At 37.0% G+C, this 72,089-nt stretch overlaps 1 non-coding gene across 1 annotated transcript; it reads left to right on the top strand.

Annotated features, from left to right (window-relative positions):
* The first annotated feature begins 40,570 nt into the window (after positions 1 to 40,570).
* On the top strand, positions 40,571 to 40,662 carry LOC114670213 (small nucleolar RNA SNORD55/SNORD39). The gene has a single exon (XR_003719695.2). It is a non-coding gene; the product is annotated as a small nucleolar RNA SNORD55/SNORD39 (small nucleolar RNA).
* The last annotated feature ends 31,427 nt before the right edge of the window (positions 40,663 to 72,089 follow it).

Below are 72,089 nucleotides of genomic sequence, written 5' to 3'. Positions count from 1 at the left end.
TTTAATTATATAAACTTATGACTAAGTAAATCATATTTTTAAAAATCTTTAAAACTTATCACTTCCTAACTACTGACTTTACTATTATCTAGGTTCTTGAAGTTATTTATATCTATTATATCTGTATAGTGGAAATTATTTCCAATCCACTTTTGGTAGCTTCAAGTTGGCCATGTTAGGATTACTTATACTTCAGTAACTGGCAAGTGCTAAAAGTCAGGCCCCCTGTCTGTTTCCAAGAACTGATGGTTAAACATTTACCAGCACAACACCTCTCAGAAGCAATATTTCTGTATTGCTTTTGAGCACAAAAAAGATAGCTGGCCGGGCGTGGTGGCTCATGCATTTAATCCCAGCACTTTGGGAGGCTGAGGTGGGTGGATCACTAGGTCAAGAGATGAAGACCATCCTGGCCAACATGGTGAAATCCTGTCTCTATTAAAAATACAAAAATTAGCTGGGCGTGGTGGCTTACTCCTGTAATCCCAGTTTCTCAGGAGGCTGAGGCAGGAGAATTACTTGAACCCAAGAAGTGGAGGTTGCAGTGAGCTGAGATTGTACCACTGCACTCCATCTCAAAAAAAAAAGGGGGGGGGGCTAGAGATTTTAAGTTGGGAATGATACAAACTTTGTTCATTGAGAAGATAATTTAAGTTTCTAGTGGGAGATGGATTTACTGGACACGACTGGATGCAAGGAGTCTAGTTGAAAAGTTGTGAAGATTTCTTCCCTCATAAGGACATATGGGCAAAATCTGTCTCCAATCCCAATACCAGGGACAGCTACATCTCACCAGAATATCTGGCTTTTCATCTTATGCATGCTATAAATCTCACAACTGGTCATTTTTTCTTCCTCTCACTTGGAAGTATGAAACTAAATTTGTGGTCCTCCACTAACAATTTATGCTATACATGTTTTATGCTCTTTCATTTTCTCATCCTTATTTTTCCCTTTGCTACAATGTTGTAATTTTTAAAATTTATCCAACTGTATTGTGTGTACTTCTAACACAAGATAGGCAGACTCTAGATGGATAAAGATTTAAAAGGCAGCCTGTGTCCCCCTAGGTTCACATTTATAAAAAAGAAACATCAATAAAAACCCACAACTTTTTGTTGTTGTTGACTGATCTTTCACTGATTTTAGCTTGGGCTTGAGTTTGTCCATATGAACAGGGAAAAGAGAGGATATTTTCCCTCCCTATTAAATCTGAAAGGGTTTCATTTAAAAAGTGAACCACAGGCGGGGCATGATGGCTGATACCTGTAATCTTAGAGGTTTGCAAAGCCAAGGTGGGAAGATTGCTTGAGGCCAGGAGTTTGACACCAGCCTGGGCAACACAGAGAGACCCCGTCTCTACAAAAAATAAAAACATTAGCCAGGCATTGTGTGGCATGCACCTGTAGTCCCAGCTACTGAGGAGGCTGAGGTGGGAGGATCTCTTGAGACAGGTGTCTTCAGGGTCAGCTAGGAAGGAAACACATTGCCCTTTTTTCTACCATGATGACATTTTACGTTTGTTTTACATTTATCCTTTCATTCAATCTACTAATCACAACAATTCTCTAGGTGGACATCTTTAATCCTGCTTTAGAGAGGACAAAGTAAGGATTTGGAGAGGCTAAAGAACTTGTCCAAGTAGCAGAAACAGGATGTGGGTTCATGCCATCTGCCTCCAGCCTATCCTTGTTTCCTTCACAGGAAATCCTCTACACAGAGTTCAAGTTCAGCTTTGAGCCACTAAGAGGAGGAATTGGGAAGGGAGAGAGCTGTGATTGTTTGCAAAGCTAAGCAGAATAGGTATTTCAAAGCTGTTCATGTGGGACACCAACAAATCTTGGATGTAAAGAACCATCATACTAAATTGTATTTTGGAGAAATCTCAAGACCTTTTCTCCTATCTTCATTATCACTTGGTTTCTGAGAAACAAAAATAATCATGGTAATAGTTATAATAATGATAGAGCCCTTTACTTGAATTGTTAATGAACTCACCCCAACCCCATGACTGTGTTGTAGGTACCATTATTATCCCCATTTTATAGTTGACGAAACTGAAAGAGAGCAAGTTAGGTATCTTGTACAGGATGAATAATTAATATGTGCTGAAGCCTAGGGATACCAAATCCCCAGAGCTGTCTTGCAAAACCTATTATCTGTCAAGGTATTGGGATGATCTATGGACTTAAAAGCTACAGAACGTAGGCCGGGTGAGGTGGGTCACACCGCCTGTAATCTCAGCACTTTGGGAGGCCGAGGTGGGCTGATTATGAGGTCAGGAGATCGAGACCAAAATGGTGAAACTCCGTCTCTAATAAATATACAAAAAAATTAGCTGGGTGTGGTGGCACATGCCTGTAATCCCAGCTACTCGGGAGGCTGAGGCAGGAGAATTGCTTGAACCTGGGAGACGGAGGTTGCAGTGAGCCAAGATCACACCACTGCACTCCAGCCTGGGTGACAGAGTGAGACTCTGTCAAAAAAAAAAAAAAAAAAAAAAAAAAAAAAGCCACAGAAGGTAAAATGTGTATTTTCTTATGATTGTATTCTAAGGAATATTCTGCATATTTATAATATCTGCCTTCTACAGCACATTCACATAGAAATTATAGCATTAAATCTCATTATTCTCAAGAAAATAATTCCAGGTATTAGAATTCAGAAGGAGGAAGGTGTCCCCCTTTAATCTTATCCCCACTGGACCCAAAGAGGTACTAAGGTGTTAAGCACAATGTCTAAAATGATCTGTATGTGTTGGAAGTGAGGAACCACACGAGTAGGTGTGGAGAAGGGCAGCGGGTCAGATGAGACTGATGTATTCAGTTTGCTGCACAGATTCTTGGAAACATCTCATCTTTTATTGTAATTCCAAAACTGTTGTAAAGAGTTTCACTTGCATCCTGTAAATTAAGTATTTCCATAAAACTTAAATTTTTTCTTTGCTCCTGACTCCCAACTATAATTAGAATAAGCACAGGTAAAAAAAAAAAAAAAAAAAAAAAAAAAAGAGACAGAGAGTCACATGCTTAACACATATATATTTATTGAATTTCTAAACTAATTGTGGGCAACTGGAACATTTTATCTTTCCTTTTGTTGCTCTCTGGAGAGCTCACATTTAAACAACGAGGTCACAGATGGTACCTGAAAAAGTTGGGGTTCTGAAACTGCTTCAATGTGCCCCAAAAGATAAAGCCACCAGTCCCCTCTGATTCTTCCTGACCCTTAACAGTTATTCTCCTTGTTGACATATGGATTTTGATATATCATACCTTCTTAGACAAAGAACAGTGATGCTTTGGTTCTGCGCTATAATGGATAATGTGGGGCTTTATTTGAGGTTTATTTTGAATAAAGAGATTTTTCATCCTATAATTGGGGATTAAAGACAATAGTGATATTGTCCGAAACTTCCCTGACATTCTGATGTCTATCTGCCAAGGTCCTAACATACAAAACACTTGCTCCCTTGTGGTATACTTCACAGACAGGTAACTTTAAAAAATAACAGCAATGAAACTCAACAACCCTCTCTGCAGGTGCCATGCAATAGAAAGAACTCAGTTAACTCCATTCATAAATGCACTCTGTATCTGAGAGAACTAGGAGAATGTTGTCTCCCACGTTCTAAACCCCATGCCAGCTGCTCCTTCCAGGCCTCCATAATTAATACCCTGGACTTCAGCCACAACCTTCTCACTACTACAGGTCCCTGTTTTTTTCTGTTTCCTGTGTCCTCTCCGAATCTCACTGCTCAGTACTCTGTCTGTGATCTCCTTTAAAGGCAAATTTAGCCATGTCTTTCCTCTCTACAAAGCCCTTTAATTACTTGGTTGCCTGCAATTTAAAGTTTTACCTTCTTAGCCTGGCACATAAGACCTTCCAAGGTATGACCTTTGCCCATCCTGTAACTTTTCTCCAGGTACTAGGTCTAATCGTTATAGCTAGACCCACCTACTATACATATATGAGTTAATTTTTACAAAAATCCTATAAGATTGGAAACATATTCCTCATTTATAAATGGGGATACTGAACCTCAGAAAGATGAAATAAATTGGCCAAATAATGGCACTGGGATTCAACATTTCACAGCATCAACATATTTTGACCAGTTTTTCCCACTATCTCATAGTTCTGTCCTTTGAAACTACATAATGTGGCTAACAAATCCAGTTTAAGAAAACGATGCCTCCCTCTGCACTTCCACCATATTTTGGTTGGTCTTTACACAGAAATTGGAGCATCTCATGGAGCCCTGGGCTCAAAGGATTTGGAGCCAGGAAAAGGCAAAGTCCCAGAACTTAGGGAAGACACACTCTTAGTGTCTCATTCCTGCTTTCCGCTCCATCCCTTCTCCCACTGCAGACTGGATTTCTCACTGTGTCAGCAGACAGCCTTATCCCAACCCCGAGGTCAAGAGAGAAACCTACATTTGAATAGGATTTTAACTGTGATTCCAGCTCACCAGGAGGAGGAACTTGATTGGCTCAGCTTGGATCAAGCGACCACAATGTTTAATCAAGTGCAAACCATAAACACGACTGCCTAGGGGCCATCTTTATGAGTGATAAAAAATGACCACAAAAAACTTAAACATTTAATTTTTTTTTATTAGTCAATAAAATATAATCACTGGATTTTGTTCAGATTAGGGTCCATGTTTTTAGTCTGGTTAATTCTATTTTTTTTCCTGTTGGGTATTATTTCAAATTACCTATGTGCAGATATACATTCAAGGAAATGTTGGGTTAATGATAATATAAAAAACAGCTTGTCCTACCAATGCCTAGAACTGCCATCATTCACTAAAGTGGCAGCCTGCTTGTCTCCCCGTCACATCCATTTCCTTAGGAAAAGAGTAACTCTTCTAACTCCTTGCAGAAAATTTTACACTGATGAGAATGAGAGTAATGCCTTCCTTGAAACCAAGTTTAAAGAAGGTGAAATGAGGCTGGGCACAGTGGCTCACACCTGTAATCCCAGCACTTTGGGAGGCCAAAGCAGGCAGATCACTTGAGGTCAGGAGTTTGAGACCAGCCTGAACAACATGGTGAAACCCCATCTCTACTAAAAATGCAAAAATTAGCCAGGCATGGTGGCAGGTGCCTGTAATCCTAGCTACTTGGGAGGCTGAGGCAGGACAATCGCTTGAACCTGGGAGGCGGAGGTTGCAGTGAGTCGAGATCATGCCATTTTACTCCAGCCTGGGAAACAGAGTGATACTCTGTCTCAAAAAATAAAATAAAATAAAATAAGATGAAATGTTGCCTGGAGTCACTGGTACCTACCAGGAATGAGAAGGACACTCCACCAGAGGCCAAGGATCCAAGCTGCAGGCTATACTTTTCACAGCTGTGTTCAGATGTAGAACCACAAAGGCAGGTTACACATTTGCTGAAGACACATGCTCTGATCATGCCAAAGGCTGTAGTAATTTTTAGGCAAAGATAGGTGTAGTGAAAGCTGTCTCCTCCTGGTTTTTTCCTTGAAATAGCTCAGGGACAATGGAAATTGCAAATTAATAGCCACACCTGCTTGACAGCAGCTGTGGTCTCCTGTGGGCTAGGTTCTTAATGACTCCACTGGTGAGGTAAGCGTAGGGTCCAACATGAATGCAGAATCATGTATGATACAGACTCAGACACATCATAGTTACATCTACATGAAAGCAAGTTATTTCTTTTTTCTGGGTCTCAGTTTCTTCATCTGTAATATGGGAAGAATAATATCTTCCTTACAAATTTAAGTAATAACTGAGCAAAAATACATGTGTATGATGTATATTACATTTCAATGGATACAGCAGGCACATAATAAGTGGTAGCAATGAAGCTATGTATTTGCTTTGCTCTATCTTGGTTATGAATAACATGAATAATTGGTAAAGCCTCAGAAGAAGATGCTTATCAATGCTTTTGTGATTGCTGTCATCACTATGTTCACTGGAAAGAAAAAGTAATCCACATCAGTGACGAAACAGTCATTTCTTCTTTTTCTTTTTTTTTTGAGACAGAGTCTTGCTCTGTCACCCAGGCTGGAGTGCAGTGCAATGGTGCGATCTCTGCTCACTGCAAGCTCTGCCTCCTGGGTTCATGCCATTCTCCTGCCTCAGCCTCCTGAGTAGCTGGGGCCACAGGTACCCACCACCATGCCCGGCTAATTTTTTTGTATTTTTTTTAGTGGAGATGGGGTTTCACCCAGTTAGCCAGGATGATCTTGATCTCCTGACCTCGTGATGCACCCACCTCAGCCTCCCAAAGTGCTGGGATTACAGGTGTGAGCCACCGCCCCCAGTCAACAGTCATTCTTTACTATTCTTATTTGTGAGCACTCACCATGTGCTGCCATCTGGAGGCCAGGCTGGTAGAGAAGGGACTGGGTCCAATTTCAGGTCTATCACTAAACTCGGCAGCTGTGCAAGCTCTGAAAAATGGCTTAACTTATCTGTGCCTCAGGCTCTTCATCAAACATCTGACTTTTATCACAGATTTGTTGCAACCAATAGAAGTCGTAGCTGGAAAAGTACTTTGGGGATGTATCTACAAGATACACAGCAGTAAACATGCTGCTGAGATATTCACCCAGACAGACTCCCCATAAATAGAGAACACTCTGGGAGAAGTTCAGAAGGAAAAACCCTGATTTCTGCAAGAAAGCTAGCTGCCTTCTATGGGCTAAATCTACAGATTTACTCTTATTGGAGTTAATTCAATTTTCCCAGGAATAGGAGTAAAAACAATTTCATTAGGATCCTTGACTATAATTCTTCAAACATAAACTGGTGCTTGTCAGCTAGTCATTACTTAGTTGCTTGAATGTGCATGTTCACAGATACTAGTATTCCAAATTTAAATTTCCTCTCCTAGGCATCAACCACACATTTTCTTCTCATTGCTCCTCAGGAGGGAGCATTTCCTCATGGAATTCAAGGCCACCATATTGGTGGAACTCCAGGGGAAGGGATGGAGGGGTCACAGTCCTCGCCCTGACTGTGGTTCTTTCTTCTTATTTTTTTTTTTTTTAGAGCATGTGAGGTTGGGCTGACACTGCTTTTGCTTCAGGATACACCCTTTATCATTGTCATCATCACCATCCTTATAAAGTATCAATAAATAGCAAATACTCTTCAAATCTATGGTGAAAGTGGTCATATTTATTTTTCAGCAACATTGTTTGAGTTCTATATGTCAGAATAGCATGAAGTTTTCTATCTCTTGATTTGATTCTCCATTCTTTGAATTTTCCAAAAACCAAAAATTAGGTTCTAGGAGCACAAAAAGAATATGAAAGTCATTCAGACTTACACATACACTCAATATCAGGAGAACAGCATGGGGGTAACTGCTTCCATAATTCAATTACCATCCAATGGGTTCCTCCCACAACATGTGGGGATTATGGGAGCTACAATTCAAGATGAGATTTTGGTTGGGACACAGCCAAACTGTATCATTCTGCTCCTGGCCCCTCCCAAATCTCATGTCCTCTCATTTCCAAACACAATGATGCCTTTCCAACAGTCCCTCAAAGTCTTAGGTCATTCCAGCATTAACCCAAGAAACCAAGTCCAAAGTCTCATCTGAGACAAAGCAAGTCCCCTCTGCCTATGAGCCTATAAAATCAACAGCTAGTTAGTTACTTCCTAGATACAACAGGGGTACAGACATTGGGTAAATATACCTGTTTCAAATGGCAGAAACTGACCGAAACAAAGGGGCTACAGGCCCCAAGCAAGTCTGAAATCCAATAGGGCAGCCATTAAACCTTAAAGTTCTAAATGATCTTGTTTGACTCCATGTTTCACATCCAGGTCATGCTAATGTAACAGGTGGGTTCCCATGGCTTTGGGCAGCTCTGCCCTGTGTGGCTTTGCAGGGTACAGCTCCGCTCCTAGTTGCTTTCATGGGCTGGCATTGAGTGTCTATGACTTTTCCAGGTGCATGCACAGTGCAAGCTGTTGGTGGATCTACCATTCTGGGGTCTGGAGGACTGTGGCCCTCTTTTCTTTGCTCCACTGGTCAGTGCACCAGTGGGGACTCTGTGTGGGGGACTTTGACCCCACATTTCCCTTCTGCTCTGCTCTAGCAGAGGTTCTCCCATGAGGGCTCCATCCCTGCAGTAAACTTCTGTCTGAACATCCAGGCATTTTCATACATCCAGCCAAAAGTTCCTGAACCTCAATTCTTGTCTTCTGCATACTCACAAAACCAACACAATGTGGAAGCTGCCAAGACTTGGAGCTTGCACCCTCTGAAGCAATTGCCAGAACTGTACCTTGGCCCCTTTTAGCCATGACTGGAGTGGCTGGGGTGCAGGGCACCAACTCCAGAGGCTGCACACAGCAGGGGTCCCCTAGAACTGGGCCAGGAAACCATTTTTCCCTCTTCCAGGCCTGGGATGGGAGGGGCTACTGTGAAGTTCTCTGACATGCCCTGGAGACATTTTCCCCATTGTCTTGGTGATTACCATTTGATTCCTCATTACTTACGCAAATTTCTGTAGCCAACTTGAATTTCTCCCCAGAAAATGGGCTTTTCTTTTCTACTGCATTGTCAGGCGGCAAATTTTCTAAACTTTTATGCTCTGTCACCTCTTGAATGCTTTATTTCTTAGAAATTTCTTCTGCCAGATACCCTAAATCATCTCTCAAGTTCAAAGTTCCATAGATTTCTAGGGTAGGGGCAAACAGCTGACAGTCTCTTGCTAAAAACAGCAAGAGTGACCTTTACTGTAGTTCCCAACTAGTTCCTCATCTTCATCTGAGATCACCTCAGGCTGGACTTCTTTGTTCATATTACTACCAGCATTTTGGTTGAAGCAATTCAACAAGTCCCTAGGAAGTTCCAAACTTTCCCACATCTCCCTGTCTTCTGAACCTTCCAAGTTTCTAGGAAGTTAAAAACTTTCCCACATTTTCCTGTCTTCTTCTGAGCCCTTCAAACTGTTTCAACCTCTGCTTGTTATCCAGTTCCAAAGTTGCTTCCACATTTTTGATATATTATAGTAGCACCCCATTCCTGGTACCAATTTACTGTTTTAGTCCATTTTCATACTGCTATGAAGAAATAGCTGAGACTGGGTAATATATAAAGAAAAGAGGTTTAATTGACCCACAGTTCCATATGGTTGGAAAGGCCTCAGGAAACTTACAATCATGGCAGATGGGGAAGAAAACATGTCCTTATTCACATGGTGGCAGGAAGGAGAAGTGCTGAGCAAAGAGGGAAAAGCCCCTTGTTAAGCCATCAGATCTTGTGAGAACTCACTCACTATCACAAGAACAGTATGGGTGTAGCCACCCCCATGATTCAATTACCACCCACCAAGTCCCTCCCATGACATGTGGGGATTATGGGAGCTATATTTCAAGATGAGATTTGGGTGGAGACACAACCAAGCCATATAAGGTCTCTTAGGGAAGAAAGAGGCCTTAAAAAAACATGGGTAAATAAATTGAAATATCCCTGAAGTTCGTATGTGATTCTCTGAGGAGGTGAGCTATAATATGAGATAATAAATAAATAATAATAAATATATGTTTACATAAGGTGTCGTGTTTCTCCAGGATTCATGTCTTTCAGAACCTGAAGCATGGTAACAGGTGATGTGCTGAGAAGAAAAGGAACTTCACTATCCAGAAGTCTCATCCCATAGCATCTTCTACCATTGAATTTAGAGCTCTCCTGGGCCAGCAAGTAACCACTTCCACTGAAAATCCTCAGACCTGGCCTGTTAAAGACAATAAGAGTGAACAAAACCCTAAACTGTACCAAGATCCATTATGAAAACACAACTGACAATCAGTTTGGAACCAATGGCCTCTTGAAGTATGAGAGATCAATCTCAGTGTGTCTAGACCACATAATGACATCTTATCCCCATGTACCAGGAATTAGCAGAAGACTCTAGTGAATAATCTCCTTGTTGTAGGCAAAGGTACTTGTCCCCTGAGATGATCCATGATGAACAGGGATATGATATCCATGGACATCTTGGCCTACTTGATTATTTTTTGAATGTTGTATCATTGTGTATTGACTATTTATCATGGCTAAGGTTAGAGAACAGAGAAGAGAAGGCAGTAGCAGAAACTGGGAAATTATGCTTTAATGGGTCAAAGTCAAACAGTCTCATTTCTTAGGAAAGCATCTTAGTATGCTCCCCTGCCATCCTACTCCTTCTGACTCTGACTACTCCATAGTGTTTATTGTCACCACTAACAATGTATGTCTCTAGGGTCTGGCAGACCTCAAGAAAACAGTGAAAATTCCAATGTCAATTACTCACAAATAATTGGTTTTTGATGGAATCACAAAGTTGGGCTTATTATTGGCTCCTTTTATGTGAATGATTAAAAAGCCAACAGGTGTATCAAGACACTAAAAAATCAATGGCAGTTCTTGACTTGCTACATACAGGAAAAAAGATGAGAGAAAAATAAACTTAAATTGTTAGCTCGTTGCACAGAGGCTTTTGGCTGAGAAGTTCAAATTCAAGCTAATCCACCTGTTTCCAGTGTGCTGGAGAGAGATATTCCTTGTCTATGATTTATTATGTGTTCTTTGTTATATACGGGCTTTGTATGTGGTCTCCAAACTTTCATTGTCAGGTAAGATGAGACCTATTGGCAGTAGAGTCCTATACATTTGGTTTGGAGCAATGGAAGTAGTGTTGAATGAGGAGACAGGAGACCTGGTCCTTATCCTGCCACTGTTTTTTATTAGCTGTGTGACCTGGCATAAATTGCTTAATATCTCAGGTCTCTATTTCATTTTATAAATGAGGAAACTGCTTCCTGACTTCCTGGCCTTACAAGGTGGTTTTGAGGTAATTAGGTAATGTGAATTAGGAAATTAGGTAATATGAATTAAAGAACTTTTGTTTAAGCACTTTGAACAAAAAGGATGCAAGCAGTTAACACATTCAAGGGCTCATTATTGCAGATAAAATTGGCTCTGGGCTTTTCTTGTAACTCCATTTGGGGCATGCTGCCAAATCTAACAAAACCAATCAATTCCCAAGCACCATTTTAAAGACTCACATTCACATACGCTCTGCCTTTTGACCTCACCTCTATACTAAAACTGGTTTCCTGAAGGTCAACAGTGATTTTTCTAATCAGTACATTTAACATTAACTTTTCCTCAGTTTCTATCCTCAACTTCTCCACAAGCTATAATGCCACTTGTCATCTACTCCTTGAAATTTCCTTCCACTTAGGTGAACCTGAACTCTTCAAACTCCTCTCTGGTGTCTCTAACTGATTTTTCTCCACTGATTTCTTTTTCTATTCCTCAAATTCAGGCATTCTCCCAGGTTTTGCTCTTGTTCCCCTTCTCTAAGCCCTTGGCAATTTCTTTTATTTCAAATCTTTAAGTTGTGCCATAGTGCCCCTCAGAACCACCATGTCCATTTGATGTCAGCATCATCATCCCTTCCATGATCTATACACATGATCAGGACTCATCTTCTTAGTACAGAGGTGACAAACTTCATTTAGTTTGGTCTTATGCCTCTGTCCCACCAGTGATTAATCCAACCAATGTTCCTCCAAAATATTCTGATTTCCCCCTCCCCTCTAGGCCCTCATAACCTCTCACCAAGAGTCCTTTAAAATCGCCAACCTATGGGGGTAATCATCTTAAAAGCAGAGCTTCAGTCATTTCTGATGACTCTATTATTCACACATATCCTCCTCTGACTTCCCCATCCCATACAGGGCACCATAGGCTGGTAACTGTATGTTCCCCTCACCTGAGCTACAACCTACCTGTTGGAGGATGTATTCATGACTTCCCCACATATGTTCAGGATTCCAACCAAACTTAATTTTCTAACCCCAAACACCCAATATTTATCACACAAATAAACAAATGAATGAATGTATGTATATTCAGTTTCCTTCATTTCTTGTGTCTGGGCATAGTTTTTTCTACTTACTCCATCAGCAACATTATTTCCAGTCTTTTCATCTCTCAAAACCCTGTTGATTACAAGACTCAGTACAAATGCCCCTCCTTCTTGAAGCTTTCCCTGATCCTATCAACCAACGTAATCACTCTCCCTCTAGAATTAGGGTGTTATTTCATGATCATATGGTACTGGTTACAGTCCATTGTATTCCTAGGTGACTTTCCTATTCCTCCTCTTAGATCAAGTACTCTCTGAAAGGTGAAACCATGCCTTTTTCATTCTTGTCACCAATAATGTTGTGCATACTGCCTTATATGTAGTTGAATTAAATTGAATGATATTGCTTAGGGAAACTCTCAATTTTGGTTGATTTAAAACTGGCTCTTAAGCTATTAAAACATGAGCAGAATTATTGGTTTCCCAGGTCAGATCCATTATCTGTAATAATATTCAATTGCCTTCCTTGGGTCTATGTTACTTAACTGAAGCTTACTGAGCACAAGTGTTCACCAAAAATCATCATAACTCTCACAGAAATTATTTAAATATAAAGTTATCTTCACTTTATAAATGTGGAAACTGAAGCTAAGAGAGGTTAAGTAAAATTAAAAGATCACACAGCCAGTAAATAGCAAAGTTGAGATTTGAGCTGCAAACGATGTGATCTTAGCCTTGACTATATAATAGATATTAAGGCCAGATATTTGACTGCATCCAAGTTTTTCTCCCTAAGCCAAATTAACTTGTTTATCCATGGATCTTAATTTAGCCTCTTGCAAATCAATTTATATTTTTAACTTGTGCTACCTCTTGTTTTCATGAGTTGAATCTTGTCCTAATCTCCTTTGGCTTAGATGCAACCTTTTGGAAAGTGTTGCTATGTCTGAATGTACTCAGCTGTTCATTGAAGTAGATAAAGCCATAGATGTTTCCAGTGGCAGCTGTCTGCAAACTCCTGCCATGTTTAAAAAAATAACTTAGAAAACTAGGCTCCTGGGGCCAGAGAAGCGTGTGTAATTTATTGTAAGATGGAAAATACTTTAGGAAGCCCAAGAGGCAAAAGAAATCTTTTCACCTACTTCCTGCAGGAGCTCCAAATGGCCAGGCTTATATTTTTCCAGTTGCAAAGGCAGATTTTTCCCTCTGAAACTCACAAAGGCCTTTGTGGTAAGTATGAATTGATGGAAAAGCACACTGAAATAACTTTCATGCTTGTACTGTTTGCTTTCTATAAATCTGATGAGCAATGACCCCTAGCAATGACATGTTATTTCAAAATAAAGCCATCAAATCCATCAAACAAACATTTATTGAGCTGCTACTCTGTGCCTATCTCAGATTATGGTTGGGGCATGCTGTGGGCTTCCTAGAATCAGGAAGTCAGATACATGGCAAGAGCTCAATAATCATGTTAAATTGAAATCAGCATGGCCTTGGAACTCAAGTGTTTGCTCTGAAATAGCCTTTATTGTTTCATATAAAAATGGGAGAGGTAAACCAGGTGATCCAAAGGTCCCTTTCAATTTTTAAACAACACAACAAAAGAATGTTTTCAAAAATTATTCTGTACTCTGGTGGCCTCATCAACAAGGCCATACAGAATGCATAATCCTATGAATTGTATGTAGATATATCATACAGGATGGTGAATTAGCCATGTAGATGATTCCAATGCAGTAATTAGAGCCAGTACAGGCTGTATTCAACAGTATATAATTTAAATAACTAGTGAGAATAAACAATGGTAAAAATATGTCATTTAGTACATTTAGCAAGGAAAAATATAAAATACCCAGGAATAAACTTACATGAAGGATGAATAATATATGTTGACAAAACTATAAAACTTTACTGTGGGATGTAAGTAAGATGAAAAATGGAAAAACCCAATATGTTCTTGAATAAGAAGTCTCAATTTAGTTAAAGTAATCTGTAAGTTGAACCCCATTTGGGCTCTTTTTGGGACTACAATTAAAGTTAAATTAGAGATGACTCATAAGAATGACAAGTTTGAGAATACCCAAGCAGTTTTGAAAAAAAGACTACTGATAGTAAGTTTCCCCAACAAACATCTCTTTGTGTTATAAAGCTACAAAAAAATCAAAGGAGTTTGGTATTGATATCAGAAAAGACAGATAGATCAATAGAAGAGAATAGAAATCCTAAAAAGCATATATTCTTGTAAAAATTTAGTATATAATTTAAAATAAGCAGATATACCAGTCAGAATAGGCTAAGGCAGGTAATAAATTATTCCCAAACTCAATAGATTAATACAGTTGACTCTTCAACAATGCAGGGGTTATAGGTGCTGGCCTCTACACAGTTGAAAATCTACAAATAAACTTTGACTCCCCAAAACTTAACTACTCACAACCTACTGTTTACTGAAAGTCTTACTAATAACAAAAACAATTGATTAGCATGTTTTTGTATGTACTATGTATTATATACTGTATTCTTAAAATAATGTAAGCTAACAACTTATTAAGAAAATCATAAGGAAGAGAAAATATAGTTATTATTCATTAAGTGGAAGTACATCATCCTAAAGGTCTTTATCCTCGTCACCTTCATGTTTTGTAGGCTGAGGAGAAGGAGGAAAAGGAAGAGCTGGTTCTGCCAGATCATCTAATGTCAACTATTTTCTGGTACTGCTTCTTCTATGTCTTCTTCCTTGTTGCCTGATACTGGTTTGGAAGCACTTATCTCTATCAAGTTGGCTTCTCTTAATTCCTTTTGGTGTGGTGTCTATTAGCTCTTGAATTTTTTTTCCAAGATCCGTATTTTGAAACTTCTCCTCCCAACTTTTTTCATCATATCCACAATCTCTTTCATGAATTTCTTGATGGACTCTGCTGTAAATCCTATATCATGCACAACATCTGGATACAGTTTTCTTCAGCAGAAATTTATTGCTTCAGGTTGGATAGCATTCCTGGCTAATTTATTTTTCTTTTTTTTTTTTTTTTTTTTTTTTTTTTTTTTTTGAGACGGAGTCTCGCTCTGTCACCCAGGCTGGAGTGCAGTGGCCGGATCTCAGCTCACTGCAAGCTCCGCCTCCCGGGTTCACGCCATTCTCCTGCCTCAGCCTCCCGAGTAGCTGGGACTATAGGCGCCCGCCACCTCGCCCGGCTAGTTTTTTTTTTTTTTTTTTTTTTGTATTTCTTAATAGAGACGGGGTTTCACCGTGTTAGCCAGGATGGTCTCGATCTCCTGACCTCGTGATCCGCCCGTCTCGGCCTCCCAAAGTGCTGGAATTACAGGCTTGAGCCACCGCGCCCGGCCATTTTTCTTTTTTTTTTTTAACAATGGTGCCATTTTCAGTGGTGTAATTCTTCCAGACTTTCATAATGTTCTCTCTATCGGGGTTCTCCTCCATGGTGTTAACATAGAGTACCATGTGTAATGAGCCTTAAAGATCTTTATGACCCCGATCTAGAGACTGAATCAGAGATATTGTGTTTGGGGGTAAGCATATAACTTTGATGCCTTTGGCATCTGGGTGGCCAGGGGAATTATTCAATATCAAAGGAACTTTAAAAGATAGTCCCTTATAAGCAAGATATTTCCTAACTTCAAAGACAAAGCATCAATAGGACCAATTCAGAAAAGGGGTCCACATTGCCCAGGCCTTCTTGTTGTACAACCAAGAGACTGGCAGCTGGTGTTTCTCTATTACCTTCAAGGCTTGGGAGGTTAGCAGTTTTATAGATCAAGCGGCAGTTCTGATCATAAGTCGGACTACATTTGCCCAAAGCAGTAGAGTTAGCCCACCCCTTCCTGCCTTAAATCCTGGTGCTCACTTATCTCCCCACTAATAAATGTCATTTGTGGCTTTTTCCCCCCAGAATAGGACACTTTGTCTGCATTAAAAACCAATTCATATATCCTTTCTTCTCAATGATTTTTTCAACAGGGTCTGGGAATTCATCTGCTGCCTCTTGGTTGGGAGAAGCTGCTTCTCCTGTTATCTGGATTTTTTTAAAACTAATCCTCTTTCTAAAATTATCAAACTATCCTTTGCTGGCATTAATTTCTCCAGCTTTAGATCCATCACTTTCCTTTTGCTTTAAGTAATGACTTCACTTTTTCTCAAATCATATTAGAATCTATAGGCATGTCTTTCTTATAGCAATCCTGCACCCACATAAAAGTTGCATTTTCAATATGACAAAAAAAGGTACTTGCAAAAAGTAGATTTTTGCACCTGCTTGCATAATTACAGTGACAGCTTCACGGATTTCCTTTCTTTTCCTTTTTTTTTTTTCTTTTGCAATGATCCTTACGCTGGATTCATTTTTCCTGAAATGATGGACAACCACAATTGCAGACCCCAATCTATGGTACATAACAAGCAATTCTTTTTCTTGTAATTTCGTGACGTTTCTCTGCTTCTTGGGAGCAGTTCCAGTATCACTAGGAGCACTTTATATGATTACCATGGTGTTTTTCAAGGTTTAGGGTATTGCACTGAACATGAAAAATATGCAAGACCCATGAGAGATCGCTTTTTAGTTTCATGCACAATTTACTGGAGTGATGAACTGCTCACGTGGAGATGATTAGCTTCGCACATTGTTTTATGCAGATACTTGCCACACGAGTTCACTAAAATAACTACAGGAGGTGGCCATGAAATTATTACCATAGTATAGTATGCCCTATAGTTAATTTTACACAGTTATCATTTAATACTGCATCTTTACATTTGTTTACATTTCTCTCAATCAAGAATGGCACCATGTACAGTATAGGTTTATGTGACTAAGTTTTAATAAATTTTAACTTTTTATAATATATTTGTATATATTTTATGGTAGCAAATGATTAAAAAACTACCTACATATATTTTATGTGTTCTTGACATAGTTACCTTTTTATTACTTTTTTTATTTCAAGGCTATGTGGTTCATCTGTGCATTTTTTCAAATTGTCACAAATCTCTACAAAATTTTCCAACATATTTTTTGGAAAAAAATCTGCATATAAGTGAACCCACATGGTTCAAGCCTGTGTTGTTCAATGGTAAACTGTGCAACCAAAGTTTATATCATGGTCACTCCATATAGCTCAGAACAAACCACAGGCTGAGGAGAGGAAAGGACTTTGCTCCACCAGTCATTAACAGATCTAGGCTGATCTCCACTATCCTGTGGTTGAAATATTTTTAAATATGTGACCTCCCTGATTGCAAGACAAGAGGGCTAATAGGGATCTCATGTGTGTTATTAAATGTTTTTCCTGAATATAACAATCTAAAGAACTTATGACCTGCAAGAGTGTTGATAAATTGAGTAGGTTATGGATATTACGTGAGGAATGAATGTTTCTGCCACAATGGAGAATATATGAATCATTTTTCAAAAAGTGGTATCTAAGTAAACTTATTCAACATTTTGATTAGCCGATGAACATTTTCAGATAAACTAAAGCTAAGATAATCTGTTGTCAGAAAAAAAAAAAACCCAAAACCAAAAAAAAAAAACCAAAAACAAAAACCCAAAAATGCATTATAAGAAATGCTACAGTAAGTTCTTCAAGCTGAAAGGACATGACAGCAGATGAAACATGAAATCTAGATGTACAGAAAGGAACAAAGAACATAAAAAATGTCAAACACATGGGTAAATTGTACATTTTCTTCTTCCCTTAATTTCTTTGAAAGACAATTGATGGTTTAAAAATGTTAACACTGCATTGTGGGGTTTGTAACACATGCAAATGTAATATATGACAATAGGCAAAGAACCATTCTTTTAATTCCTATAATTAGAAAGAATTATGTTGTTGCAAGGTAGTTATATTTTCTGTGAAATGATACACTATTAACTATAAGTAGACTATGACAAATTATTGATATATTTGGTAAGCTTAGAGCAACCACAAAAAAGTTATAGCTAAAAGACAATAAAGAAATTAAAAGGGAATACTAAAATCTCTTCAATTAACCTTTTCAATTAAGAAGGCAGAAAATTAGCAACAGAGGAAGATCTACAACAGAAGATAAATAGACAACAAATAACAAAACAGTAGACATAAACCCAACTGTGTCAATAATTCCATTAAACATAAATGTTAAATAAGGAGACAGAGATAATCAAATTGGGGAAAAATACCAGGACCAATTATACGCTAATGACTAAAAGATGCATATTAAATGCAAAGATGCAGAGACTTTGAAAGTAAAAAGAGTGGAAACTGTATCATACAATGGTAACTATAAGAAAGTTTGTGTGGCGATATTAATGTCAGGCAAAGTAGACTTAAAGATAAGGAATACTATCAGAGATAAAGAAGGACATTTTACAAGTAATAAACTGGTCAATTCATTAGGAATACTTAACAATCCTAAATGTATATGCATCTAATCATAGAGATTTTAAAAATATGTGAAGCAAAAGCAACCACCTCTAAAGAGAGAAACACACAGACACAATTATAGTTGGAGCGTTCAAAATACCTTTCAGTCAGTTATATAATGAGGAAAAATCAGTAAAGACAAGTTGTACATCAATGACTGATGATTAAATATTCTTGTTAAGTGCATATGAAATGTTTATTAAAGTAGACCATATGTTGGAGTATAAAACGAGTCACAATAAACTTTAAAAACTGAAATAATTATGGAGTATGTTTTCTGATGACAAGAAAAATAAACTAGAAATAATAATAGTATGTTCTCAAACTCCCAAAGATTTGGCTATTAAACAACACATTTCTAAATAACCCATGGATCAAGAAAAAAACCACAAGGGAAATGATAAAAAAATTATGCATAACTTTCCATCAACAACATTAGATGAAATCTATAAATAGCTTAAAACACAAAACTACCAACACTTATAAAAAATAGAAGAAATAGAAGATCTGTATATTTCTTTATCTATTACAAACTAAATTTATTTAAATATCTTTGTTTAAAAATACCTCAGGCTCATTGATTTCAATGTTAAATCCTATAAAACATTTAAGGAAGTAATATTATTCTTACACAATTTTTTTTTGGTAAAAGAGAGGAAAAAAGTATACTTTCCTAGTCATTTTTAAAAGACCAGCACAACCCCAATAGCCAAACCTGATGAAGATATTATAAGAAATAAAAATAAAAGAATAAGCCTCATAATTATAATTGTGAAATATTAACAAATGAAATACAAAAATATGAAAAAGAAAATATAGCATTACCAAAGGACTTTTATCTCAAGAATGCAAGACTGAGCTACCATTCAGATATCAATTAATGTAATTCACAACATTAGTAGAATTAATAGAGCATAGCTTTATAATGATACAATAGATGTAGGAAAAACAGTTGTCAAATTAAACATTCATTTAATTTTTTAAAAAATAACTTCTCACTCTAGGAATAAAAAGGAACATTCTCCATCTAATAAAAGGACTTACAAAAAAAAGGCAAAACAAAACACAATGACCAGTAAATACTTAGTGTGGAAAAATTGCATACTTCCTCCCAACATCAGGAACTAAGCAAAGATATTTGCTCTTACCATTTCTATTCCATTTTGTACTGGAGGCCCTTGCTACTGCAATAAAGTAAAAGAGAGGAAAGTCATAAAGATTGGAAAGGAAGAAGTAAAACTATCTTTATTCACAGGTAACATGATTGTTTATGTAGAAAATACTAAGGAATCTTTAAAAATACCCTGATAGAACTAATAAAATTATGTAGTAAATTTCTAAGATTCAAGGCAAGTATACAAATAAATTTCTGTATTTGAGCAATGGCAAATGGGTGTAAAATAAAATTAAGAGAAATAATTCATTTCTAAGAGTATTAAACATATAAAATATTTAGACATAATTACAACAAAGGATATGCAAGATGCCTCTACCAGAAACTAAAAACATTGATGAGAAAAATAGCAGAAGACCTAATAAATGAAGAGACATACCATGTCTTAAATTAGAATACTACATATTATTATTAAGATGTTCATTTTCTCCAAATTGGTCTATCAATCTAAAACAATTCAAAGCAAAATCCCAACACACTTTTTGGCAGAAATCGACAAGGTGGTTTAAAAATGTATCTAGAAATTCACAGGACATTGAATAGCCAAAGCAATTTTCAAAGAGAAAAAGAGTTGAAAAACCCACAATAGCTGATTTTAAGACTGTATAAAGGATATTGTAGACAAGTATGAGGTGGTATTTGCATTAGGAGTGATAAAAGCATGAAAGGAACACAACAGAGTCCAGAAATAGATATACACATAAATGATCATTGACTTTTTACAAAAGCTCTAAGACAATTCAGGGAAGAAAGGAAAATCATTTTAACAAATGAACTGGAATAACTGGATAAGCATATGGATAAAAAATAACCTGAGGCCCTACCTCACACCACACCAAGAAGTAATTTGAGATAGATTAGAGACCTAATGGCTAAAGCTGTTAACTCTAAAGAGAAGGAGACGTGAATGAAGGAGAGGAATTCTAACAAAGTCATGAGGATTTTTAAAGAATGAAAGGACCCTGGAATCATTTTTTTCCACTTTGTAGACAACAAAACTGGCCCAGAGAGGTAAACAATTTGTCCAATATCACACTGGTCATGTATTTTGTTTGACATCAGTATTCTCATTTTATGTACTCCTCCATTTGAGGATTTTTCCAGAAAGCTAATCTTAATAGTGCCGGGGTACCCTAACTGTATCCCAAATCCAGCTGTGACAGTTTATTGACTGCATTCAAATCTAAGGCTGCCGCACATCAATCAAAATAGAGAGTTAGGCAAATTAAAACTGCTGGTTTGATAAATGGAAAAAAGTAGCTTGGAATGGGAGTGATGGTGCCCCATATCTGATCCATGACACATGATCTATCAATTAAAGAACCATTTAATAAATCGTCTCCTACATATCAGGGAGTCCCAGAGGTACAACAAATGGTAAAACATTATTTCAGTCCAGAATCTGCAGACATATTTTTGAAGTTACATGGTAATATTAATAGTTTTATGCAAAACACTTTACATATATGAATTAATTTAATCCTTATAAAAATCTGGCTGTTAGGAATCTTTTTTGTTTTTCCATTTTACAGGCCAGAAAACTGCTTACAGGACTATTAGGTAGTGGGGTCAAGATTCAAAATCAGGTCTTCTTGATTTCAGAACTCAAATTATTATCCTTTCTACAGTACACTCATACTATTACTACTACTAGTACTACAACTACTACAAATGGACACTAGTTATTGAATTCCACCTATACTGGGTACACTAAACTATACATTATAGATATATGGGCACATATATTTGATTAACAGATGTTGGGGATTGGTTCTAGAATCTCCTGCAAATACCAAACACCATTGGATGCTTGTATTTGTCCATTTCGCACTGCTGTAAAAATACTATCTGAGACTGGATAATTTATTTAAAAAAGAAGGTCTAATTGACTCACAGTTCTGCGTTGATGGAGAGGCCTCGGGAGACTTAAAATCATGGTGGGAAGGTGAAGGGAAAGCAAGGTCCATCTTACTTGGCAGCAGGAGAGAGAGCGAAAGCAAAGCGGGGAGCTGTGGAACACTTTTAAAACCATCAGCTCTCGTGAGAACTCACTCACTATCACAAGAATAGCTTAGGAGAGCCATCCCTATGATCCAGTCACCTCCCCATCAGGTCCCTCCCTGGACATGTGACGATTACAATTTGAGATGAGATTTGGGTGGGGATGCAGAGCCAAACTGTTATCAACGCTTACGTCTCTGATATAAAATGACGTAATATTAGCATAAAACCTACACACATCCTCTCATATTCTTTAAATCCTTTCTAGATTACTTATAATATCTAATACAATGTAAATGCTGTGTAAATAGTCGTTATGCTGTATTGTTTAGGGAATAATGACAAGAAAAATAGTGCACATGTTCAGCACAGATGCAATTAAAAAAATATTTTCTATCCACAGTTGTCTGCAAATAGAAAACATTAAAAAAATCCACAAATGTGGAACCCTCAAATATGGAGTACCAACTGAATATATATCTATTATATCAATTAATTTATCCATAATATATATTTTAATATATGTTATATTATAGATATCACATATTATAGTTACAACATATTATATCAGATATATTACATATCATATAACATATTATATATAAAATATATATTATAGATATTATATTGTAATTATAGTGTATAAAAACTAGATTAATAGATACAATAGATACATTATAGATGAATGATAGCTATCTCATATATAGATCTATGTGACATAGATCTACATGAGATATAGATATATAGATATATAGATAAATATCATATATATCTTAATTGTGTAAACTCTCTGTTCTCTGTAGAAGAGGTTTACTGTTCCCACAAAGATGAAACTAAGATTCAAATAAGTTCATATATCTTTGTATTGTGAAGTGAAATAAGCTAGGCACAAAAAGACAAATACTTGATGATCTCACTTACACATGAAATCAAAGTTGAACTCATCCAAGTAAAGAGTAGAATGGTGGCTATCAGAGGCTGGGTGGGAGGAGGGAATGGGGAGTAGGAAGATGTCATCTGAAGGGTACAAAGTTTCAGTTATTCAGGAGGAATACGTTTTAGAGTTCTATTGCACAGCCTGGTGAGTGTAGTTAATCATAATATATTGTATATTTCAAAATTGCTTAAAGAGATTTAAAATCTCTCACAACCAAAAACAATAAGTGCACGAGGTAATAAATATGTTAATTCATTTAGCTTCATCATTCCACAATGTAAACATATATCAAAAGGTCACCCTGTACCCCATAAATACATATAATTATTTATAAATTAAAAATAAAAAAATCATACGAGGTGAGATGTTTACCCAAAGTCAAGTAGCCAGTGAATGATATACCTAATATTTCAACCTAGATATATTTAGAGCCAAATTTAGTGGGTCAGCCATTGCAACGACACTGTCTTACTGATATTGGAAACTACTAGCTTTCACAGCACTGAATACAGTGCTTGACGAAACCCGAACAACTGACGAAAACCAGATCAAGGCACAATTTCCTGGATTTTAAAAGAAAACACTCCGTACGACCATCTGGGTTTCAAGAAAGATTGAACTTTCCCCGGGAAATGAGTACCACCATTCCCATCACCTGTACAATGCCAGGCACACAGGCATGATTGAAAATATTCATCTAATGCAAGGTGATAATACATTTATGTTATATGGTAGTATAAAGAGTTGAGATTTCCAAATGACTCACTCTATTTAGTTTTATCTAGCTATTTAGCATACTAAAGTAAATGAATGCAGCCTGCCTGGCTATCAAACCAATCTCTTAATTCCAAAGCTCCCAAACGTGTGTTATTTTTCTTTCTTTTTAATACAGGTCAGTGGTTCCAATAATGTCACTGATAAAGAAGTCAAAGCCTTTTAAAATTAATGTTTCACATGCCCTCAGAAATTCAGTTTTTATTTTAATTTAAAACAGAAGTTCTTTTTTTTTTTTTTTAATCATACTTTACATTCTTGGATACATGTGCAAGAACATGCAGGTTTGTTACATAGGTATACATGTGCCATGGTGGTTTGCTGCACCTATCAACTCATCATCTACATTAGGTATTTCTTCTAATGCTATCCCTCCCCTAGCCCCCACCCCCAACAGGCCCTGATGTGTAATGTTCCCTTCCCCGTGTCCCTGTGTTCTCATTGTTCAACTCCTACCTATGAGTGAGAACATGCGGTGTTTGGTTTTTTGTTCCAAAACAGAAATTTCTCCCTCCCTCTCCTTTTTTTCAGGGAGTTTCCTATTTGAAAGCAGTCAAGTGTATGTTATCATTATACTGAAAGTCTCTGAATGATTTTGAAAAAGATCAAAGTCCTTTGTTAATTGCTAAATATAAGATATTTAATCATTTCATTGTGATTTATTGGGCTCAAATAGAATATGACAGCCTCCTACAAAATTAATGTAATGGTAATAAGTGAATAAAGTAGCAAAATATAATACGATTTTCAAACGTTAAATCAACATAGATTGTGGAGGAGTTTGTTAAACTCAGTACCTTACTTCTTTCTCTTTCTTGAGAATTAGAAATTTGTTCAGTTGACCCTGAGAAGAAAAATTGTGCAAATACAGACCTCTTGGTTGCCTCAATTACATCAAAACATAAAGAGGATGTTATTTTGCTCTTCACAAAATCAAGAGCTATTTTGTCGAACAACAAGAAGTTATTTGACTAGTTCTTTCCCTCCTACTGTCAGTAGTCAGGTAACAGTCAGCTGGGAATGTTTTACACGTCCTCTGCTTTCTTGTATTTTTAGTTTTGATATTTGAATCTATGTAACTGAAAGCACACTCACCACAGTGTGCTAAATCCCAAGTGGATTTCCATGTTTCTTCACCAAAAACTCTATGAAAGCTAAGACTAATGTCTTTAAAATGGATTTTTGAATCACTTAGTCTTATATTTTGACAGGGCTATAGTTTTATTATGACTTCAGTGGGCAATGGCTAGATCTCAGTATTTCTCCCTTGTGTTGATCTTGAAGCAGTGAGGACACAAGGAAAGAGTCATTCATAAATAAACTGACTGTACATTTCCTATAGCCTTGCCTCCCTGGTTTGGAGACTCTAAGGTCTTCAGTCTTAACCTCCATGCTCCTTATGGTGATAATAAAAGTATTTATCTCAGAGGGTGGCTTCAAGGATTAAATAAGATTAAGTATAGGAAGCACTTAGATTAATACCTGAAACTTATTAAATACCCAGTAAATGTAAGGTATTACTACTACTAATATTTTAAATAATGCCTTTTGTATTATGCCATTATTACAATTTACTACATACTTTCACATCTATTATTCCAAGCACTTCAAGTTGAAGAAAAAAATTTTTATTTCCTGGGATTATTTAATTGGTTCAGACTTAAATGTAGAAAAATGAGGTAAATACTATAAAGCATTAATTAATGAAAATCTAAAAATCCCAGCATTCTAATTTTATTGGCATTCTCTGCTCTCAGTTTGTAGGAGAAAGAGAAAATATCCTTATATCAAGTACTTATTTTTTTAAAAGTTAGTTTTAGAGAAATTTAGGAATGAGATATTTTTTCAATGCTGCTCTATTTCACATCATTGTTCAAAACACTAGTCAATGCAAATCATTGATTGCAACTAATGTTGGAAAATTAACCTGTTAAATCACTTACTTACGCATCACTCTTAAATGCCTACTAAGTGCCGCCACACTTGAGGTTCCTAAGTAATCAAAGATACATACAATTACATTTAATTTTATTCAACTTATTTTAAGTTAGAAATATATAGTAATGTATTTTTAGGGGTTTCAACAACAAAAGCTAATCTAAGAGTATTTTAAAGATGAATTTATTTAATGGAAAATAAAATTAAGTATTATCCAATTCTATAAAAATTCAATTGAGGTTTTGTTATAAATAGAATACAGAATAGCTTTTCCATTAAGTGAATATTGTTTAGATTTTTCTAGAACAATCTTATTTAAATGAAGAAGCTGTTTTTTTTAGTACTGTAGACTCATTCTATGAGGCCATAGTTACTCAGAATAATAGCAGAACACTTAACAAACAAACATTGAGATAGGGAAACAGTAGTCTCCATAAATTTGTGACAGTGAAGTTTTTACAGACTACTTTGCATTAATTTTTAAAATAGCCATACTGATATAAATTTGAATGCATAATACCTTTCAATGCAATCACCTTGAAAAACACTAACTTAATTTCAATGATACGGGTATCACTCCAAATAATATTTTAAAATCTTTCAAAGAATTGGACATTGCACATTTTAAAAAAATCTCATTGGCAGCAAATTTTCACTCTTTGAGCCTAAAGTAATCGACAACTAGCACTTTAAACTAGTAAATAACTAATATATATGCTGTCATCCTTGAGGAATGATTCAAAGTTCTTTACATAAATATATGAAGTAATATAAATATTCACCTCTTTTCTCTGGTATTCTAAGATACTTTTACATTTAATCTTTAATTCTCTGTGATTTATTTTGCTGTATGATGCATGACAAGGCTACATCCTGTTCTTCCTAAATTGTTATTTTCTCCTGCCAGAGAGTTTATTGAATGAGTTTTCCTTTTCCTTACTGGTTAAAAATATTACCTAAAATACCTTGGGAAGAAACTGCCCAGTTGGTGATGGTCACATTTCTCTGAAAACTGCCCGCACTCCCAACTCCCAAGCCATAGAGGGGGATCACTGTGTCCTGATGGCCTGGACCGATCATATTTCTCCTAGGGATTTGGAACAGGGACTGAGAGTTAGATGGTCCTTGTGCCTGGAACTGAGAACATCTAAATGGAAACTGAGGATACTATGTGCATGGAGAGGCAGGTCTGCAAAGGGAAAAGGAGAAAGCAGATGTGCACCGAAAGACAGTGATAAGAACCATGTTGAGGAGCTCAGAGCATGGAGACAGAGTGAGAATGACTCAGAAAATTCTTGACACTTCCTGATTCCAGCCACTGTGAAGTCTCTGCTTTTGGGTGCCGGAGAGAAGCCTTATGGTAAAATTTCACTTTCTTATTCATGTTAGCTAGAATTAAGTTTCCTTTGTTTGAATTTAAGAAGCACGTTGACTAAGTGTACCGGGTTGAATTGTGTTCTCCCCAAATTTATGTCCACCTGGAACCTGTGAATATGACCATTTTTGAAAATAGAGTCTTTGCAGATATAATTAAGTTAAAAAGAAGTCATACTGCATTAGGGTGGGCCCTAACCCAGTGACTAGAGTCCTTAAAAGAAGAGGGAAATTTGGACACAGACACAGGGAGAATGCCATCCGCTATGGAGGCAGAAATTGGGGTGACACATTTACAAACCAGTGATCCCCAAGGATTGCTGATAACTACCAGAAGCTAGGAAAAGGCAAAGATGTATCCTTCCCTAGAGCTTTCAGAGAACAGATGGCCCTCCTGATACCTTGATGTTTAATTTCTGACCTCCAGAACTGTGAAACAACAAATTTTTGTTGTTTTAGCCACCCAGGTTATGTTAGTTTATTTGTGGAAACCAATATACTAATAAAGTATTTTTAGAACACACTAGACTCTAGTTTTCAGTTTTGTTTAATTGGTATGTCTGCATAATCCTACAAGAACATCACACTGCTTTGTTTTTGCTTTTTAGTGTATTAATATATGGACTGGCAGTTCCCTCATTATTTCTCTTCAATATTTTCTTGACTATTATTATTCTACAATGACCCTGGGCTCTTTTGACAAAGTCCAGGAGGCTTAAAAAATAATTTGTTTAATGAGTTTTTGTTTAGCTTTTTACTGTTAGTTTATCAAACTATTTCATTTTGATCAGAAAGAATGATGCCTACACTTCCTACTTTGGGGAATTTATTAAGGTTTCTTTCCGGCCTGGTATTTTGACAATATTGGCATTCTTTTGTGCATGTGAGAGTAGGATTCTTCTTCTCTTGAAAAACAAAAAGTAAAATCATTGCTGTTAAGCACATGATTTATTTAAATCCTACTTTTATCCTTATTTCTTATTTCCCTAGTCTATTAAAAACAGTGAGGTGGGTACATATTTCCCAATATGACTACAATTTTGCTAAATAATCTTTACATTTTGGCTTATGTACTTAGATGTCATATTATTTAGTGCATTATAATTATATTTACAGCATTCATTTTAGAGTATACTTTTCATCACTACAAGATATTTAGCTTTCCCTTACTGACGTGTCCTTGACTTGAATTCTGCTTTATTTTCTATTAGTATCATTGGCCTCTTTTCCTTTAGAATTTGTATAAATTTCCCCAATGTTTTATATAGCTTTTTCTATTTTTTATTGTTTTTAACTACCAAATAAATGCAACCTTCAAAAAATTCAAAAGTGTGCAAGTATGTAGGGAAAAATCTGAAGATTCTTACTGTATCAGTCACCCACTGCAACCTCTATTCCAATGCTAATCACTTCTACCCAAATAATTAATGTCAACAATCTTGTGGGTTTCTTTTCACGTAACTTTCTATTTATTTGTCACTATATATTTATTTACTACTTTATCCAGATACCTGTAAAATAAAAATAAAGTTAATAAATGATTTATATATAAAATACAAATTTACAAGTATGTATTATAAATAATAAACACATAAATATGAGCTCTTACATATGTTTAGTCATACTGCTCCCACTTACATATGTGTGAAGGAGCTAAAGGCAGGCCAGGAATAAAGGAATCTGCCCACCAAAAACTACCCTGAGTACCATATGAAATATAGAAATCATCTCTTAGAATATAGAGGAGACACATTCAGACATTTAGACTAGAGGACCTAAGTTTTCAGGAGGGGGAACCCCCTAGGAGATGAGCCCACCTCTATGGCTTTTATTCTTTGGTCATTTGTTAATTCTGGGCATTAGGCAGGAGCTGAAACAGTGGACTTTTCACCTACAAGGAGCAACTACCGGAAAACAGAGAACAAGCAAACCTTTTTGTGTAGGCTTGCTGGAAATCTCAAGCACATCACCAGTTTGTATGTGTGGACTTGTGGTAGGTAGGGGAGGGTTTTCAAGTTCATGGCTAATTTTTCTTTCAGGATACTTGCTAAATGTGGAAGGAGTATTTCCAGGGCTCCATCTCAACCTTGACTCGGCACAGTCCCTGATTGGGTTAAAGTGACTTGACATCGCTCTATTGATCTAGCAGGAGACTGAACATTTTCTGAAGGAAGGTGTCTCCTGAAATTACTAAACATTTTTAACATAGAATATGCAACATTCAGAATACCAGAAAGCAAGGACACATGATTAAAACCAAGAAAAAAATGCACAATAGAAACAGATCCATAGATAATGCAGTTATTAGAGTTAGCTAAAAATGTTTAAATTATCATAATTAATACATTCAAGGAAACAGAGAGAATGATAAAGAAAAATAGATAAAAAGATGGTAAGTTTTATCAGAGAATTAGTAATTCAAATGAAGATTTCAAATGAATATTCCAGAAATTTAGAAATGAAGGGTGTTAATTAATTTTTCCGAAACTGTTTTTTCATTCATTAATTTCTTACAGACATACTTTACTGGTGACAAATACAGTTCGGTACTTCTTTCCATCTAGATTTGTCAAAAAGATCACTCCACGGAAGTATATACAGGTATCACTTGCTCCTTTTTATGGCTGCATATCATACGGATATACTCTATGTGATTTAACCAGTCCCTTAGTGAGGAACATTTGAGTTGTCTATCATTTTTTTGTTATTGTAAATAGTGATGCAATAAGTAGCCATGTGATGCGAAAACATATACTATTTTCAACAGTATACCTTTAAGTTAGATCCCACAATGTGAAACTCTTAAGTCAAAGGATGAATAATGTCTCATTATTTTGGGGTCACATTTTTTTTGGTACACCTAGAAAAAACTATTATCTATATTATCTGCTATTAAACTAAGTTAACACCTATTATTAAGATCAGTGAATTTCCTACTGATTCTTATTTGATACCACTCAACCAGAAATCTGGTGAGAAATAAAGAGTGGCAAGATTTTGCTGTTTTTCCAGGTACTTTCCAAATGTCATATGAAGTTCCCAGTCATTCTTTTATTCTATAAATATTTATTGAATCTTATGCAGCAAGGATAGATTCATTTTCAACTAGCTGTTTAGATGTTTGATATGGTTCTCTCAACTTGATTCTCCATGATATAGCTTAGAAAACAGAGAGAATTTTAAAATACATCTTCAGAAAACGCACATTTATAAAAGTTACATTAAACAAAGTAAAATAGCAAGGTCTGCGCATACTCCGATATTTTAGCAAAAAGAAGTTCCATATCTTGAAAATAAACTATTCCTTGAGATAGCGAAATATAATCACTTTTCATGGACATATTTCAGGAAATAATATCTTTGGAGATGATTCAGAAATTAAGATAGTTCATTACGAACAGTTTTCAATCAATTCGGAAAAGATAAGCAGAAAGATGGAGGAGACAAAAAGCAGGCTTTGGAACTCCAAAGGCAAAGTTTGAACTCTGCATTCATCATTTTCTTCTGTGCCCTTGGATAAGCCTCCAAGCCTCTCAATTTCCTTACTTGTACGACAAGAGTGAAGCTATCCTCACTCCAGGGCTGTAGAGCAGTGACTGAGGCCTGGCTCTTGAGGCTCCAGTATTTCTCACCAATGGCAACAAGTGTTAAAAACCACAAATGTTCGAAACAACAAACGTTGCCATTGGTGAGAAATACTGGAGCCTCAAGAACCATGCTTTTTCCCTCCCTGCCAAGTCAACAATCACACACCCACTAACAACTGCATTCTTAGAACTTCAGCAAGTGCATTGCCACTGTAATACTTGAATTTCATATTTTATGAAAAAGACTTTTCCAATACTTAGTCCTTTGCTCTATCAGGTAATTGGTAGAGCTTTGACAGTGTTTCTTTCCTCTGCAGATGAACCAGTGTCTATTTGTATTAATGGAGATTTTCTTCATAAGCACCTCATCCTGTATCAGTAGATCTTATAATAACTATGCATGCATGCCCAGCTACCTGAAGAGGCTGTGACCTGAATGTATGACATATCTTCTGACTAATGTAGGGCATCATTGTGAGTTACCAGTCACTTGAAGGTCCGGTTATATAACATCTCTTTTAACCTCCTGTGTGAATAAAATATTCTTGGCATATTAAATAAGTCACTTGTCAAGAAGGCAAAAAGGGAGCTCTTCACTGAATGGATGAAGTGACATGCTCATATTCTTCCTATTATTTTATGGTCTTGGGATTATAAGAAAAGCCTTCTTTTTTTTTTTTTTTTTTTTTTTTTTTTTTTTTTTTAACGAAAATGCATTGTTTTACAGGGACAGGAAGCCTTAAATGCTGGTGAAACTTTATTGTTTATTCTTCTCCAGGGGACCTTGCTCTCTCATTCAGTAATTTAGGAAGCACAGTCAGTTTCTTTTTGAAGTAGGCAGAAAAATAGATTGATGCTCATTAACCAAGATTCTCAGTCCCAAGGTTAACTGAATAGCTCTCACCCCCATGGAAAGTTTGCTTGACAATTTGAAGGACAGAGCCTACCTGGGTTCTAAGGCCAAGGTTTTCTCCAAACTCATCTTCTCTCTTGTGAAGCCATTGAGCTTTGGGGGATGTTCCAGCAAGCAGTTTATGATGCACAGTAGCTTCACTCTATTCAATCCAGACTCCAGATGGAAGTAATCTGCATTCTATGATTTGACTGCCCCCATCACTATTCACTTTTATCCCCCCTACTCTCTTCAACGATTACATTCATGTTTCCCAAAATGTGCTCCATGGAACCCTAATACCTAAGAATGTTAATAGACATTACACTTGGTAACACTGGCTCAAGCAAGGATTAATTTGTTCATTTACTGTGGGACCCGTCTAAATTTATATTCTTCAGTGTCTAAGAGAGGACTACAATAAGCTATATTTTTTCAAGTGTATTTTGTAATTACACCATTTCCCATCTTCTTTTTGTTGACATCTTATGGAGTATACTACTTCAAGATATTCAATTTTACTAGAAATAAATATTCAATTTTACTAGACTAGTATCGCATGGACAATTAGGTTCATATCACAGATCTTTCTACATGAGTTTTCCTGCCTTTGCACTACTGCATCTATATTAGTGTCATTAACATTTATATTGTTTACCATATGTGAGGAGGCACCTATAGGCAATTGGTTCCCAAATTGTGTGGTGATATCTTTAAAAATCAACAAAGACCATTTATGTATCTTCCATGTGTGGTGGTAGGATGGTGAAGGGAGGCTCCTCCACCTCTCAAAGCTAAGATATTTCTCTCTATAACCGAGGTTTCTGAAATTCCCTTGGTACTATTTATAGGCGCTCATGTTTTTAACCTGAATATCAGGCAGTATGTTTTTGTGGAGCAGCAACAATTAACTGGCTAAGATTTTAGTTGGGATAAGTTGTGATGAATGCATTGTCATATCAGCAATCAGATTTTGGGGCAACAGGACACAGCATAGTGAAGTGTTGATTAGAGGTAAGAGAAAGAAGGGAATAAAGAATTAAATGCACAATTACTTTGGGGTGAAGTCCAGGCAGCTAGAGGAGCAGCAGACTATGAATCCAGATACATCCAAGCCCTGTTTCATCACTTAATAATTAGGCCTTGTGTAATTTACTTTATTTCCTTAAGCTTCAGTTTTCTCTCTGCAAAAGAAAGACAATAATAATATCTACCCTGCAGGGTATGGAGAATTCAATGAGAAAGTACGTCATTAGCATCAGCTATTATTATTATAGTTACAATTATTAACTTGGTCCTTTGGATGGCACATCAAAAATAAAGCAGTTATTTACCAATGAATCACATGCTTTTGTTGAAGGAAGGAAACTCAAAGGGACATTGTTGAGAAATGTGAGTTCTTTGTCATTGACATTCTCTCTTTCATGCAACTCAAAAATTGTGATCCAAACATCTCTATTTATAAATGTATTACATCATTCAAAAGGAAGAATGGAATTCTTTCCTTAGACTCGAGAAATTGATGGATCCTGTGATTGATATACTTGTATTCAATCTTCAACTTAGAGGTATTCAATTTGATCATCTATTTTTGGAGTTTAAGGAAGATACATTTTACTTGTGTGTGCTTCCTAGGTTTTGTTGGTAGTCAATATCTAATTCAATGAAATGTTGCACCATCAACGATCTGTGAAACAAGGCATTTCCAAACCAGAATTCAGAATTGTCCTTTAAACATTCCTCCCTTCACTTGTTGGCACAGCTGTTGTGTTCTATCCAGGAAGACCTGGAGAGTACATTCTCTTTGTGACAGAGATTTGTCTTTTTAGTTCTGCTTTAAAGTTATTAAGAGAAGAATCAAGCTGACATTGAATGCTGATATATAAATACACTGAGGAAGAAAAAAGTCCTCTTGGGATAAAGGCGTGGATGAAAATGTCTCTCCAGATAGCTTGGTGAAAAATAGAATTATTTTTATTGATGTGTCAAATAGAAAATCATCTTGAAAAAATTCTCTTTCTTATTTCCTTTCAACCATTTTTCTGTTTTGTCGTCATGTAATCATTATGAACGGATACTTACTAAGCATCTAGTACAAGCAAGGTGTACTGCTTAGCTCAAAGATTTTTGTTTAGCTCTTTGAAATAGTTAAAGTATTTAAAACACAGACCTGTCTCCTGGTTGGAGCATTAAAACAGAGACACACACATAGGCCACATATAAAACCAAAGGAGTGATATATAACCAAAATAATAGTCCACATTTATTAAGTGACTACTATGTGCCAGGCATTTTTTCTGTGTTTTATGATTATTAGCCATTCAAAGCTCAGACGTTTTATCCCTATGGTGTAGATAAGAAAATCAGGGTTTATGAGTTTAGTAACTTTGCTAACAATTTATTGCTAGTAGATATTGGAGACAAGGTTTGAACCAATCTATCCTCTGAGTCCTCTCAACCAACATAGCACACATATAATAAAATGTATTGAGATACCTAGAAGATATAAAATACCTTAAAGACTGTTACTGATACCAAGAAGAACAAGGATACTTTACCATAACTATGGAGGCCACTGCCATTTTAGTTTTACAAAAATTTGACCAGAAACAGAGTGCTCCCATATATTAATACTTCCTCTTCTTCGCCATTCCCCACCACCACAGTTTTCCCTATTACTGACATCTTGCATTAATGTGGTTCATTCGTTATAATGTACATGATGAGTAAATATTGGTACACGATTATTTAACTAAATCTCATAGTTATATTAGGACTCTCTCTGCATTGAATGGTTCTATGGGTTTTATCTCATGTATTCTCCATCAGAGTATCATACAGAATACTTTCGCTGCCCTAAAAATCCCCTGTACTCCTATTTATCCCTCCCTCCTTCCCTCTCCTTAGCCCACTGAAAACCACTAATCTTTGTACTATCTCTATAATTTTTCCTTTTCCAGAATGTCACATAGTTGGAATCATAGAGTATGTAGCTTTTTCAGACTGGCTTCTTTCCCTTAGCAATATGCATTTAATGTTTTTCCATGTATTTTGAGGGCTTAAGATCTCATTTCTTTTTATCACTGAATAATATTTTGTTGTCTGAATATACCATAGTTTAACCATTCACCTAAAGAAAAGTGCCTTAGTTGCTTCCATATTTTGGCAATTATGAAGTTGTAATAAACATTCAAGTGCAGATTTTTGTGTGGACATGTTTTCAACTCATTTAGGTACCAAGAAACGTGATTGCCAGATCATATGCTAAGATTATGTTTAGCTTTGTAAGGAACTGCCAAACTATCTTCCAAAGTGGCTGTACCATTTGCATTCAGCAACAAATGAGAGAGTTCCTATTACTTCACACCCTTGTCAACATTTGGTATTGGCAGTGTTTTGGATTGTAGCTATTCTAATAGGGGTGTGGTGGTGTCTCATTGTTTTAATTTGCAATTGCCTAAAGATACATGATGCTGAGCATCTTTTCATATGCTTATTTGCCATCTGCATATCTTTTTTGGTGAGGTGTCTTTTCAGATCTTTTGCCTATTTTTTAAGGGTTGTTTTTTTTATATTGTTGAGTTTTAAAAGTTGCTTATTTTGGGTAACAGTTTTTTTTTTCCTTTGCGTGTTGCAAAAATTTTCTGCCAGTCTGTCACTTGTCTGTTCATTCTCTTAACAATGTATTTGAAGAGCAGAAGGTTTTAATTTCAATAAAGTTCAAGTAATCAATTACTTTTCGATGGATTGTGCCTTTGTTGTTACATCTAAAAAGTCATCACAGTGGCCAAGTCAGCTTGATTTACTCGATTTTGTCTTCTAGAAGTCACACAGTTTTGCATTTTACATCTAGGTCTATGTTCCATTTTCAATTACATTTTAAGAGAGCTATAAAATCTAAATTGACTTTTTTTTTTTTTGCATATGGATATCTAGTCATTTCACACCATCGTTGAAAAGACTATCCTTTCTCTATTGAATTGCCTTTGCTCCTTTGTCAAAAATCAGTTAGCTATGTTTGTGTGGGTCTATTTCTGGCCTTCTACTCTGTTTCATTGGTCTATCTATCTGTTGTTCACTAATATCACACTGTCTGGATTACCGTAGCTTTGCAGTAAATCTTAAAGATGGGTAACGTCAGGCTTTCAACTTTCTTCTTCCTTTTTCAATATTGTGTTGGCTCTTCTGAATCTTTTGCCTTTTCATATAAACCATCTAATCAGTTTGTGGCTAGTCACAAAATAACTTGTTTGGATCTTAACTGGAACTGTGGTGAATCTGTAGATCAAATTAGGAAGGCTGATATCTTAACAATATTGTGTCTTCCTATCCATAAACATGGAATATCTATCATCTATCTATCTATCTATCTATCTATCTATCTATCTATCTATCTATCTATCTATGTCTTCTTTGTATTCTTCATCAGAGTTTTGTAGTTTTTATATTTATATACACATGGTTTTTATATTGATACAGACATACACACACAGAAAGAGAGACAGAGACAGAAAGAAACAGAGTGAAAGATTACTTACACTGTATAGATCCTAAAAGAAATAGAAAACTATATGCTATGAAAATAAGCTAATATAATCCCTTATTTTTAAAATGGATAAACAGAAGCCCAGAAAGAAGATGAGATTGGCCCACCAACTGATTAGTGATGGAGGCAGGACTAACACCCAAGTTTTCTGACCTATAGAAGAGTCAAAGACTAATAGACCTTTTTTGTTTTTTTAGTTTGGTTTTATCATAACATCATGTAGATCTTTGTACTAGTTACCTATTGCTGCCTAACAAATGACCTCAACATGTAGCAGTCTAAAACAACAAAATTTATTATCTCACAGTTGTAGGCCAAGAATTCAAACCTGGTTTACATGACTTAGCTGAGAGCCTCTGGCAGAACATACATATTGGGTTAGAACAAGATGTAGTCTCATCCAAAGAATCAAATGGGTGAGGATGCACTTTCAAGCTTATCCATGTGTTTATTTGTGGGCCTCAGGTTCTGGTCACTTTGTCCTCTCCAAAGGGCTACTGGCTTCCCACCAGATAAATGATGAGAGAGAGAGAGAGGAAGGGAGGGAGAGAATGAGGTCAAGATAGAAGTGATAGTCTTTTATAACCTTGAAAATGACATCTTGTCATGCCTGCCATATTCTATTCATCAGAAGTGGGTCACTAAATGAAACCCATGCTCAAGGGAGGCGATTAGACAAGAATGTGAATACCAGGAGGCAGGAACCATCAGGTGTCATGTTCGAGGCTTCTACCATAACCCTGCTTTCTAGCTTCAGTCTTTTGGCAACAAAGTAATCAAGAGATAGAAGCAATTGATGGTGGAATCACACTCAGTAGCATTCTTTCTTTACTCAGAGAAGAACTGAACTATTGATCATGGAGGAGGTGACCACTGATACTTCTGCATAATAATATACTTTGATCTTTCATGAAGTCACCAGCAAGCTCTAATTTAAGATCCCAGCAACACTGTTAAGTCTATTCTTCTCTGCACATATAGGCCTGATCATATGTAGTTCTCTCATCAGAGGACTTTCTACGCAAAAAAAAAAAAAAAAAAAAATCTATCCCATATCAGAAAAGACTTTAAAATTTCAAAAACCTTTAATCTGAAATGGTTTTCTGATACACCTTTTTAACGTGGTTTTAGAACACATACATGCAGAGAATATATGATTATAAAACTCAATAACGCTAAACTGGGAGCATCATAAAAAAGCAAAGAGAGATATATCTATTTTTTTGTGTCTTAAAAAAATCACCTTGTCTTCAAAACAGCCCTGTGAGCTATGTAATACTATTATTTTGCACATGAGAAAGGGAGATCTGAGAATTTGCTCAATTTCATGCATCTTTATTTGACCCAGAACCTTGATTACATGGTGGCAGGATTAGATTGAGGTAATCTATATGCCTCTGAACCAAACAAGAGAGAGAACGAAAAATCCTGAAAGAGGGGAAGAAATCCTCGTGTGCCTTCATCTCATAATTGGACACTCCTTCTTTGGCCACTTTCTTTGAAAAGATTCCTTTTTAAAAAGACTGCTGGAGGCAGAGGGAAAAAATGTGATTTAACCTAGGGCTTAGAATAAGTCCTGTGAATCTCTAAAACTTTGTTGGAGATGTCATACACTGGAAAGAACTATACTTAAAAGCTTCAGGCTTTTCTCTGATTCTCCTTTTATATGATTTGTGAACATAAAGTCATTATGCAGATGTTCTCTGCACTGAAAGACCACTTTGATAAACCTTGAAGTTTTTCAAAGATAAAGCAAATTTGAAAATAGAGAGATTCAAGAAAATGTGGACCCAAAAACTGAACAGTTCTCCATAATAATGTAGAAAGCTATTTTTACTTTAGTTGGCATTTCATCCTATTGTATTATGTTTCCCTTAGGAAAAATGTGTTTTCCAAGTTAACATTTAGATTGATTAAATTCCAAAAAATATTTACTGTACTTGGATAATGGGCATGAATTCTTTTTCCATAATTGGGGCAGAGGTCAAAAAGACCCAGGAGATAGAAGGTGTCATGGCAATGTTTTCATTTGATCTTGAAATGAATTGGATTGAAATTTCTAAAGCTCAATTTTGACTGTATTGTAGAAGTATCACATATGGTGTTTTTCAGAATGAATAAACCAGGCTTTTCAAAATATATTGATGTTATCTATTGTGCTAATTTCAAGGAATGAAGAGAGGCAGATAAGAAGGCCTAATTTCTGTGAGACCTAGTGGGAATTGCTCTGAAAAGAATGGACTTCTCTGATGCCAATCACTCCTGGAAGAAAGGTTGCCTTCCATGAAAGAGTAAAAGGGTCCAGATATGCCCTCCTATTGTTATCAACTAGAAAACAGTACAAAATATATGAAACAATTGTCTTCCATCATTGTACAACAGACAGTTCAGGGCTGTGATTTCTGAAAGAAGATAAACAAATAAAGTGAGCTCCACAATTGCCCTGGCTTTATGCCTGGAGGCATTTTAAAACTATGGCACAGGGAGGGGGAGTCCAAACATAGTCTAGAAGCCTTGTTGATTTGGAGATACAGCAATTGGAAACCAGAAATGGTGAGGTGGCTATAATTTGAAAGGCAGATTACTGAGAAAGGGACATATGCAGAGAAATAGCTCCAGAAATATGTGTGTGTCTGTCCTTGAGTCTTTGACTAAATACCAATCTGCACATGCAAGAGTGACACAAAGTTGGACAAAGAACAACTTCTGAGAAAAGAAAATTTAGTAGGGTGGGAGGGCAGGGGGTGCAAACCAAACAATTCTCAGATTTTTTTTTTTTTTTGAGATGGTGTCTCATTCTGTCACCCAACCTGGAGTGCAGTGGTAGGATTACAGCTCACTGCAGCCTCACCCTCCCCTGGCTCAGGTAATCCTCCCACCTCAGCCTCCTGAGTAGCTGGGACTATAGGCATGTATCACCTTGCCCAGTTAATTTTTTGTATTTTGTATAAAGATAGACCTCTGGCATGTTGCTCAGGCTGGTATTGAACTACTGGGCTCAAGCAATCTGCCTGTTTTTGCCTCCCAAAGTGCTGGGATTACAGGCATGAGCTACCATGCCCAGCCAATTCCCAGGATTTATACTGAATTTGGCATCATGTAAATTCCAAAGCCTCATGAAGAAACCTGAATGATTATACAATTCATCAAAGACTCCTAAAGGAAAAGCTATAGTCTACACTTGATGAAAATGGTTAAATTCAAGACTCAAAAGGATCAAATTGATATGCAAATTGTTTAATTACATGTGGGAATACAGTAAACATTATTTAAAGAAACATAACAAAATTTAGAATTCTACAAAATAAAATCACAACATCCAGGATCCAATACAAAATCACTAAGTGTGCTAAGAAGCAGAAAAGTTTAATACATAGCCAGGATAAAAATGAGTCAAGAGACATCTGGTTTTTAGTCTGAAAAGTAAAGAGCTTGAAAGTTGTCACTCCCATCCTCACAACAAGAGAAATATTGAACAAACTAAAAATCAGCCACTCTTCTTAAATCCGTCAGAGAATTGATGCCACAGGACAAACCACTGGTACCCAAATTACGAGATCACAATTAACCGCAGCAGAAGCCCAGGAGCAGAAACCTTGGTGGCAACCAGTATTGGGGTAGGAAAACTTAAACTGTAATTGATAAATTGCTAGAGGCTCAGTATGGGTGAGTGTGAGAGTTAAAAATTCCAGATAGAGAGAGTAGTCTTGGGGAGGGGGACACATATTTATGTGAATTTAACTTCTAAGAGCTCTACAAGTTCTCACAGCGAAGATTAGAGAAAAATCTCCTTGTGTTTCAGCAGGAGGAAGGGAAAAGCAGACATTTTGGAATATGCCCAGATAATTTTGTTTTTCTTAACAATCTCTCCCTTCGAGAGAAAGTATTTTACCACAGTCTAGCGAGCTGGGGTTTTACTAGGGCCTAATTGACCCAAGAGAAGGGAAACACCCAGTCCCTACTAGCCTTTCCGGTTCACCAAAGAGTGAAACAAAACAAAACGTTATTAAAAAGCATTTGTGAGTGTCACAGCTTGGATATACAAGCAAACTAAAAGAATGAGACCAAATTATAGGATGATAGAATACTTTACCTTTCCCCACATGTTACAAACACATTAATAGGTCTTTTGTATAATAAAAGTGTAATGTAACTATGTCTCAGAACTTATTTAAGAGGAAATCTCTAGAAAAGCCTCAAAACAATAGGGAGACAAAAACAGTACATCAGAGAAAATTATTGCATCTGACATCTACAACTGTAGCAAACAATAAATACAACCTAAGCCCTAGCCATTTAAACATAAAGCCTCACACTCCATGCCTACTTAGTTCAGTTTGTTTTACCCAATACATCATATCTGGCTTTCAAAAAATTACAAGACGTACTAAAAGACAAAAAAGACAGTTTGAAGAGACTGAATAAGCATTGGAACAAGACTGAAATGTGGTAGAGGTGTTCAAATTATTGAACCAGTAATTTAAAATAACTATAATTACGGCCAGGTGCAGTGGCTCATGCCTGTAATCCCAGCACTTTGGGAGGCCGAGGCAGGTGGATCACCTGAGGTCAGGAGTTCAAAATCAGCCTGGCCAACATAGTAAAACCCCGTCTCTACTAAAAATACAAAAAATTAGCTGGGCATGGTGGTGGGCACCTGTAATCCCAGCTACTTGGGAAGCTGAAGCAGCAGAATCGCTTGAACCCAGAGGGTGGACAATGCAGTGAGCTGAGATCACGCCATTGCACTTCAGGCTGGAAACAAGAGCCAAACTCCATCAGAAAAACAAACAAACAAACAAAAAACCACTGCAATTAATATGTTAGGCATTCTACTGGAAAAAGTAGACAATATGCAAGAGTAGATGGGTAATGTAAGCAAAGAGATGGAAACTCAATATTGTTAAAATATCAGGAAGAATGAAAAAGAAATACTAGAAATAAAAAACACTGTAACAGAAATAAAAAATACCTTTGATGGTGTCACTGGTAGACTGAACACAGCTGAGGAAAAAAAAATCAGTGAGCTTGGAGAAGTTAATCAAAACCTCCAAAATTGAAATGCAGCGTATGATGACACCTTGGTAATGCTGCAGACTCCTGAGTGTGCAGTGAAGAGGTGAACTTTGAAAAGTCACATATGTGAAAAAAAATGCACAGAGCGAAAAATGAAAAATACAGAACAGAATACCTAAGAACTGTGAAACAATTACAAAAGGTGTGACATATATAATAAGAATACCAGAAGATGAAGACAAAGAGAAAGGAATCCAATGAGATATTTGAAATCATATTGATTGAGAATTTCTCAAAGTTAACACCTCCAAACAACGGACAGGCACCAAAAAAAAAAAAAAAATCAACCCTTAGGCATATAATGTTCAAACCTCATAAAATCAATAACAAACAAAACTGAAAGAAACCAGAGTGTTAGGGAAGCACCTTCCCTGTAGAAAAGCAAAGATTAGAATTACATCAGACTTCTCTTCAGAAGCCATGAAACAAAAAGAGAGTAGAATGAAAATATTTAATGTGTTGAAGAATAAAAATAGCCAAACTAGAAAATTTTGTATCTATGAAATTATGCTTCAAAAGTGAAGAAAAATTGAAGACTTTCTCAGACAAAATTAAAGGAATCTGTTGGCAGTAAACCTACCTTGCAATAAATGTTAAAAGAAGTTCTTCGGAAAGAAGGAAAATGCAATAGGTTAGAAATTTGAATCACATGATAAATGTGGATCATAAATAAATATATTTTATTTTTATTATTCATGATTTACACAACATATATCTATTTGTTTAAAATAATAAATAGCAACAATATATTCAGTGATTATCACTTACTGATAAATAAAATGAATGGCAGCACTGTTACGAGATAGAGGAAGGGGGAATTGAAAATATCCTGTTGTAATGTAACTACAGTATCTATGACATGGTACAGTGTTATTTCAAAGAAGGCTTGGATTAGTTGTAAGTGTACATTGCAAACTTAAAGGAAACCACTAAAAAAGTAAAAGTGGTATAATTGATATTGATAATTGACATTTTGAGTCTGATCTTCCAATGGGAGAGATACACAATGAGCAAATAAATAATAAGATATGTAGTATATTGAATGGTATTGTTATGGAAAAATTAAAGCAGTGTATATGTTTTGTTTGGGGCTTTATTCAAACATATCAACCATAACAAGTTATCTCTGAGACAACTAGGAAATTGGAATATGTACTGGTAATTTATGTTACTGTCAACTATGTTACATTTGATGATGATATGGTGGTTGTGTTTCCAAAACAAAACGTGTTTATCATTGAAAGACGCAGACTGAACTCGGATGGACAAAGCAGCATGTGGAGACCCACATCATGAACTATTGCTCCAAGAACTACAACAGGAACATACCAGGAAAGCTGAGATAATCCACAGACCCTTTGAAAAAGGTGGATTGCCACTGCAGGCTCCGTGGAACAGTTGGGAAATGTGAGTTGGCTTGCTTTCTCAGCCAGGAGGTTTGTGCTCTGGTCAAGCTCTCAGCCGTGCTCACTGGCTGCCTGGAAATAAACTCGGTGCTGTTGGGGAGTCAGACTGACCTTTTGGGCTGTGGGTTACATAAGAGCTGGGTGGGGCCTGTGACTGCTGACTTTCCCCCCACTTCCCTGGTGACCTGTGTGATGCAGCAGAGGCAGCTATAATCCCCCTGGAAACAACTCCATTGGCCTGGGAACCACACCCCCATTCCCCACAGAGGTCGCAGCAAGTCCCACCTGAGGAAAGTCTGAGTTCAGACATGCCTAACCCTGCCCCAACCTGATGGTGTTTCTCTACTTGCCCTAGCAGCCAAAGACAAAGGACATAATCCACTGGGATGTCTATGGCCTTGCCCACCACCTGAGAAACTTGAATACTTATCCAAATGCCACCTAGGGCAAACTTGTATCCTCCCTATACAACTGCAGCTGATGAGCTTTTCAAAGTGCCACTTCCTGGATGGAGGCAAACCAACACAAAACTAGTGCACTTAACAAAAAACAACCAAGGACCTTTCACTCCTCTGCTACCCCACCAAAGCAGGTGCTGGTATCCATGGCTGAGAGACCTGAAGATGGATCACATCACAAGACTCTTTGCAGATGCTCCCCAGTACCAGCCCAGAGGCTGGTAGCTACGCTGGGTGGGTACATCCAGAAGAGAAATAACAATCACTGCAGTTTGGCTCTCAGGAAGCCCATCCCTAGGGGAAAAGGGAGAGCACCACATCCAGGGAGCACCCCATGGAACAAAAGCATCTGAACAGCAGCCCTTGAGTCCTAGATCTTCCGTCTGACATAGTCTGTCCAAATGAGAACAAATGAGATAAACAATTCTGGTAATATGACGCAAAAAAAATTCTTTAACACCCCTACAAGGTCACACTAGCTCACCAGCAATGAATCAAAACCAAGACAAAAATCTCCAAATTGCCTGAAAAAGTATTCAGAAGGTTGACTCTTAAGCTCATCAAGGAGGCACCCGAAAAAGGTAAACTCCAACTTAAAGAAATTGAAAACATGACACACAATATGCATAGAGAAATCTCCAGTAAAATAAATAAATTTTTTAAAAAAGACATTCACAACAAAACAAAACAAAAACAACTTCTGGAAATGAGGGACACACTTAAGAGAATTGCAAAATGCACTCAAAAGTTTCAGCAATCAAATTGAACAAGTAGAAAAAAGAACATCAGGGTTCAGAAACAAGGATTTCAAATTAATCCAATCTGATGAAGGCAAAGGAAAAAGAATTTTAAAAGACAAACAAAGCCTCCAAAACGTCTGGGATTATGTTAAATGACCAAACCTAAGAATAATCGGTATTCTTGAGAAGGAAGAGAAATCTAAAACCTGCTTGGATCTAGACATCCAAATACAAGAAGCTCAAAGAATACCTGGGAAATGTATTGCAAAAAGATCATTTCCCAGACACATAGTCATCAGGTTATCTAAAGTCAAGATGAAGGGAAGAATTTTGAGAGCTGTGAGGCAAAAGCAAGAGGTAACCTATAAAGGAAAACCTATCAGATTAACAGCAGATTTCTCAACAGAAACCATACAAGCTAGAAGGTACTGAGGTCCTATGTTTAGCCTCCTTAAACAAAACAATTATCACTCAAGAATTTTGTATCCAGTGAAATTAAGCTTCATAAATCAAGGAAAGTTACAGTCTTTTTCAGACAAACAAAAGCTAAGAGTATTTATCTTTACCAACCCAGCACTATAAGAACTGCTAAAGGGAGCTCTAAATCCTGAAACAAATCCTTGAAATCCACCAAAATAGAATATTCTTAAAACATAAATCTCACAGCACTTATGAAACAAACAAAAAAACCCAAGATATTCAGGTAACCAATAGCTCGACGAATGGAATAGTACCTCACATCTCAATACTAACATTGAATGTAAAAGGCCTAAATGCTCCATTTAAAAGATACAGAATGGCAGAATAGATAAGAATTCACCAACCAAGTTTCTGTTGTCTTCAGGAGACTGACGTGACACATAAGGACTCACATAAACTTAAGTTAAAGAGGTGGAAAAAGATATTCCATGCAAATGGTCACCAAAAGCAAAGAGGAGTTGATATTAGTTTATCAGACAAAACAAACTTTAAAGTAAAAGCAGCTAAAAAAGACAAAGAGGGACATTATGTAACGATAAAAGGACTAGTCCAACAGAAAAACATCATAATCCTAACTATATATGCACCTAACACTGGAGTACCCAAATTTATAAAACAATTACTACTAGACTTAAGAAATGAGATAGACAGCAACACAATAATAGCGGGGGACTTCAATACTCCACTGACAGCACCAGACAGCTCATCAAGACAGAAAGTCAACAAAATCAATGGACATAGTCTATATCCTAGAACAAGTGAATTTAACAGATATATACAGAACATTCTACCCAACAACTAAAGAATATACATTCTTTCATCAGCACAAGATAGACCATATGAAAGATCACAAAACAAGTCTCAACAAATTTTAAGAAAGTTGAAATTATAGTAAGTACTCTATCAGACCACAGTGGAATAAACTTGGAAATTAACTCCAAAATGAACCCTCAAAACCATGCATATACATGGAAATAAAATAACTCCTGAATGATCATTGGATCAACAAAGAAATCAAGAAGAAAATTTAAAAATTCTTTGCACTAAGTGATAATGGTGACACAAACTATCAAAACCTGTGGGATACAGCAAAAGTGGTGCTAAGAGCATTAAATGCCTACATCAAAAAGTCTGAAAGAGCACAAGTAGAGAATTGAAGCATCAAATTCTTTTTAGACTAAAGTTAGCATTAACTACCAGCTGGTGTTAATTTCTGCTTATACTTAGAGCGCTCAGAAATTGTATAATTTGTGTGATCCTTGTTAGTTTAGCAGCATTTTGTCCTAGCTGAAACATGATAATGAGATTTTAAAATTTTTTTAAAGGAGCTCAGTGGTTAAAAGTCAGCTTACTTAAAATGCTAACATACAAGATGTGTGTGTATGCATGCATGTGTGCGTGTTTGTATTTTGAGGACTTTGTTTTTGTTTTTGTTTGCTTGTTTGTTCTTCTCTCTTAAGATCTTGCTTGTTTTTTTGAACAATTTTTTTTCTTCTCAGTTGACAGAATTTTGTTTTCACCTGATTTTTTGACTAAAATGGTTATTGCAACAGAGGCTACTTTCAGGTTTTTAAGGAATAATGTAGTTTAGACACTCAGAAATGTCTTTGTTTAAAAAAATCTTTTAAGTGCGCTGTGAAAGTATCTCCCTCTAGCACCACCAGACATTTTCTCTTTGTATTTTAGAATGTAAATTTTGCTATTTGATTATCACCTGAGTTGTTTCCTTTAATATGAAAATTTAAGGCTATTTAGCTGACAACTGCTTACTGTTGTAAAACAGGTTTATCAAGAATCTGAGGCCGGGCGCGGTGGCTCAAGCCTGTAATCCCAGCACTTTGGGAGGCCGAGGCGGGTGGATCACAAGGTCAGGAGATCGAGACCACAGTGAAACCCCGTCTCTACTAAAAATACAAAAAATTAGCCGGGCGCGGTGGCGGGCGCCTGTAGTCCTAGCTACTCAGGAGGCTGAGGCAGGAGAATGGCGTGAACCCAGGAGGCGGAGCTTGCAGTGAGCCGAGATCGTGCCACTGCACTCCAGCCTGGGCAACAGCGTGAGACTCCGTCTCAAAAAAAAAAAAAAAAAAAAAAAAAAAAAAAGAATCTGAAAGTCTAAGAAAAAAAAGTGGGAGGTCTTTATAAATCTATAAAATGTATCTCTACTGGCATGCCTAATATGTCTATGTATTTATATGTTGTGTACACAATGTTTCACTACTAAGATATAAAAGAGCTCCAATTGGCTTTTAAAAAGTGCTTAAATGAGATACTAAAACAGTAAAGACTAGTCAAATGCCTTTTCAAATTTATGTGGTTTAAGTAAAATTTTTAATAAATAAACTAGCCTTAAAATTATTGGTAAAATAATATTAGAAATGTCTTAAGGATTTCCAGCATATGTTTTGGTTTGCATTTATTAATAAAGCAATTTCATACTTGTCCCTGCCAAATACTGTAAGGTGTCAAAATTTGACACAGGGGTTACAAAACTATAAACCCAGTCTAAAACAGAATGATCTTTGCTTGTGTAATTTTTAATAAATAAGGCATTGATATCAGTTTAATGAAAATAGCTGCATCTTAAATTTAGTAAGATTACCATAACTTCTAATCTTGTGGCTTTAAGCAGTCTAGTCCACAGGCAATAAGGAGGCTTGTTTTGGGAAAGTACTGTTATCATCTTTGTTTCAAAGCTAAACTACAAACTAAGTCCTTTCCAAAGTTAGTTCAGCCTATGCCCAGGAATGAACAAGGACAACTTAAAAGTTAAGAGGAAGATGGAGTCAATTAGGTCAAATCTTTTTTCACTGTCTCAGTTATAATTTTTCAATGGTGGTTTCATAACTTTAAATAATGATGATCACAGTTTTCATAAATAATCTAGGTAATCAATTATAATAATTTGGTAAATGTAATGAGGTGAATACTTGTAGATAAACTAAATTCATAATTTCTAAATTAATAATTTAGAATGCAAATTTATATTAAATTAAATAATAGATATTTCATTATTTGGGTATTTTCCGATAATTATATATTGTAGGAAAACATTCTTGCCAAAAAAGAAAAAAAGGTGTGTCCTTTTTTAAAAAAGGTGAACAAGTTTTGTCTAATTCAAAGATTATTTAAAGGTTATGTGTAAAACAAGATAAAAGGAACCAGAAAATAAAAAGAGATCCAAAGAAAGTTATAAAAATAAAGAAGTATTTTTTGTGGTAAAAGAACTTAAAGAGAAATAATTTTATATGAGAAAGAATCTTGTATGGTAAATTTAGTCCTAAAATAAAATGATTGTTTAAGAAGGAGGGATGTTCAGGACAAAACAGAAAGTCCAAGCATGTCATGAGTGGTTGGTGCAAGTCACAATAGGGGATTTATATTAAAAAATATTTAATGTGATGAAGTTGTCATATTGTTATTAAGTTTTGGTTTGCTTAGAAAAAAACTGATATTAAAATTTTTTAAAATTAGGGTTATTACATCTATGTATCTCCCTTTGTGTGCTTTTAAAGTCCTTATGACATTGAGTTACAGGACTTTGACTCCTGGATCTAAAAATGACACCAAGTGCTGCTAAATCTTAAACGTTGACAGCAATTAAAGCCTCATCTTCAGGCCCCATAGAAGATGCCAATCAAAATAAACTACATTCTTGTGACACAGGGCAAAAAATTAAAGCTATTCAACTCTTCAAGGCCCAGGGACTATTGTGGAAGAGGTGGGCACATAAGATTGTGAGGGCCAATTTTGAGATAAAATAAGTTCAATTTTTCTATAAATTAATCATTAATGTCAAGGGCATATTGATGTAAGACTGACATATGGGTCCCTCTGTCAGATTAATGATATTTTCTTGAAGCATTAACTAACTCTTTAATACGGGTTACAAAAGGCTTATGGAAATTATATCTTATGGTCAAGATTAAAATGTTACATATTAGTTATAAAATTTTGAAAAACAAATTTGATTGGCTGCATGTTGTTTTTATTAGGACTCATTGTTTGGAAAATTAAGTCTCCTCTCTCAAAGAATAAAAGTTTTAACTTTTTTTTTTTAATTTTTAGAGTTATCACTTTGGTTAAATGAATGATTTATTTTATAATGACCTCTGATCCTATTTTGTGATATAGTAATAATAATATAAGAATCTATTTCTTAAATTATTTATTTTACAAATACCTCTGATCCTATTTTGTGAAATAATAATTTTTTTTTTTTTTTTTTTGAGACGGAATCTCGCTCTGCCGCCCAGGCTGGAGTGCAGTGGCCGGATCTCAGCTCACTGCAAGCTCCGTCTCCCGGGTTCACGCCATTCTCCTGCCTCAGCCTCCTGAGTAGCTGGGACTACAGGCGCCCGCCACTGCGCCCGGCTAGTTTTTTGTATTTTTTTTTAGTAGACACGGGGTTTCACCGTGTTAGCCAGGATGGTCTCGATCTCCTGACCTCGTGATCCGCCCATCTCGGCCTCCCAAAGTGCTGGGATTACAGGCTTGAGCCACCGCACCCGGCCCTGTGAAATAATAATTATAATTCTTATTATTCTTATTGCAAATAACTGTTTTGCCATAAGTTAAAAATAATCACAAATAGTTTCCGAATTCTGGAGAAATCAACTGGAGAGAAATATGCTCCAAATTTTGTTCATAAGAGTATACTAAAAGCTATGAATGATGTGCTTTCCTTAAAGGAATCAAACTTGACTTATGGAGCCAATAAAGCCCTTAGAAAAACTGGCCTCATTTTGTGTACACAGTCCACGTACAGGGTTTCTAACCTGTGGTAACTAAAGAATGTCACTTTCTGACAGGCTCAGAAGTCCCAAGTTTATCTTGAAACCTCAAGAGAAGAAAAAATTCACCCAACTCATAGGTATTTGATGACACAAACCTGTGACTGGGCTTGGCTTTAAAAATTCTTATCTGAGGTTTTAAAAATTCCACCAAAGCCATTTTAAAAGTCTATGTAAAAAAATAATTATTCTTGCTTCACCATATGCAGATAGTTAGGCCAACTGTAATAAAGCAAGCCAGTTCTACCATGATTTGTTTTTAGTAGAAATGGAAAACTGGAGAAAGAAAAATTATGTTTCAAAACAATAGTATACCTGTTGTTACATTCTAGTCTTGCCTAATGTTTTTTCAATTTTTATTATTTTCTACAGTATGAACCAAATTCTAATTTTTCTTGGCTACATGTCTTCAAAATAATGTTTTCAATTTTTTCCTTCTTTTTTTCCATTTTTCTTAATTTTGAGTCACTGAAAACTAAGTTGTGCTTTCTTAAAGCCCTCTGAACTGAAGCCAGAGAATATAAACTTCTGAAGAAAACAGCAGCAGCCTATTTACATACATAAGCCACTTTCATACCTGCCTACTAGTGTATGGACTTCAGAGTAATGTGGCCTAAATCAATTTTTCCAGGATTATTCTTTTGTTTGTTGCTGTTTTTCCTCCCTTCCTCCCCACTGTTTCTCTTTACAGGACATGGGACTTCACAACCTGCCAAAAATTACCTTTTGGGATCTACCCATCTAAAAATTAACTGTTCTAGCAATGAGAGATTGGATGAAACCTGAGACCAGAGACTCATTTCCTTGCAAAATGCTTTCTCCAAAATATTTTTTAAAAGAAAAAGGGGAAAATAAGAAAGGAAAATATCTTGGGCCCCCAGAATCACTAGGTTAAAAACAAACAAACAAAAAAAACTCAAGCTGGAAACTGCTTAGGGCAAAACTGCCTCCCATTCTGTTCAAAGTTATCTTTCTGTTCACTCAGATAAATGCATATCTGATTGCTTCCTTTGGAAAGGCTAATCAGAAACTCAAAATAATGCGACCATTTTTCTCTCATCTATCTGTGACCTGGAAGCCCCCTCCCCACTTTGAGTCTTTCTGCTTTTGCTTCAATTTGTCCCACCTTTCCAGACTGAACCAATGTACTTCTTAAACATATTGATTGATGTCTCATATATGCCTAAAATGAATAAAACCAAGCTGTGCCCCAACCACCTTAGGCACTTGTCAGGACTTCTTGAGGCTGTGTCACAGATGTGTCCTCAAGCTTGGCAAAATAAACTTTCTAAGTTAACTGAGACCTGTCTCAGATTTTCTGGGTTCACAACTTTATGATCAAAAGCCTCAGCAAATTTTGCATAGAAGGGACATACCTTAAAGTAATAAAAACCATCTATGACAAACTCACAGCCAACATTATACTGAATGGGGAAAACTGAAGCCATTACCCCTGAGAACTGGAACAAGACAAGGATGCTCACTCTCACCACTTCTATTCAACATAGTACTGGAAGTCCTAGTCACAGCAATCAGACAAGAGAAAGAAATAAAGGGCATCCAAATTGGTAATGAGGAAGTGAAACTGTTGTTGTTTGCCAATGACATGATTGTATACCTAGAAAACCTTAAAGACACATCGAAAAAGCTCCTAGAAATGGTAAATGAATTCAACAAAGCTTCAGGACACAAAATTAACATACACAAATCAGTAGTGCTGTTATACACCAACAGCAACCAGGCTGAGAATCAAATCAAGAACTCAACACCTTTTACAATAGCAAAAAAAAAAAAAACAAAAAAAAAACCTTAGGAATATGCTTAACCCAGGAGGTGAAAGACCTCTATAAGGAAAGCTACAAAACACTGCTGGAAGAAATCATAGATGACACAAATGGAAACATCCCATGCTCATGGATAAGTAGAATCAGTATTGTGAAAATGACCATATGGCCAAAAGCAATCTACAAATTCAATGCAATTCCCATCAAAATGCCACCATCATTCTTCACAGAACTAGAAAAAAACAAAGATGAAATTCATATGGAACCATAAAAGAGCCCAAATAGCCACAGCAAGACTAAGCAAACAACAAATCTGGAGGTATCACATTACTCAACTTCAAGCTATACTCTAAGGCCACAGTCACCAAAACAGCATGTCACTGATATAAAAATAGGCAAATAGATCACTAGAACAGAATAGAGAACCCAGACATAAAGCCAAATACTTAGAGTCAATTGATCTTCAACAAAGCAAACAAAAGCAAAAACAATAAAATGATGAAAGGACACCCTGTTCAACAAATGGTGCTGGGATAATTGGCAAGCCACATGTAGGAGAATGAAACTGGATTCCTCATCTCTTACCTTATACAAAAATTCAACTCAAGATGGATCAAAGACTTAAATCTAAGTCTTGAAACCTTAAAAATTCTAGAAGATAACATTGGAAAAACCCTTCTAGACATTGGCATAGGAAAAGACTTCATGAACAAGAACCCAAAAGCAAATGTAACAAAAACAAAGATAAATATGTGGGACTTAATTAAACTAAAAAGCTTCTGTACAGCAAAAGAAATAATCAAAAGAGCAAATAGACAACCCACAGAGTAGGAGAAAATCACAATCTATACATCTGACAAAGGACTAATATCGAGAATCTCAAAGAACTCAAACAAGTCAGCAAGAATAAACAAACAATCCCAGTATTTTATTGAGGATTTTTGCATCGATGTTCATCAGGGATATTGGTCTAAACCGAATCCAGCAGCACATCAAAAAGCTTATCCACCATAATCAAGTGGGCTTCATCCCTGGGATGCAAGGCTGGTTCAACATACACAAATCAATAAACGTAATCCAGCATATAAAAAGAACCAAAGACAAAAACCACATGATTATCTCAATAGATGCAGAAAAGGCTTTTGACAAAATTCAATGGCCCTTCATGCTAAAAACTCTCAATAAATTTGGTATTGATGGAATGTATCTCAAAATAATAAGAACTATTTATGACAAACCCACAACCAATATCATACTGAATGGGCAAAAACTAGAAGCATTCCCTTTGAAAACTGGCACAAGACATGGATGCCCTCTCTCACCACTCCTACTTAACATAGTTTTGGAAGTTCAGGCTAGGGCAATCAGGCAAGAGAAAGAAATAAAGGGTATTCAGTTAGGAAAACAAGAAGTCAAATTGTCCCTGTTTGCAGATGACATGATTGTATATTTAGAAAACCCCATCATCTCAGCCCAAAATCTCCTTAAGCTGATAAGCAACTTCAGCAAAGTCTCAGGATACAAAATTAATGTGTAAAAATCACAAGCATTCTTATACACCAGTAACAGACAAACAGAGAGCCAAATCATGAATGAACTTCCATTCACAATTGCTTCAAAGAGAATAAAATATCTAAGAATTCAACTTACAAGGGATGTAAAGGACCTCTTCAAGGAGAACTACAAACCACTGCTCAGTGAAATCAAAGAGGACACAAACAAATGGAAGAACATACCATGCTCATGGATAGGAAGAATCAATATTGTGAAAATGGCCATACTGCCCAAGGTAATTTATAGGTTCAATACCATCCCTATCAAGCTACCAATGAGTTTCTTCACAGAATTGGAAAAAACTGCTTTAACGTTCATATGGAACCAAAAAAGAGCCCGCATTGCCAAGACAATCCTAAGTCAAAAGAACAAAGCTGGAGGCATCATGCTACCTGACTTCAAACTATACTACAAGGCTACAGTAACCAAAACAGCATGGTACTGGTACCAAAACAAGATATAGACCAATGGAACAGAACAGAGTCCTCAGAAATAATACTACACATCTACAGCCATCTGATCTTTGACAAATCTGACAAAAACAAGAAATAGGGAAAGGATTCCCTATTTAATAAATGGTGCTGGGAAAATTGGCTAGCTGTAAGTAGAAAGCTGAAACTGGATCCTTTCCTTACTCCTTATACGAAAATTAATTCAAGATGGATTAGAGACTTAAATGTTAGACCTAATACCATAAAAACCCTAGAAGAAAACCTAGGTAATACCATTCAGGACATAGGCATGGGCAAGGACTTCATGTCTAAAACACCAAAAACAACGGCAACAAAAGCCAAAATTGACAAATGGGATCTAATTAAACTAAAGAGCTTCTGCACGGCAAAAGAAACTACCATCAGAGTGAACAGGCAACCTACAGAATGGGAGAAAATTTTTGCAATCTACTCATCTGACAAAGGGCTAATATCCAGAACCTACAAAGAACTCAAACAAATTTACAAGAAAAAAACAACCACATCAAAAAGTAGGCAAAGGATATGAACAGACATTTCTCAAAAGAAGACATGCATACAGCCAACAGACACATGAAAAAATGCTCGTCATCACTGGCCATCAGAGAAATGCAAATCAAAACCAAAATGAGATACCATCTCACACCAGTTAGAATGGCAATCATTAAAAAGTCAGGAAACAACAGGTGCTGGAGAGGATGTGGAGAAACAGGAACACTTTTACACTGTTGGTGGGATTGTAAACCAGTTCAACAATTATGGAAAACAGTATGGCGATTCCTCAAGGATCTAGAACTAGAAGTACCATATGACCCAGCCATCCCATTACTGGGTATATACCCAAAGGATTATAAATCATGCTGCTATAAAGACACATGCATACATATGTTCATTGCGGCACTATTCACAATAACAAAGACTTGGAATCAACCCAAATGTCCATCAGTGACAGACTGGATTAAGAAAATGTGGCACATATACACCATGGAATACTATGCAGCCATAAAAACGGATGAGTTTGTGTCCTTTGTAGGGACATGGATGCAGCTGGAAACCATCATTCTCAGCAAACTATCGCAAGAACAGAAAACCAAACACCGCATGTTCTCACTCATAGGTAGGAACTGAACAATGAGATCACTTGGACTCGGGAAGGGGAACATCACACACCGGGGCCTATTATGGGGAGGAGGGAGGGGGGAGGGATTGCATTGGGAGTTATACCTGATGTAAATGATGAGTTGATGGGTGCTGACGAGTTGATGGGTGCAGCACACCAACATGGCACAAGTATACATATGTAACAAACCTGCACATTGTGCACATGTACCCTAGAACTTAAAGTATAATAATAATAATAATAATAATAATAATAATAATAATAAAGAAAAAGCAAACAATCCCATCAAAAAGTGAGTTAAGGACATGAATTGCCAGTTCTCAAAACAAGATATACAAATGGTCGGAAAATATGAAGAAAATGCCCAACATCACTAATAATCAAGGAAATGCAAATCAAAACCATAATGTGATACCACCTTATTCCTGCAAGAATGGCCATAATCAAAAAATAAAAAAATAATAGATGTTGACATGGATGTGGTGAAAAGGAAACACTTTTACACTGTTGGTGGGACTGTAAACTAGTACAATCACTATGTAAAACAGTGTGGATATTCCTTAAAGAACTAAAAGTAGATATACCATTTGATCCAGCAATCTGTCTCCTGGGTATCTACCCAGAGGAAAAGAAGTCTTTATACAAAAAAGATACTTGCACAAGCACATTTATAGCAGCACAATTTACAATTGCAAAAACATGGAACCAGCCCAAATGCCGATCAATAAATGAGTGGATAAATAAATTATGGTGTGTATATATATATATGTGTGTGTGTATATACACACACACACACACACACACACCATGGAATATGACTCAGCCATAAAAAGGAATAAAATAATGACATTTGCAGCAACCTGGATGGAATTGGAGACCATTAGTCTAAGTGAAGTAACTCAGGAATGGAAAACCAAACATTGTACATTTTCACTCATAAGTGAGAGCTAAGGTATGAGGACACAAAAGCATAAGAATGATACCATGGACTTTTGGGACTTGGGGGAAAGGGTTGTGGGGTGAGGAATAAAAGACTACATATTGGATACAGTGTACACTGCTTGGATGATGGGTACACCAGAATCTCAGAAATCACTACTAAATAACTTAATAATGTAACCAAACACCACCTGTTCCAGAAACACTGGACAGAATCACTTATGGGAAAGCAAGATGGAAACCTGGAAAGCATCCTCCAGTCAGAGAAAGATTAGGATTAGGAAACTCCATTGAGAAGTGGAGAGCTACCTGATGCCCACAGAGGTCAAAGAAGCACCAGTAAAGCCTTCTTCATCCTGGATCATTTGCTTATAAGTGCTTGCAAAGCAATAAAAAGGAATGGCTTGTTCTCTTCGCCAGCATTAGGGTTAGCTTAGGATAACAGGTTAATAGGCCCCCTGAAAGAAAAATGCTGGAGCAGAGTGTAATGTGTTCCAATGCTCCAGTATTCCTCAGAGCAGCAGAGTGTAAGAGACATACTTATATGGCAATATAGTTTAGCCCCAAACCATACTGTACCTGGGTTGTGCCCAGTCCCAGAACCATGTTCTACCTAGAGAGGTAAACTCTAGGAATATGTTCACAATTGTTTCCTTCATGCGAAAGCCAATAAATGCATTAGGGGACTTTTAAAAAGCTTTTCTCTTGTTTATGAGGAAGATAAATAATTGAATTTGAGTTTAGGGCCTCAGTTTGGGGGCAGATTTTAAAGATTGGTTCCATTCCCACTGAATTTGCAGCGACAGTGAAAGAGCACACACACATGCCTGCACACATACACATATGATGGCATTTTGAGGATGCCAGCCTATTATTCACCTAGGATGATTCCAGCTAAATGAAGGGAACAGGAAGGAAACAGTTTCCAGAAGACAGAGGTATACCAAAAGGAAGCCACCGCTTTGGGGAAATTGAAAAAAGGTTAGTGAAATTACACAGACGGGCTACAACACTCTTCATGAATAACACATGAGCAAACTAAAAATAAGACAGCCCTCCATAATGCTGTGTATTTATGAAGCAATAGAAGATGTAAATAGATCACTTATTGGGGCCATCTTAGGGTAGTTGAATGGCTATCTCATTAAGGGAAGTATTTGGTATTTGCAGATATATAGACGGGGCGGAGCTCCCATTGAATGATATAATTCACGTTTGACATTTAAAGTGGCATATTGAAATCTTTTAGAAGGGCTGTAGTAATTCTATCTCATCACAATCTGTGAAATGACTGAGGACCAGTATACTCATCTAGACAGGTGACAGGCAGGATTAGAGGAATGAGACAAGCCGAGCTGTAAAATTTCCTTTTACCTCCTGTCCACAAAGGTCTCATGTCTATTTAGGCAGAGGTTGTAGATCTGTAGCCTAGCCTCTGGTGAGAATTTCTGTTGCCTTTGACCCCTCTACAGTCCTGGGTTAAAGAGTCAGATTAGTAGTCAACATTTTAAAACTAGGATATCACTGGAATTTCCAACTTCTCTGGTTGAAATGGAAAGACCCAACAACATCAGGCTTGTGTTTTTGCATGTCTATAATTAATTGGAGTTCAGCAGCAACTCCCACATGAAACTGGACATGTAGTTTTTGTTTCCATAGGTCCTCACCTGCTTTACTTCATTTATAGACTTTCCATTTGCATTTGTAACCCCTGATTTGGAGACATTTAGGCATGCCTGTCCTTTTACCACCGCTGTTGTTGCTTTATGGGGAAATGTGGGGAGGTAAGGTAATCCCAAAGTGCTGGGATTACAGTGGTAAGCCACCATGCTTGTCCAGAAAAATATTATTAATTCAATTTTACAAATATTAATTTAATACCTCAAATCACTATGCAAGGCATATGGGAGGGAGGACACATGGGAATAAGGGCATGAGAAACAAAAGACATGGTTCTTGCTCCCAAAAAATCCAGGAAAGGCCATTAATATTTATTTAAAAAGTAGTGAATTTGAAACGGAAACATAGTAGTACATATAAATAATTTGCAATCACTTGCTAGATTAGAGGAAAAGAAAATTACATGCTATCGGATTTCATCATGAAAACTGTTTTCTGTGGATAAACAAAGATAATAAGAAAATGGTGAATACTGTCAGTTTTCTGAAGGAAACTTTTGAGTAGTTGTAAAGAGGTTGATAGTACTTGTTCCCTTGGAATCATGCTTCTTAAGGTATTTTTAAAATAGTTTGAACCATTACATTCTTTTTCTGTATTTCTTTTTAGGGACCTAAAGAGGGTGGAGTGGAGGCAGAAGACAGAAGTAGGCAGGGAAATAGGAGAATGATGAGAAAGGGTTAAAAAGGATAGTATATGTGTTAAAAGTAGATGTTTGAGTTGAAACTAATTGACATGAAAGAGAAATTGAGAGAGAGAGAGAGCAGCTGCTTATGTGTTCTTCATTTGAATATTGATGAAAATGCTATAGACACTTCTCTTATCAAGACCAACAATACCTTCACATTGGTGAATCCAAAGATCAATTCCTCAGTTCTCATCTGATTTCTTAGAGCCATTTGAAGTGGATAATCCTCCCATCCTTTAGAAATACTTTGGCTTTCAGGACACCATACATTGCTGGATTTTCTAACTTACCGGTTGCTCCTTGTCCATTTCTTCTGCTCATGTTCCCAATCTTAGTGCTAGGGGACTCTGAAGGGTCATTGCTTGGGCTCCTTTGCTTCTCCACAGACCCTTAGGGATCTAATTGCCTCATGGTTCTAAATACCATCTGCATGGTAATACACCTCAGCCTTGAACTTCAGACATTTGGATCCACAACATACTCAACATCTCCACTTGACTATCCCATAAGTGTCTCAATTTTAACATACACAGAAATAAATTTCTCATCTTTTTTCTCAAAGTGGCTTCTCCCTCAGTTTTTTCCACCTCAAATAATGGAAACTCCATCCATTTGGTTTAGGCCCCAAACCTTAGAATCATCTTTCACTCATTTGTTTCTCTCATCCCAATAATCTGAAAATTATTTATGACCTTAAAAATCCAAATTCATACTACTTCTCACTTCCATCACGTGTCATGTTTGTATAAGCCAGCGTTATCTCTTCCCTGGGTTATGGCAATAACTTTCAGACTTTCATTCTTATCTCAGCAACAGTCAATCTTCAACACACAAAAAAAGATAAATTATTTTCATCTAGGAGATCACGTACATTCTCTGCTTAAAACCCTGCAACAGCTCCTCATCTTACTTGGAGAAAAATTTAAAGTCCTTAGAATGGCCTCCATGCCTGTAAAACCTGGTAGCCCATTATTTTGCTGAGTTCATTTCCAAAAATTCTCTCTGCTCACTATATTGCAACTCTACTGCCCTTTTTGGTATTCACCGAACATTCTAGACAAGCCACTGCCTCAGGCCCTTTGCATTTACTGTTCCCTGTGGTTAGATTGCTTATACCATAGACATGTATTTCCATTATTTGCTCAAAACTTAGCTTCTCATTAAGACCTTTCTGAACCACTCTATTTAAAACTGGACTTTGTCAACCTGCAAGTCACCTCCAATCTCTTTTTTCTTAAAATCTTTCTCTAAAGCACTTATTACTATATTACTCTTTTAATATGTAATATCTTCATTTTGCTTGTGTTTTTTTACACCTCCACTAAAATGTAGGCTTCCCAAAGGAAAGCATTTTGTCTGTTTTACTCACTGCTCTATCCCCAGTACTCAGAATAATATTTTACAAATAGAGGTTCAATAAAGATTTATTAAATTAATGAATGAATAAAATGAGGAAGTAGTGTGACTAGTTCTTGGATCACATAGCTGCCTCGTTTAAATTCCAGGCAGCATCATGGCTTCAGGAGAATCAGTTTCCTAAACCATTGCTATGGTTGGAATGTGTCTCCCAAAATTAATGTGTTGGGACCTTAATCCTGAATGCCACAGTGTTAGAAGATGGGACCTTTTGGGGAAGTGTTTACATCATGAGGGCTCCACCATTATGAATGAGTTAATGCCATTATAGAAGGATTTGGTGAGGGAGTGTGGTCCCCTTACCTTTCTATCTTCTACCACATAAGGACACAGCAAGAAGACCCAATGCCAGCACCTTGATCTTGCACTTTCCAGCCTCCAGAACTGTGAAAAATAAATTTCTATTCTTTGTAAATTACCCAGTATCAGATATTCTGTTATAGCAGCACAAATGTAATAAGACAGCCATCAATTAGGATGCAGGAAGAAAGTGCAGGGCAGATTCCAATGTGTCAACATACTAGAACACATTTGGCCTTTTTCGTTCTTTTTCACCTGGTGGTGTGCCTTGCTCTATTCCCTCTCCACCCACCCCCCTGCTGTGGGGACATATGCATAAACTGAGAGAAAGGTAGTTGGTACAACAGTTAAGGGTGATGTGGGAGTCCTGCCACTTGCCTATATAGCTTTCTTGTGCTCTCTAGACTTGCTTGTGTCTGATACCAGTGGTACCACTTCCATCTTATGAGGATTTCTGTTGAGCCCTCTGAACCTTATGCCTTGATGGGTCTGGTGAGCCAGCCCCGGATGGGCATTCATGTCACATGGCCAGTTGCTGTATCATATCTAATACTGTATCTGTAATAGGGTTCAGTAGCATGCAAAGGAGCTGTTTTAGAATGGCCTAGAGTTCTCTGCAGTATATAAAATGGCCTTGCTACAAATACAGACCTACGTTTCTCCTAATACGATTTGCCATAAACTCTACATAACATACATTCTTAGCACAGGTACGTCTAATACCATAAGGCTTGGTAAGTCCGTGCCCCAAGTGTCAGGGTTGCTTGTACCCTATCTTAGATTTTTTTCAGATTGCTTTCCTGCTCTGGGACCCATTCAAAGCTGGAAGTCTTTCATGTCTCAGTAAATGAGGGAAAAGAGTCTTTCCCTTCCTTCCTTCCTTCTTTCCTTCCTTCCTTCCTTCCTTCCTTCCTTCCTTCCTTCCTTCCTTCCTTCCTTCCTTCCTTCCTTCCTTTCTTCCTTCCTTCCTTTCTTCAGATGGAGTGTTGCTCTGTTGCCTGGCTGCAGTGCAGTGGTACAATCTCGGCTCATTGCAACCTCCGCCTCCCGGATTCAAGCGATTCTCCTGCCTCAGCCTCCCGAGTAGCTGGGACTACAGGTGCCCGCCACCAAGCCCAGCTAATTATCTGTATTTTTAGTAGAGATGGGGTTTCACCATGTTAGCCAGGATGGTCTTGATCTCCTGACCTTGTGATACGCCCGCCTCGGTCTTCCAGAGTCTTGGGATTACAGGCATGAGCCACCGCGCCTGGCTGGAAACAGTATTTCTAAGTGTGGAATACATTACATCCAGAGGCTAGAAAAACCTACAAGGCATTATGCTTCCTTCATAGTTGGTGCCAGAGGGCTGGGGAGAAAAGTTATGAGATGCTATAATTTGTCATTTACTTCGGTGGGGATGTCCCAGCATAACCCAGATCATTAGACTCCAAAAAATGTTCTTCAAGTGTCGAGCCCTTGAATATTCATAAGGTTTATCATTCTACCTTTTGGAGCATATGTGTCTTACCAAGGCTTTGTAGCATACTTCCACTTCTTATTCATACCATATAATTGACATATGTCATTGACTGAGAGGACTCATGTTCTGATCCAGGCACATATGGTTCAGGTCCCTTCAGACTATATCTTTTTTCTCTCTGTCTTTTATTGTTATTTTTTAAAATAATTTTGAGACAGCATCTTGCGCTGTTGCCCAGGCTGGAGTGTAGTAGCACAATCACAGCTTACTACAGCTTTGGTCTCCCAGACTCAACTGATCCCTCCACTTTAGCCTCTCGAGTAGCTGGCTAAAGTGACTACAGGCATGTGCCACCACACCCAGTTCATCTTTTTTATTTTTTGTATAGACGGCATCTCACTATGTTTCCCAGGTTGGTCTCGAACTCCTGGGCTCAAGTGATCCTGCCACCTCAACCTCTCAAAGTGTTGGGATTAGAGATGTGAGCCAGTTGGAAAAGAAGTATCTGACAGGTTAATATCAAGATACAATATGGCTGAAATTGTAATTTGCCCTACCACATATATATCTGGCATTGTAGCTGCAATTGCAGCTACTTGTTGAGTTGAATTTTGGGTTATCTATTCTCATCCTCCAGGATCCATTTGGTTTTCACAGGGGCATATCTTGGTTGGAAAAGGGGGAAAATACAGTTTCTTAGTCTTCTACTTGGTTTTTCCCACTGCAATAGCTCTTATCCCCACAGCCCATAGAAGCAACGTATAGGTTCTGACAATTCTCAGGTATATTTATTTCGATTATACATTCAGGGTCTGGGAGAATGACCAGGGAGTAGGTCCATGGACCCCAGTAGACTCATAATAGGCAGGACCTGGGCCAGAACTGCATTTATTACATGACTCCCATCTAGCCCTACTCTTTTTTTTTTTTTTTTTTTTTTTGAGACGGAGTCTCGCTCTGCCGCCCAGGCTGGAGTGCAGTGGCCGGATCTCAGCTCACTGCAAGCTCCGCCTCCTGGGTTCACGCCATTCTCCTGCCTCAGCCTCCCGAGTAGCTGCATCTAGCCCTACTCTTAACAGGTATCCATGATAATACTCTGGGTCCCCAGATATCAATGTTAATTTAGACTCTCTTTCAAACAGTTCTTGAAATATTTGGATATTTATCTTTTTCCAATGTAGAATTATTTGAGTAAATGCCTTGAGATTCCTTTATGGATGAACTGATGGAATCATTATCAAGTAACTTTCCCATGGTATTGTGGAATCTTTTTCCCTGGGGATATGACCTTTCTGTCAGTCAATATATTCTAGGTTTGGGAATGGTTCCAGTCAGGATATTGGACAAAAGATTGTAAATTTTTATTGGGGTATCTACCATCAGCCTCTTGATCATCTGCCTTTGATTTCTTCTCACTGTATAATTCGAATTATACCCTCACATGATGCCCATCTATCTTGGGAATATTCTATTCTATTTACCAACTTCATTGTAATTTTCAGCTTAGCCTCTTTGACTACCACTTTGACCTTACTAGATATTATGAGAATGGTATCCTCCTTGCTTTTGTAATTTAAGTGGAGCCACCTGGCTTCTAAGAGCTGAAGATCCTCTCATCCTCATTGTTATCAGGGAGCCCAGTTCTTTAAAAGAATCTTTTGCTGCCCTGGTCTACCAAGGACAGCTGTCACTGAGCTTAAAGCAGCTTTCAGTAGCACGTTCCTTATCACTTTGGTAAATAGATTGTCCTCTATTCCCTTCCATGGGGCATTATTGACTTGTGCCTTTTCTGGGTTTATGTAGAATATCCAGCCTAGCAGGCCTTTTGATCACTCCCTCCACCATCTGTCACATTTCTACTTCATTAGGTACTGGCTACTGCTTTTTCCAGGCTACCAAGAGCCATCCTAGCAGCGAATTAGTACTGTCTCCTGGGGTTCTTGATGGGGTGTAAATCCTGTATCACAGGACAGTGCTCACATATTTGATGAACTCATCCTATTCCAGCTTCTTTTTCTGTTCTCCTTAATACAGAATCTTTGGGATGCTATCTCATATAAACTTTCCTGGCTCCTGCTGGCACATGCTAGTGAAATACTGCAGTTTCCTTGATATATAGCCCTCAGTTTCTCTTAGCAGACCCAGACCTCTCCCAGGTGTATTGTATTGTAACTTTTCCCGTGATCCAGTGGCCAGGAGGGAAAGCAGGTAGATCATGATGTGTGCCATTTTGCATAGCAGAAGCTTGAGCATCTTCTTCAAACGAAAGTGGCATGATGAATTCAGCATTTAAGAGAGAGGAATGGACCATTTATGAATGATTAAAGGGCTCAAGAGAAACTGAAGGAACCTAAAGATTCAATATTTTCCAATGCATCAGTCAATATGCTCCCATCCAAGTCTTAATGTCCTACTCCTTCCTGATCGGGACACTGCCCTTACTGTAGCAGATATGCTGGCATTGAAAATTCAGTCTTCTGTGCAGTTTTGCCTCTGTGAGGTCCTCAATGTTTTTTGTCCTCTGGCTGTAAGAGATGAGTATTTCTTTTTATATTATCAAGGAGGCCCTCAAGTTTTCACACCTCATCTTACATTGGTGATATTTCACCCTTAGACTTTCATTTTCATCTCAATTCTCCATTAGTGGGAATTTTAACAAGTTCTCAAAATTGCATAACCAGTGATAGGATTCTTACTCTGAGGCTAGGTGATCCTTCTAAATCTCATCTTATAGTTGTGTTCCTGGAACCACTTTGACAGATACTGTCTCAAGTTGACTTCCTCAGGAGACAAACTCCAAGATGTTGAGATTTGCATGCACGAGATTAATTGAAGAATGTGTTAAGTAACAACATCTCTGATGAGTGAGAGTTGCAGAATAGGGCAGAGGAAGAAGTAGAATTGTGATGCGGTTGCAAGAGAGGCCTCAGTTGACCCTATGGTGCGATATGGAGCTGTGCTCCTCTCTATAGTTGTCCTAACTGAGTGAAGACCCTTCCTACCTCAGCACCATCAGTTATTGGATGCAGCTGCTCCCTGAGAGTGGGATGTGTAATATTTGATGAGGTAGCTTATTTTAGCTTAGAACAATTCCTGGAGAGAAACTCAGTTTTGAACTACCAACATTCTACACTTCTTGCAGCCCCAGGAGTGAGTGTCTCAGTTTTGAAGGAGTATTTGGGCAGTAAACCACAGAGTCTGCCTCTGTTCCCAATAGAGACTTGTTCAGTTAATGAGTGAATAGTCCTTTTTGGGTTATAATTGATTCCTTTTAAATTCTTTACAGCAATTAGCATGTCACCTTTAATATCATAATTACTTGATCAATATGTATTGAATGAACAAATGAAGGAATGAATTTTAGGACTATTATCCATCAGTGGCCATACGAGGCCTTAGTTAATATACTGGAGGTTTTAAATATAATCCTTCTGCATTGCAGTTTTCCAAAATGTGCTACTGTTACAATGAAGGGTGACGTGGGTTTACCATTTGTGTGAAACAATGACTGAAAAAAGTCACTTTGAAATGTGGTGGTGTGAGTAGACAACAGTTGAACCCAGTTTAATTGCTGTTCTGCTCTTCAGTCATGACATCAGACCCATGAGTGCCTGGTTGATGTCAATTCATTGACATGTACCGCCTCAGATAGAGGCTGAGTCTTGCTTGCTGTGGAAATGCCTAACAGCTTTATTCTGAATGCTTAAGAGTATACCAGAAATGCTTTAAAATTCTTTCTTGGAAACAGATTGTTGGTAACTGCCTTATTTCCCCTCGAAATACATAGTTTGTCACCACATGCTTTAATTCTTCATTAAACAATGTCAACATTCCACTTGGTAGGAATCATTGAACCCTTTCCTTAGGTGTAATTATCCTGATGAAGGAAATTAGTCAACATAGTTACTTATGAAGGAGCCCTGCATTTGGAAGGGATTCAACTTACATGTACTATGTGGTAGAAATTTAGCTTGGCACTAGATTCAACTCAGCAATAAGTACAGCCTCACTGAGGGTTCCTTGGTTATTTGGTTGGCCTTTCCTTTATTCCTATAAAGGTGATGTCTCAGGAACATCTAGCACAAAGAACACAGCATGAATTAATCCCAAAGCATACATGCTATGCAGACACAAATTATGTGTACATATTATTTTTAAAAGTAATGAAAACACACATAAGAAATTAGATTTCTAATTTTGCTTTATTCTCTCCTGCCTGTTTGCCATCTTATTAAACCTTCAGATAATGTTGTACATCCACATAAATCTCTCCTATGTCATCAACATTTGGAGTTTGGATTTCACTAAACAAATATACAGTGAAGCAACTCTTTATTGGTTTGAGATCTGAAGCAATTTGTGAGGATGAACACTTCCTTTCAAATATTAAACTTTTTAAGCGATACCCAGACCATTCTCTTTCTGGGTAAAGAGGTAAATAATTAATTCAAAGGCTTTTAAATCTCCATTGCTAAATTTTCTGGGGCAACAGGAATGTTCTATATCTTTATAGGAATTTGGGTCAAGCAGGTGTTTGCAATTGTCAAAATTCAGCTAATGATCACTTTTACATCAAAGAAAAAGACTCAAGACACATATTGAACTCCAATGCTATGTATTCTGAAGAATGTATGGAGAAGTACTGATGTCTGCAATGTAATTTGAAATACATCAAAAAATAAGATGGGTTGATGGATGAATAGAAAGATAGGTAGATGGAGAGTTACATGATAAAACAAGTAGAGTGAAATATTTATGGCAGAATCTAGGTCACATATATAGGTGTTCTATGTAAAATTATTTAAACTTTTCATTAAAAAAAAAAAGAAAAAAATTGCCACTGGCAGTCCTCCTGCAGTGCCATTGAGGCAAACTTTGATCAAAATGGGCAGCAAGCAAATTTATCCAATGTTTATTTGGTACTTATCCTGGCAAAGCTGGTGCTGAGAATGATATTTTGCTGGAAGTCCATACTTAGTCTTACTCCACCCTTCACTGTGCTGGTGGAGCAGCTTCATCCTTTCCTTCTGCTTCTTATTCCAGGAGGAAGAATGTGAGCAAGTGCATCCCAATGCTCTGGGATTCATTGATTCATTGATTGACTCAATCATCTATCCTTACGTTCATCCATCCTCCACCCATTTGTCCAACTTCCCTCCATCCATTCATCCATCCATCCATCCATCCATCCATCCATCCATCCATCCTTTCATTCTTCCTTCCTTCCATCCATATCTACTGTATTTCTGTCTTTGGTGCAAGAAATTTTAAAGGTTATCAAGACAGAATTCTGCAATTAGGAAAAAAAAAAAAAACATGGTGTCATGGGGATGTTAACATCAAGTCACTATTACTGAAAGTTCCACTCTGACCTTGTTTATTCACTCTGTCAGACAAAATCATTTCAAAACCAGAGATGTGATATAAGATATATGAAAATATACTTGTCGGCATCTGGAACACTTCAAAAGTGGTGCTTTTGATTTTTCGTGGCTATTTCCAAAGCCACAAAATATTCTAGTCATGAATAAAAAGCCAAGGCTTTCCTGTGGGAAACTTTAGAGGAAATCTAACAAAACTTTTCTCAATTGGAGTAAACCATTATATACTACTTAAAAGCATTTTAGTAGCATATAAAACCAAGCTAAAGCCTCTGAAAATCATGAGACCAAATCAAATGTTAAGTTTAGAATAGTCCCAACTGAATGCGTCTCACCCAGGTCCTGCCAAGGGAGTTACTGCTCCCTCCAGGGCTGTCTCCTTTTTTATTGGTTTTAATTAAGTTTTACAGGATAAATTAGTTCACCATATTTGGATAACATTTGCACACACAGATGAAAAGTCTTCTTCTTTTTTTTTTTTTTTTTCCCCAAATAAGTACTTTATTGCTGAAATAGCAGTCTATGGGATTCAACTACTATTAAAACTCTAGTCAATAAAATGGTCCAATGTAGCAGGAGGGAGAGAAGATGAATAAGAGAGTCAAAGAGAAAACAGCAGAGCAGAGGAAATGGAAAGGAATAGAATAGAATACAGAAGAGGCAAGAAGAGAACAGAGAAAAACCAGGGAATGTAGGTGAAGCCATACGGCTGTAAATAAGTTGGCTCCCTTAGTAACAGCCAAATGTGGAAAACTTACTGGCAGATATCGAACAAGTCTCTGATTCTCTTTGCTGCCACCCTGTAGTCAATAAACTGCTAGTTCAAAGTTTTCCTATCTTATTGTTTGCCATTGGAAATAAAAGTGCAAGGTACTCTGTAATCCTAAGAACCAACGATCCAGATTCCCATTCTTGGCCCTTCTATATCATCTAGAATAGAAAAAATATTTCTTTTAGCTATTCAGCTTTGGTATTAAAATGCTTGGATGTTTTCCTTCATCTGTATTTACCTCAGCTCAGGTATATAATTAAAAATACAAACAAACAAACAAAAAACTTTGTTGCACCAAAGATAGAACTAGAAGCTTACAGCCATAGGTCCTTCCACATGATGGTGCTCATCTTTCTGTTTCTTATTTTCTGTCTTAAAAACTGGAGTGGCTGTGACTGGGGTTTTAAAATGATTTGGTTGATCATACATACATATTTCTGATGGCATCACAGGATTTTAATGTTGGGAGCTATTTAAGTTACATGGTGCATTTCGGGTGTTAAAGATGAAGAGGGTATCGCAATTTGGTTTTTCCTGGATGCGAACTCAGAGCTAGAGATGAAGGCACAGGAAATCTTTTAGTGAATGTTCATGTAATTGACATCTGTGTAACGAAAGAGAAGGAAGGAAGATTGGTCATAGGGAGAAGTCAGGCTGTGGTGAAGTCTCAATCAATGTCTTAGCCAACTCACAGGGCTCTGGAGCTGAGAGGACACTCCACAGCTGTTCCTTTTTCAGACCAGGGTTGGGCTTTTATGCTCCTGGATTGACCAGTCATTGGTTACTGACTCTTCTATCAAAGCAGCATACTGTTCGGTGAAAAAACTCTCTTTAGCAGAGGCACTTCCTGAATAGGGCTGACAACCGAGGTCACCAGCAGCACTCACAGCAGCTGCAGGTATAAATCCTGCCTTCCTAAAGGGGGAGTTTCTGGCACATTATGGCATTCACTACAGGGGGTATTTTTTTTAATGTTTATGTCCCCTGGTATGTGGCATCCATAATTCCGCTTGGTTCTTTGAGCCACCTCATAGACGTACAGTTCAGTACTTTTTTCAGTCTCAGCTTGGTTCTCTGAGCAGCAATAGCTGCAGCTTCAATTTTCCTGTAGCTTATCTTTCACCTTTGGTTTGAAATTGAGGAAGGCCAATGTGTCTCGTTGGAGAAATTCCACCTGCTCTGATTCCTAGACAAGGAAGGAGCAAACTATGACGCATCAATGAGCAATGTGAAGGTTCTGGATTGGTTTCCACTAATTTTTCTGATCTGTTTGCTAGTGCAGAAATAGATGAGGGTTACTTTTCAGTTTCCTGCTCATAAAGAATGTTAATATGAGTTTCAAGTCAATTCACTGGTGGATCTATATATTTTCCTTAGAGAGCTTAAGAAAGGCTCACTAAATAATATTCTTTTTCACCCATCAATCTGTGTTAGGAAGATGTATGACTGCTATCTAAGGTGCTGTCAGTGTGTTATTTTCCATGTTCCTCTTACATGTCAAATATAAAAATACAGCCTGTCAGTGTAAGGGTGATATGGGGCATTGTTCACAGAGACTGAAAAATCCTGTAGTGCTCCCTGATTCATCATTTCAACAACCTAATCATTTCATAGCCCCATCTAAACAAAACAGTTAAGGGCATTCCAACTTAGAGGGTACTGAATCCGGCTCGATTCAGAAAGGAAGGAAAAATCCTAAAGAAAAGAAAAATGTTCTAGAGAAAATAAGAGAAGCCTTGTCTTAGCCTCCAATTTCAGAGTTACTGATCTTTTTCCAAAGGTTGTTTATCAGTTAATTATTCTCCATCGCACCTTGCACCCTGACATTTTGCCGAAGTGGCCGGGAGGCCTCATTAAATCAGAATTTCTACTTTCGGCTCACCTGTCACAGCTAAAGCCTCCCTCAGATGCATTGACATCGATTAATATTTAATGATTGAATAGTAGAAATATTGGCTCAGCACTTTTTTCCTTTTTTCCCCTTGAATTGGAAAAAAGAGCTTTTAGAATGGATTCTACTTTATATATACCTAGCTCTAAATTTTTACAATGAGAAATTTATGTTTCCCTAGAAAAGGAAAATGACAGTATGTGCTCCAGGAAAAAGGCTTGACTGCAATGGGGAGAACTAACATTTAATGAACACCTGGTCTTTGCTAGGTAGTGTATGAAGTAGTTTTCACAGTTCATCTCTAATACAGCACCGCTACAAGGTGGATATCATTATTTTTATTTTACAAATGAGGAAACAGGCTCAGAGAAGTTAGTGAACTTGCCTGAGGTCCTATATTCAAAGGCACAGCCAGTATTTGGATCATGAGTTGTTTGGTTAAATCGCGGATACCCTTTTCAAACAATTGTTGCCTCCCTGGGAGACAAGAAACGTGAGGCCCATTAAGTCAATGCCCTAAGGATTTGACTCCAGCAATCATTTTGGGTCTCTGTGACTCAGTTTTCCCATCTGCTAAATGGGCTATAAGCTCAATCTTGAATTCTAGTTTGGGCTCTTTTAGGAAAATTTTATTCCAGAGCAAGTAGAAAAGTATATAAAAATGCTAGGAAAAATTACAAAATGTATAGGATACATTTTCAGGGAGATCTATTGTCATAACAATGGCAGTGCAGAAGGAGTATGCAAAAGGGAAAGAGTGGGCTTTGGATTCCAACAAACCTAGATGAAGTCCTGCTTCTGTTACAGTGCAGTCACCTGGGGCATGTTTTGTAACCTCTTCAAGGCTCTCTCTCCTCACCAATGAAATAGGGATAATAATTCTTTCTTCTCAGTATTTTTATGAAACATAGGCTAGAGAAAGTGTTTAAGGGGCCTAAAATCATGTTTGGCACATAGAAGGCAACTGTGAACTCACAGATTGTTGTTATTATTAATATTGTTAATATTAATATTGTTATTATTAGTATTGAAAAGGACATAGCCATTATATCAACTTTCTTTTTTATTTCCAACTTTTAAGTTCAGAGATACATGTGGAGGATGTGCAGATTTGTTACAAGGGTAAATGTGTGTCTCGAGGGTTGGTTGTACAGATTGTTTTATCACCCAGATATTAACCTCGTATCCATTATTTTTCCTGTTTCTCTCCCTCCTCCCACCCCCTACCCTCTGACAGGCCCCAGTGTGTGTTGTTTCCCCCATGTGTCCATGTGTTCTCATCATTCAGCTCCAACTTATAAGTGAGAGCATGCAATATTTGGTTTTCTGTTCCTGTTTTAGTTTGCTAAGGATAATGGTCTCCAGCTCCATCCATGTTCCTGCAAAGGACATGATGTCACTTCTTTTTATGGCTGCATAGTATTCCATGGTGTATATGCACCACATTTTCTTGATGTAGTCTATCATCGATGGGCATTTAGGTTGATTCCATGTGTTTGCTATTGTGAATAGTGCTGCAATGAACATATACATGCATGTGTCTTTATAATAGAGTGATTTCAATTTATATTCCTTTGGGTTTACAGCCAGTAATGGCATTGCTGGGTCAAATGGTATTTCTTCTTCTAGGTCTTTGAGGAATTCCCATACTGTCTTCCACAATGTTTGAACTAACTTACCCTCCCACCAACAGTGTAAAAGCATTCCTTTTTCTCCACAACCTTGCAACCATCTGTAGTTTTTTGACATTTGATAACCACCATTCTGACTGGTGTGAGATGGTATCTCATTGTGGTTTTGATTCACATTTCTCTAATAATCAGTGACATTGAGTTTTTTTTCATGTTTCTTGGTCACATGTACATCTTCTTTTGAGAAGTGTCTGTTCTTTTCCTTTGCCCACTTTTTAATTTTCTTTTCTTTTAAATTTAAGTTCCTTATAGATCCTGGATATTAGACCTTTTTCAGATGGATAGCCAGTAAAAATTTTCTCCCATTCTGTAAGTTGTGTATTTACTCTGTTGATTCTTCTGCTGTGCAGAAGCTCTTTGGTTTAATTAGATCCTATTTGTTAATTTTTGCTTTTATTGCAATTGCTTTTGGCATCTCCATCAAGAAATCTTTGCCCATGCCTATGTCCTGAATGGTATTACCTAGGTTTTCTTCTAGGGTTTTTATAGTTTTGGGTTTTACATTTAAGTCTTTAATCCATCTTGACTTTATTTTGGTATATGGTGTAAGGAAGGGATCCAGTTTCTATTTTCTGCATATGGCTAGCCAGTTTTCTCAGCACCATTTATTAAATAGGGACTCCTTTCCCCATTGCTTTTGTCAGGTTTGTCAAGGATCAAACGGTTCTAAGTGTGCAGTTTTATTTCTGAGTTCTCTATTCTGTTCCATTGATATGTCTGTTCTTGCACCAGGACCATGCTGTTTTGGTTACTGTAGCCCTGTAGTATAGTTTGAAGTCAGGTAGCATTATGCTTGCCTCTTTGTTCTTTGTGTTTAGGATTGCCTTGGCTATTCAGGCTCTATTTTTAGTTCCATAAGAATTTTTTTAAAGTTTTTTTCTAATTCTGTGAAGAAGGTCCATGGTAGTTTAATGGGAATAGTTTTGAATCTATAAATTACTATTGGACAGTACAGACATTTTCCCAATTTTGATTTTTCCTGTTAATGAGCACAGAATGTTTTTCCATTTGGTTGTGTAATCTCTGGTTTCTTTAAGCAGTGCTTTGTAGTTCTCTTTGAAGAGGCTCTTCACTTCCCTTGTTAGGTTTATTCCTAGGTATTTTATTCTTTTTGTGGCAATTGTGAATGGGAGTTCATTTGCAATTTGACTCTTGGCTTGCCTGTTGTTAGGATATAGGAATGCTACTAATTTTTGTACATTGATTTTGTATCCTAAGACTTTGCTAAAGTTGTTTATTAGTTAAAGAAGCTTTTGGGCTGAGATGATGGAGTTTTCTGGATATGAGATCATGTCATCTCCAAAAAAAAAAAAAAATACTTTGTTTGACTTTTTCTCTTGTTATTTGAATATTCTTTATTTCTTTCCCTTGCCTGAATAGGAGTGGTGAAAGAGAGTAACTTTGTCTTGTGCGGTTCTCTAGTTCTTTCAGATGTGATGTTAGGTTGTTAACTTGAGATCTTTCTAGCTTTTTATGTGGGCATTTAATGCTATGGATTTCCCTCTTAATACTGCTTTAGCTGCATCCCAGGGAATCTGGTACATTGTCTCTCTGTTCTCATTAGTTTCAAAGAACTTTTTTATTTCTGCCCTGATTTCATTATTTACCCAAAAATCATTAAGGAGCAGGTTATTCAATTTCCATGTAATTGTATAGTGTTGAGTGAATTTTTAAATCTTGAGTTCTAATTTGATTGTGCTGTGGTCTGAGAGACTGTTATAATTTCAGTTCTTTTCCTTTTGCTGAGAGTTATTTTACTGTAATTTATGTGAACAATTTTAGATTAAATGCCATGTGGTGAAGAAAATGTATACTCTGCTGTTTTTGGGTAGAGAGTTCTGTAGATACCTATCAGGTCCACCCGATTGAGAGCTGAGTTCAGGTTCTATATATCTTTGTTAATTTTCTATCTCGATACGCTTTCTGTCAGTGGGGTGTTAAAGTCTCCTACTATTATTTTGTGGGAATCCAAGTTTCTTCGAAGGTCTATAAGAACTTGCTTTATGAATCTCAGTGTTCCTGTATTGGGCACACATATATTTAGGATAGTTAGCTTTTCTTGTTTAATTGAACCCTTTACCATTATATAATGCCCTTCTTTGTCTTTTTTAATCTTTGTTGGTTTAAAGTCTGTTTTGCCAGAAACTAGCATTGCAATCCCTGCTTTTTTTCTGGTTTTGATTTACTTAGTAAATGGTCCTCCATCCCTTTATTTTGAGTCTATGTGTCTCTTTGCATGTGAGATGGATGTCTTCAAGACAACAAACTTATGGGTCTTGGTTCTTTATCCAGTTTGCCATTCTGTGCATTTTAATTGGGGCACTTAGCCCATTTACATTTACAGTTAGTATCGTTATGTGTGGATTTGATTCTGTCATCATGATGCTAACTGGTTATTTTGCAGACTTGTTTATGTGGTTACTTCGTAGTGTCACTAGTCTGTGTACTTCAGTTTGTTTTTGTAGTGGCTGGTAATGGTTTTTCCTTTC

Source organism: Macaca mulatta, chromosome 9, assembly GCF_049350105.2.
Source record: "Macaca mulatta isolate MMU2019108-1 chromosome 9, T2T-MMU8v2.0, whole genome shotgun sequence".
Classification (NCBI taxonomy): domain Eukaryota; kingdom Metazoa; phylum Chordata; class Mammalia; order Primates; family Cercopithecidae; genus Macaca; species Macaca mulatta.
Note: the sequence above shows the minus strand (reverse complement) of the source record. Positions and strands in the feature narration are given on the sequence as shown.